General features: G+C 38.8%; 2 protein-coding genes across 2 annotated transcripts; one reads left to right on the top strand and one right to left on the bottom strand.

Moving 5' to 3' along the window:
* Positions 1-38838: 38838 nt before the first annotated feature.
* On the bottom strand, positions 38839-39621 carry LOC140977622 (uncharacterized). The gene has a single exon (XM_073442371.1). It carries the CDS (start codon positions 39619-39621, stop codon positions 38839-38841), a length of 783 nt encoding a protein of 260 aa, XP_073298472.1.
* A 3901-nt stretch (positions 39622-43522) lies between these two features.
* On the top strand, positions 43523-47309 carry LOC140977621 (uncharacterized). The gene is made up of 8 exons (XM_073442370.1): positions 43523-43699; positions 43796-43942; positions 44024-44230; positions 44348-44492; positions 44804-44901; positions 45240-45418; positions 45713-46771; positions 46880-47309. The coding sequence occupies exons 1-8, from the start codon at positions 43523-43525 to the stop codon at positions 47307-47309; spliced, it is 2442 nt and encodes an 813-aa protein (XP_073298471.1).
* The last annotated feature ends 24780 nt before the right edge of the window (positions 47310-72089 follow it).

The following is a 72089-nucleotide window of genomic DNA, read 5'->3' as shown; positions in this document are numbered from 1 at the left end:
TACCTAGATCAATTCATCATCGTGTTGATTGACGACATTCTTATCTACTCGAAGAGTCATGAGGAGCATAGTCAGCATTTGGGTACAGTTTTGCAGGTCTTACAGAGTCGCAAGTTGTTTGCAAAATTTAGTTTGTGTGAATTATGGTTGGAGAAGGTAGCGTTTTTGTGTCATATAATTTCTAGTAGCGGTATTGAGGTGGATCCAGCCAAGGTGGCAGCAGTTAAAGAGTTGATTGAGTCGAAGAATGCATTAGAGATCCGCAGTTTCCTAGGCTTAGCAGGCTACTACAGAAAATTTATTCAAGGATTTTCTTCAATAACAGTGCCACTCACTTCATTGACCAAGAAAAATGCTAAATTCATTTGGAGTGATGAGTGTCAGAAGAGCTTTGATACTTTGAAGAAAGCTCTTATCATAGCGCTGGTGTTAGCCATGCCAGCAGGACAAGGCAATTTTGTGCTATATACCAATGCTTCTAAGCTCGGTCTAGGCGCAGTATTGATGCAGCACGGTCGGGTTATAGCTTATGCCTCCAGACAGTTGAAAGTGCATGAGAAGAACTACCCGACTCATGATCTTGAGTTAGCTGCTGTTGTCTTTGCATTGAAAATTTGGAGACATTATTTGTACGGCGAGAAATGCAAGATATTCACTGATCACAAGAGTCTCAAATATTTTTTCACGCAGAAAGAACTGAATATAAGACAAAGACAGTGGTTGGAATTAGTGAAAGACTACGATTGCAAAATTAGCTACCATCCGGGGAAAGCTAATGGTGTTACAGATGTCTTGAGCAGAAAAGTTACAGTCATAGCACAGCTGTCAGTGCAGAGATATTTTCAGTCAGAGATTCAGAAGTTTGGACTGGAAGTTTATCCTGAGAGCAGGGCTCCTAAGCTGTCTAATCTGACAGTCCAGTATTCTTTGTTAGACCGAATCCGTAGAGGTCAGCCTTCGGATGAGCAGTTACAGAAATGAAGATTGAAAGATGAAGCCAAGGGCTGTGTACTCTACACAGTGTCCGATGGTATTGTGAAGTACGGAGGAAGGATGTGGGCGTTTAGTGTTGATTCGATCAGAGAGGATATTCTGACAGAGGCACATGCATATCCGTATTCCGTTCATCCAAGGGGTACCAAGATGTATAAGGATTTGCAGATGTTGTATTGGTGTCCAGGTATGAAGCGAGACATCCGCCGATTTGTATCTGAATGTCTCACTTGTCAGCAAGTGAAAGCAGAGCATCAGAGGCCAGCAGGAATGCTTAAGCCGCTCCCTATCCCCGAGCGGAATTGGTTGAATATCACCATGGATTTCGTTGTTGGTTTTCCGAAGTCAGTCAGAGGATCTAATGCTATTTGGGTTATAGTGGATCGAATTACTAAGTCGGCACACTTATTGCCAGTGAAGACGACTTTCTCCATGACTCAGTATGCAGAGCTCTATATCAGGGATATAGTTTGATTGCACGTGATCCCAGTTTCTATCGTGTTCGACAGGGACCCAAGATTCACATCGTCCTTCTGGAAGAGTTTACATGTAGCCATGGGGACAAAGTTGCTATTCAGTACTATATTGCACCCTCAGACAGATGGCCAGTCTGAGCGAGTGATTCAGATATTGGAAGATCTGTTGCTAGCTTGTGTGATTGATTTCCATGAGAATTGGGAATCGAAGCTACCTCTAGTGGAGTTTACCTACAACAACAGTTTCCAATCATCTATAGGTATGTCTCCCTATGAGGCACTGTATGGGAGGAAGTGCAGATCGCCGATTCATTGGGATGAAGTCGGTGAGAGATCGGAACTTGGTCCAGAGATTGTTCAACAAACTGCAGACGTGGTGGTCAAGATCCGAGACAGGATGAAGGCCCTCCAGAGTCGCCAAAAGAGTTATGCTGACAAGAGAAGAAGGGATCTTGAGTTTTCCGTAGGAGATCACGTATTCGTGAGAATAGCACCTATGAAGGGTGTTATGAGGTTTGGAAAGAGAGGCAAGCTGAGGCCGAGATTTATTGTACCATTTCAAATTCTTGACAGAGTTGGGAAACTTTCTTATCATGTAGCCCTACCTCCGAATCTGGCCGGAGTACACAACGTATTACACGTCTCGATGATGAGGAAGTATATAGCAAATCCTTCGCATGTCATGAGTTTTTAGCCGATGCAGTTGGCTCCAGATTTTCGTATGAGGAAAGACCTGTCCAAATTCTAGACAGACAAGCGCGAAGGCTTCGGAACAAGGTGACCAAGTTGGTCAAAGTCCAGTGGCTGAATCAATCAGTGGAGGAGGCCGAAGCAGACATGAGAAGTCGCTACCCGGAGTTGTTTCGTAAGATTTAATTTCGAGGACGAAATTTATTTAAGTGTGGGGGGAATTGTATAGCCCAAAATCAGTACACGTAAAACCCAAGCAATTATTTAAATTGTTAAATTAATTATTTAAGTTTAAAATAATTTTTAATGGTGCATGACTTACGATTTGCATTATTTAAAATTATTTATGTTTATTGATGCACGTTAAAATATTTTCTTGACTTTCATGTTTCAAGCGAATATTCGATACGGGATCGGGAAAGAGATTGGCGACGATTTAGACAATTTACGAAAAATGTGGTATTTTATTTCAAGTCAATAAAATTAGTATTTTAAAAGATTTATGAAGTTTTAAGTATTTTAAAACCAAATTTAATTATTAGGTCATTTTTAAGATTTTAAAGTTTCAAAGTTATCATTTGAGTATTTTATTCTAAATTATGAGATTTTTAGTAAAATTAATAGTGGGTTAGTATTCTTAATTAGCAAGTTAATTATCAATTAAACCTTTAATACCACACTAACCCACTAACCCACCACCCCATTAACACACACACGTTACACTCACACACACATGCACATATATACACACACACACTTGGCCTTTGTACACACACATCTCTTGCATCCTTTCATTTGTTTTAGAAGAAAATTTGGATAGTTCTTAGGCTCTTTCTTCAGCAGCCCCATCTCCACCTTTCTCCTTCAAAATTTCAGGAATCACACGTTGATTTTAGTAGAAAAATTGTGCCTCAAGTCGCCCGGATCGCTTCCCGCACCGCGTCGCTTCGTTATTCACCGTATCGTGAGTTTTAAAGATCAAAGGCATGTATATTCTTTTGTTTTTGCATCGATCTTGTCATAGTAATTATTTTTATGTATATTGTATGAAAAATGTGTATGTTATGAAAAAAATTTGAGCAAAAATGTTTGAAACTATTTTGGATCAAAATTTTGGATCTCAAAAATTGAGTCTGCTGTCTTTTCGAATACTAGGAATTTTCGATCGATTTTCTGGAAAAATTTTCCACATATAAAATGTAGAACTTTTTGATACATTCGATTTGACATTAAATTCTTAATTTTTGGACAGACAAGAGTGAGTTATGATCATTTTCGTGGGACTACTCAAGCTGTGAAATTTATGGGTCACAAAATTCGTCACCTTCTGTTATTTAAATTTCTACGACTTATAGGTTGATTTTTTGGAAATGTTTTCAACATATAATTTGTAGTACTCTGTGTATTTTTGATTTGACAGTAAATTCGTAATTTTTTAATAAGAAATGAGAAAGATATGATTTTTATCGTAAACCCACTCAAGCTCTAAAAATTTGTGCGTGTTCTTCACGTTTTCTCAAGTTTTGGTTGCAGGCTTCGTTGGGATCTCCTGAATCTTTGCTGCTTTGGTTAGAGCAGCATGTCCAGAGCATTCCAACAAAGCCCTCGACGTTTATAAATATGTTCGGCGTGAAAAGATAATATTTTATGTTTTTGAGGTATACTAAATGTTTTGTGACCAATTATGAAAGGGTTTGGAAGTCGGTGAACGTGGCCGAGGACCTCTCCACCCCGGTAAAGTATGTCCGAGTTTGATCAGGATTGGAAAGCAGTAAAGTATGACCAGGTACCAATCCACCTGGTAAAATATTACCGGGGATCTTATGTATGTGGTAGTGGACATCCCTGCCAGCCCAGTACTATGGTTTAGTCTGATCAGGCGCATTTATGTTACAGGTAACTTGCTTTGAAATATATCTCTACGCAAAATGATTATGTTTATGCATGTCCAAGTATGCACGATGCTAGTACGTTTATGTAAAGTTTACGATATGATGGCACGTCTACATTTATGTAAGTATGTTCATGTTCAAGTATGTACGACCTACTTTAAAATGCATGTGGTTTTATTATGTAGTACTTGTTATTCTAAGTTTATACATGTTGAGTCTTTAGAATCACTAGACTTGATCGATGCAGGTGAGACGAGTACGAGGAGACGAGAGGTGGGGATCAATGAATTGGCTCGGACTGTGCGGAAGCTAAACCCGAGGACCGCTTACGTTTTAAGAAATTTTTATGCACGTATCAAATTCTCTGATTTTCACGAGATTATTTTACGATGTTTAAACAAGTGTTTTTTGCAAACTTTGATTGTAGTTGTTTTATTTCAAATATTTTAGACGAGCAGATTATTTTTATCGCAATTTTAAATTTTATTATTTATTTAAGAAAATTTTTATTTTTCCGCAAATTTTAAAGTAGTTTAAATAAACGGTACGTTACAAGTTGGTATGGTAGTTGGATTGCCCACCCAACCGGTCAATCCGACGGATCCAATACATTGTGAAGTATCTATGCATGAGGACCAAATTTATAGAGGGCAAAGGATATATAACTAAAATTAATATTTGATAACATGGAGGAGTAAAATAACATAAAAAATATATAAAACAAAATTAAAATTTTTTCCTTTCAATTTTAATATTCAAGTCATCGTAGTTTTTAAGGTAAAAAACATAGAGTTATGTTGTAATTTTAATGTTTGTTTTTTTCCTCATGGAGAAAAATTGCTATGACTTGGGAGCCAACTTGAAGCTTGAACTTTATTGACTATTATGTAAAAACAATCTTTATTTTAATAATTTTTTACGATTTTATTCAATAATAGAATTTAATTTATCTGTATATTCATACAAGCTAAATAGATAAAGTCCTTAAATATGTAAATGGTGCCATGAGGTCTGTCTCTCAACATAAGATCATGAAATGCATTCGGAAGTGTATCATATACTTTAAACAAATTCTTAGTTGAATATATAAGGTCCAAAATACGATCACATAATCCAACTGTATGAAAAACTATGAAAAATATAAAATGACTAATTAAATGGTTTTAATGACATGAATTAATTATGGAGTGCATGTTTACATGTTTAAAATAGGGTTTTTGTTAGAATGCATAAAATTGTATTTTAAAGGTTATTCGAGACGCGATCGAGAAATGGAGACGGGGACCATATGAGGGAAATATTTTATTAAATAATTATTTTTAATTTTTTAATGTTTGGTGTATTTAAATGGAATTTTCAAAAATAAGGTGTTTTTATACGCCGAGTTGTATTTTAAACGAGTAATCGATTTTCGATAAAAATAGGGACTTTTTGAGAATTCGGCTAATATTTTCATAAACTTTCCTAAACAAAATATATTAAATATTATCTATTGAGCTTAATGGACCGAACATACTAGTTAATGGGCATAAACTTGCACCATGTATTTTAATTAAAATATAAAGCCAACAAACCCTCACCAAACCCTCATAACCCACGCCCCCTCACCCTAGAATCCTACAAGGACTCTCTCATCAGCCAAGCAACACACACACATGAAATTTGAGAAGGAGACTAACGTTTTTGAAAGAAAATTCAGCAAGGGTCTCTCTTCGTCAACGTTATTCGCATCGCAAGTAGATTTTCGAGCGTAATATATGGAAAGGCACACCTTAATCTTCCTTCAAACATCTTTCATACCATATTATGTATATTTAATTATCTTTGCACGAAAAACATGATGCACTACTTGTACTTTCGTTTTTACGGCTAAATATGCAAAAAAAAACTAGAGTTTTCTTTTTTAAAAACTCTTTCTAATGATGCACAAAGAGGCTGCCATGGTAGGGGCACTTGAAGACATGTTTTTCCACATTTTTAAGAGTCCATAGAAGCATGATTCAAGGCTGGAAAGTGGGAAGCTAATGGCTGCAATATAATTGGGATTAAGGATTGCTAGAGCGTGCGGTTTCAAGGGAAAAGGGAAGGAGGCCACATGGGGTGTCTACCAGGCAAAGAGCTGGGCTCGTGAGGGTCATAACCATGACCCATGGTGGTCCACAGATGGCAGCATGGTCCAGGAAGGGGAGGCGCACGGCTATTACCCTATCTAACCATGCACGTGATGGATCCGAGCGAAGCGTGCACGTCCTTGTGCATGGCTGAGTAGGCTGGTCCAAGAGGGGTCCTAAGGGTTTGGTCTAGGTCCTAGGATGGTTGGTCAGGGTCTGGTCCCGTCGTTTAGGGCCTAAGGTCGAAGGAGAGGAAGCTTGGTTGGGGTTAGGGTTTTGTAGAGAAGTGCGGAAATTTTTAGTAGGTCTCTAAGCATTTCCGAGGTTTTAAATGGCTTGGTTTAGGTTTTATATGGTATATTTAGGTGTTATTAAGCTATGGTTCAAGTTTTGGTAAAGTTTGATTAAGTTTTGTGTCAATACGAGTCAAAACCGAGATGCACGTTTAAGTTTAAATACGAATTGAAAAATTAGTCGAGAAGCTTAAGTTTACGTCTAAGAAATATTTATGGGTGAATTTTAAGGTGTTATGTTAAGTTTGGATGGACTTGGGTCGTCGTTTTAGGTCTAAAGATAAATTGAGAAAGTTAGGGTTTCAGGGGCAAAACAGTCATTTTACACCTGAAAAATGTTAGACGTCCTGGCAGTGCCCTGAATACTGTAATGAATGTTAAAACATTTATTTTAAATGTTTATGGAATTTTATGATGAAACATTAATGCTAAAATACATGTTGCATGCTTGGTTTAAAAGAAAAATGTTTTATATGTACGTGAATTTTTATAAGTGATGGAAATATGAAAAGTTGAAGGAGGTGAATTGATTGTGACTAATACAATGATACGATGATATGTAAGACCAAGGCTCAGTTGACGAGTGAGAGTGTCGCTAATATCACCGCTGTCCGGTACCGTGGTAATACGTAGATGGATCCATCGACTTACAGCTAATACGAAAGTCACAATTGAAGATCTGAATTCAATGAAAAGGGAAATATATATGTATATGATGAAAAGGAAAAAGTATACGATGAAAGGAAAATGTTTAAAAGTTATATTCATGAAAAACTATTTTCTTAGAAATATTTTCACTGTTGCTTGTGAATGTATATGTATTCCTTACTATCATGGTTAAGGTTTGCTGAATCAATAGATTCACTAGGTATGATCGATGCAGGTGAGCTTGATATTGATGGAAGACTTGATGGTTGAACTAACTGGACTGAAGTTGCACAAATTAAGTTTATGATTTAAGCTACTTTAAAAATTTTAAGACTTATGATGCTTTTGAGAGGACGCTATACTTAAGTTTATTTTTGAAATAATGTTAGCTTAGGTTTTGGTTGACGATTTACGATTTCATGTTTTGAATGGTTTCTTTTGGATTTTCAAATAATTTGTTGGTTGGTATTTAAATAGCAAACATATTCATATCTAAATGTTTAATGTTTTGGTCGAATAGATGAGGAAAAAAATTTCTAGTACATTTTAAAGAAAAACGAGTAGTTGATGTTTCAAAATCAGCCGCATAAAATTAGGATAAATATTGCTTGAGCTTGAGACTACCATATGTTATGTAAACGTCAATTTCATTGGTAAGAGCATGGAGATTTTTATTCATACAGATGACTGATCATTTGACAATGCAATGAACAACCCTCCCTCGGACTATCCAAATGGTTACCATTATCGAGTGGAATTGTCTGCGGTTATGGTTGAACAACATTAGTCCTTTGATCTGAGACAACGTTGAGACTCTACATACTAGTATGCACTTTCATCTATTTGCCGACTCCATTGAGGGTCACCATGTAGCGAGGTTGGGTGTAGTTTCGAAATAAGTAGGAGCCAATATATTGTAGTTGGAGATTCACTTTTTGTCTGTGGGCGAAGATATCATACATGATCTGATAAGTTGATAGTGGAAAGAATATTTGTCCAGAGTCAGACATGTGCATTTTGGAAATGAGTTTCCTCAGTTGCATATATCATGTCACTGTTATTACTTAAAGATTTATGACATCGTTATTTAATTCATATGCAACTCTCGATATATGATTGAAAATTCGATCGGAATATATGAGATGAAGAGACTGTACTGTACGCTAACTAGAACTTAAGGTTCTTACATGCACTATCTCACTAATATTTAGGGGATCAGTGCTAGACACTCTTACCATGATCTGATGGTGCAATCAGACTTGACTTCTGACATTCTTGATTAAGAGGTTGATGAAAAGAATGAGGCTAATTAGGGTAAGTTTGAATAAGAATAAATGTTATTCTGATCCACATGAAGTTGTGAACCAATGACTAGCTGTATCCTTGAACCTTTGAGGGTCACACAAATATCGGATTTTGTGTTTCCATTGAGATAGTCAAGTTCAATTAGTCGAATTTGGATATTGTAATTTGATAAAGATCAAACAGATTGCTTATAAATGAGTTTATAAGTGAATTCGATATGATGAAATATATGAAAGTTGGCTTAACTGCTAATCAAGTGAAGAAAGTGGAGCTACCTGTTTTAGTGATTTAACGTCCAAAAATCAGTCCACGTAAACCACATGCATGCAAATTATTTAAATAGCTTAATTGTTTTATTTAATTAATTTGAATGCTTAAATGATACATATTATATTATTGAATGTCTAATTGCATGATTTCATGAAAATAAGGGCTTTATCCTGATATTTGATATAAAGCTCGATAATATGATTATACATGAATAAAATTTTCTAAAAATGCTAGAGTCCAAATTATTTTACGAGACGAACCCGATTTTATCCGAAAGTCGGTTTCAGTCAAACGAAGGACTTTTAAAGGCCCGAAAATTATTATTTTTGAAAATTAGTTTTATAAACTTTTATTTTATAATTAAATAAGTCTTAATGTGCTTAATTTACCTAACATTATTGTGCCTAATCAGTCCTAAAGTTAAAGCCTCAAAGAACCTAACATCTAACACCTAAATTTCAAAAATTTAAAAGCAAAAAATAGGGTTCTTGGAGACTCCTAGCAGCCGACATACACACACATCACACACTCAAGGATTTTCGAAAATTCGTAAGCAAATTTCAAGGTTGTTCGTCACCCGTTCGTTCGTCTTCGCAACCCACGACGATCTAATATTCGAACGTTTTTAACGCAAAGAAACGTTCCTAAACTTTCATTTTGCGCCATTCAAATCATATTATGCATGATTTTTGTTATTAAGCATGAAAATTATTTAGATCAAAATAAGCAACGTTTAAGAGATTATTTTCAATGTTTTTGACGTTCCTATGATCGTATAAGCCATGCTATGAATTCCTAATGGTACGCTGCCATTATAATATGCTTAAGGGATGAGAACGAAGTTGTTTAGGGAGTAAATGAGGGCTGGACAGAATCGATAGCAAGGGATCGCATGAGACGCTAGGGTTTTCTTTTTGGCTTAGTAACTCAAGAGGGTTTGGTCATGGCTACAACAGGGCTTCACCAGAATAGGTCAAGGCCTGGTGCAGGCCGCGTTCGGGGGATAGGGACATAAGAAGGTGGCTGGAACGGTGGCCCGAAGGAGGTTGAAGCCGTGAGCCATTAAACGAGAGAAGCTAAGGGGTGCGATCAGTATTCTGAACAGAGGTTGGGTGTGACTCGATTAGTGCTTGTTATGGCTAGCTCAGCAGGGTCTGGTAGGGTCTTAAAGGGGTTTCTAGGCGGCTGGGATGGGCTGGCTCGAAGGGCTAGGGCAGCCGCAAACCCTAGGGAAAATAGGAGTTGTTGCACGTCTTTTCTTAGGGCTAGAAGCTAGTGCGCTGGTTCTGACTGGTTCAGGAAGGGTCTAGGAGGGTCTGGTAAAGGTCTGGTCTGAGGTGGCTCGTGGGTGGCTCGGGTAATTTAGGAACTATGGCTTAGGAATAGAGGAATGGTTCGGTTTGGATAGGGAAAGAGTTTGGGCTCGAACCGTGGTCCACGAGGGTTGGTTCAAGGTTCATGAGAGTAGCTTAGGGATAAAGAGATTATGTTTAAAATTTGGGATTAAAATATTTAGTTTGAAATTAATTCGGGTTTAAAACGCTTCACGATTTAGTTATTAAGTTATTAAATCGAAAGACCCGGGTTCACGTCTAAGAAAATATTAGAAGCAAAATTTAAGCTTATATGATGCTTTTAATCAGATGCAATTTGAAGGGTTTTGTAGGTTCATTGATCAGGGTTTGACAGAAGAAAAAGTGAAAATTAGGAAGTTCGAAGTCCAGGGGTAAAATGGTCATTTTTTACATCACGGGTAGTTCGAAGGGTCTGGCGGTGTCCTGAAGAATCATAATACATGCTAAATGATTTTAAGACGTTTATGATGAAATATGATATTTTTGTGATATATGCAAGGGTTGTACGATTTTTCCCAGAAAATGCTATTTTATGATTTTTAAATGATACGATATTTTATAAATAGAAGGAAAGAAAAATTATTTTGAAGGATGTGAATTGACTGTGACTCAAAAAAGATATGATTGGGGATGTCGTGAGGGAAAAGGCCTCAAAGAGAACCCCTTTACGTGAGAAAGATCTAGAGGGAGCCCGAATATTGTATTTCCATTTTTGGTCGTGATGAAAGTTGCTAACGCCCCGCCACCCCCCGGTACTTGGTGAGCTGAGACTTATTAGTCAACCACATGATGATATAATTACAGCTAATCACTTTCAAGGATCAAACTTCACCCAAAATGATACGTAACGCTCCAGATTCGACGACTATCCTCACGTACCAAAACTAGTCTTTCCGACGTGCTTATGTCCTCCCTCACACGCACCCTCAGAAACTTCCCACGGGGTCACCAATCTCAAAATTGCCTCAAGTCAAGCACGCTTAACTTTCAAGTTTTTATGTGTTGAGCTACCGAAAAGAAGATACACCTTCTTGATATGAGTAGTACATATCAAATCTTTTAACCCCTCCTGAACTGCACAGTCTCATATCTGAACAGTTTCGGAATCCATCTCCTTCTGGTGTAAGATCGGTTCATTCATGTACCCTCCACCTAGAAGCCTGCTAGGAGCCACTCATTGTCCGTGCAATCTCATAGCACCGACGATCACCCCCACCCTCTTCGGCCCTTGGCCTCACATGCCCACCAGCTTCCGCTTGGTTCTTCCCTGAACCACACCATACTAGGAGAGGTCAGATCTGATACCCACTGTAATGCCCTAGATTCGACGACTGTCCTCACTGTATCAAGACGAGTCTTTTCAGCGTGCTTATGTCCTTGCTCACAAGCACCTTAGGAAACTTCTCAGGGGGTCACCCATACCAAAATTGATCCAAGTCAAGCACACTTAACTTTGGAGTTTTTATTTGATGAGCTACCGAAAAGAAGATGCACTTTTTTGATATGAGTAGTACATATCAAATCTTTTAAGTCCTCCTCAACTGCACAGTATCATATTTGAACAGTTTCGGAATCTCTCTCCTTTCGGTGTAAGATCGGTTCATTCATGTTCCCTCTGCCTAGAAGCCTGCCAGCAGCCGCTCATTCTCCGTACAATCTCATGGCACCGACGATCACCCCCCGCCCTCTTCGGCCCCGGGCCTCACAGATACATGATGATGGAAAGCTTTACAATTTAATGATTTATGATTTATTTACCCTTACAAATTTAAGTTAGCTTCTTTTAAATGCATGTTCTTGAATATGTATTATTTGTTACATATGTAAGAACGTGCTGAGTCATTAGAATCACTAGGTTTGGATGGTTGCAGGTAAGGATGATTTTGAGGGAAACACCGAAGCTTGAGTGTATCGAGTCCGACAGTACACTCCCGATAGACTTTAATTTCCGCACTTACTTAGTATTTAAAGTTTTTACGTATATTGCTTTTGAGGATTATTTATTTATAGATTTTATGCTTTATTTTGAAGTCTAGTTTTGGATTATTTTAAAATTTGATATATGATTTTGGTGGTTGACGATTTATGGATTTTTATGCATTTAAGATTTTTAAAGGTTGAGTTATTTTAAATGTGTGTTTCGAATTTTATGACTACAAAAAAAAATGAGTAGGATTTTAAAGTTAAAAAACAAGAGACATTTCAAGTGAAGTAGTTCACAATACTGGCAGCTGACAAAAATAAATTAGTCAAAAATTTGAACTTCGAAATTTTCAGTTTTCATTATATGAACAATATTTGTACCCTCAATACATCGGAGTTGTCTGTATCGTCGATCGGGTTATAATGAGTTCACAAATATTTATTTAGTAAATTTAGAATCTATTAATTAAATAATAATGTTAGTGATGAATACTATATGTTTGTGTTGGGTTAGGTGTGCATAAATAAAGGTAGTACTGTGATGAGTGACCTCATGGGAAGTTCTCATGCGTCAAACTACTGACGTTGCACCGCTTGATCTGGTTGGCTAGGTGAGATATAAAAGAGTGACACCATATTTTAACAAGTAATATTTTTTCTGCTTGGGACATTGCCGATGGTAGGGAAAGGGTAGGACTGGTCTCTAATGAATATGAGACAACACCAGTAGATGGACACACACATCTCCAGACTCATGGTCTAACAGACCTACTCATTAACACCCAAGTAAGTGCAATATGTGCTGCCACAATTTTAATTAACAGCTACAGCATTTGGCTAATGGTGACTACTATATGCACATGATTTCCACAACCAACATCGTCTCGGGATCTCTGAAACTCCGGTGATCCAGTCTCAACGCAAAAATTGTTCAAGATCTCTAGTGCGATCTAAACAAAGAATCCAGTCTCCGATCGTGGACTTCATTAGGGTATTAAAGGAGGAAGAACTGTTCGTAGAGATTTACAAGAATGACCAACTCCGCTAATCTCGGACTTGTTTGGTGTTTAGCGTTAAATACGAAAAGATAAATAAATTAAAACACCCTATGAATGTTATAAATCATACGACGCTCAAAGAACATTTCGAATGTCGAAACTAAAATTTTAAACTTTCGTTGAGCCTTATGTGCGAGAAAACAGTATTCCAACAATGGTATCAAGGCTAGGTTTTCTCTATCATATGATATTTTGTTTAAATCATGTTGAGTAATTTATTTCTACCATGTTTGTCAATTTCAAAAAATCACAGCCCTGAAAATAATTTTTCTAAAAAAAAAAAATTTATTGCTGCTACCTGGCACTGGTCCAGGTAGCGCGCATGCACAAGGGTTGCCAGCACATATAGTTTTGGGCAGTTTTTTAAAAAAATAGGGACGTTCAGGGCTGCGCAGCGCTTCCCTGACCACGAAACAGGTTGCCCGAAAAATTCGAGCAAAGGGGTAGCCGGGCTGTCTGAACAATTCGGGCAGTACGATGCATATAAAGGGCATGAGCAGGGCACCCGAGATGGTCTCGAGCAGCCCTGCCCCACACGGGCTCATTTTTGCGCTCGAAACAATTTTCAGACTTTTTCAAAAATTTTGAATCAAAATTGATATTTTTTTATAATTAATTAAATTAATTCCTGAAAATTAATTTTGATCAAAATTTGCAATTTTCTAACGAAATAAATAATTAGAATTAGATTTTAATTATTTGTAGTAAAATGTGTTCTACAAGAAATTTAATTAATTGAAGTTAAATATAAGTGTTTCTTTAACTTATTAATTATGTCGATTATTGATAATTTACAAGATACATGATTCGTTGATAATATGTGGTATTGTGAATTTAATTTAATATTTTATATTATATGGTAAAAAGATGATCAAGAGCCGTAACCAATTTACTAGGTGTATTTTAGGTTATTTTACATGTTGTGTTTTTAATTATTTGATAATTATTTAAAGTGGGTCTGGCTTATAACTCGTTCTCATCCCTAAATTTTTATCCCAATGTTCCAATGAAATTTAATGTAAATTTTAAATTTAGTGAGAGATCAAGATTTGAAAATGGTGAGCCCAGATTTTCAAGATTTTTGAAGATTGAAGACATGTAAAAGACTGGAAGTTTGTGTAATATTACTTTTGCATTCCTGGATTTAACTAGGGTTCGGAGATTTATCCATATATGGCTCATATAGATCAACTAGCTCTCGGTTATTAATCATCATTTAATATTTATAATACATATGATATAATATAAATAATTACTATGTGCATTATTATTAATATAATAGCTAGAGTTACATTAAAATACACCTAAAATATTGGAAAACATAACCCTAGGGCTGTAATACATGAAAAATGTGAATGGAGGCCAAAAATCGTGAAACGCTCTTTCGAGAGTCACTTTGGCACATTGTACCGTAAATTCTCGTACGACCTCTAAACTTAACCAAATCACAAAAGGCCAAAAACATGACCTTTCTAACTCATTGAGAAACTGTCCAGGCCAAGGCCATAGGCTAAAAGCAAACCAAGAATCGAAACAGCCCTCTGAACCGAAGCTCAAAGCTGCTGTCCAGAAAATGCAGCAGCGGCTGCTGTGATTCCTTGGCTTTGTTTTCAACGCTTTGGCCATTGGGGGCTTGAACCACCAACCAAAGCCTCTTACCAACATTCTAAGGAGTGGCTCAAACCATGGCTAAGGGCTAAAATCCAACCACAATCCAAGCAACCACCCAAAACAATCCAAAGCTTCACCCGAGAACACATATACTGTACCATGGGGAGTGTTGCTTGTTCTTGCTGTCATGTATCATTCCAGTGGCCATATGATTGACCATGACATGATCTAAACATCATGAGGTATTGTGTTAACCATGGCTAAGGGCTAGAAGCCAACCAAGATCCACCCAAACACCTAGGACAACACAAAGCTCAAACCGAGAACACAAGAAAATTCTGTACCATGCGATTGTTTGGATTGCTTGCTGTCAAATGAAGGATACAATGGTTATGAGGTTAACCATGGTCCATGATAGACATGCTAAGGTGTTGTATGAGTCATGGCTAAGAGCTAGAAGCCAACCACAACCCACCTAACACCCCAAAACCGAAACTCAACACACTCAACAATACCAGAATTTCAAAACCGAAGGGGCGCTGTTCTTTGTTTGTTTTAAAAATCGATGGGGACATGAATCAAGCCATGAAAGGGCATCTTGGTCACGTCCTAGACATGTCAGGGAGANAGCAGCCTTGAGCCCCTGGAAATCGAGCCAACCCTGAAACCACAAAAACATCAAAACCGTGAGGTGCACAAGTGAAGAGTCGAAAAATCTGCACAATGTTTTTCGAAAGTTCTTGACATGATTTCGGTTTTGTCATAGATCAAGCACATGTAATGGTTTAAAAATAGATATATAACTTGATTGAAGAGCAAAGAAATAATATAGACATGCCTTAAGTTGTTTTTACAATAAACAACACAATAAGTCGGATCGGGAGTCACGGCAACGGAAATGAAGACACCTTGCTATTGTTGTTGTCTTGGCCAAGAATGGGAGCTGCCAAATCTCCTAATTTTCGTGCTAGGGAGAATGAAGAAGGTGGTGAAGGGTTGTGGTCAAATAAGGTGGTGCACGGGGGAGTAAATGATGCCAAGTTGGGGGGGGGGGAGGGGAACATGCATGATGAATGGGTGGCCTTGGTTTTCTTGTTGGGGGAGTTAAATGGTGTCAAGTTTGGATTGTGTGGAGTGGAGATGACCGAGACTTGTCTTCCCAAATTGGTGTAGGATTTGTTTAAGTTTTGCTAAGTAGAATCCTATGTTAGATAAGCTTGATTAAAAGGTTAATTAAGCATAATCTTGATGAAGTAAGAAGCCTACAATTAAATTGGTGATTAATTAATTAAAGTAGACTTCCATCCACTTGATTTCATTAAAATAAATTATTTCTTAGCTTGGAATAAATTTAGGAATATTTTTGGATCATAAAATTCATCTCCGATTGCCTATCTCCGGTTCGGTCTCGCGTATATATCTAAAAAGCAAAAATTTGAAATACGCGATTTAAAAATCCTTAAAAATTACGTAAATGATTTAAATTCAATTAAATCAACAATTTATTAAAATAATAACCATTTAAAATTAAATAATAAAAATTATGCACATATATACGCATGTTGGATTTTCAGGTACTACAACACTCCCCCCTTAAATTAAATTTCGTCCTCGAAATTAGAACTCACCGAATAAATCTTGAAAGCGACTCCGCATCTCTGACTCTGACTCCCAAGTAGCTTCCTAATCGGAATGATTAAGCCACTTGACCTTCCTTGATTTGATCACCTTGTTCCGAAGCTTCTTCTCTTTACGGTCTAGGATCAGCACTGGTCTCTCTTCATAAGACAAGTTCGTAGAAAGTTGCAACGGCTCAAAGTTCAACACATGAGAAGGGTTCGCTAAATACTTCCTCAACATCGACACATGGAACACATTGTGTACTCCGGCCAGATTCGGCGGAAGAGCAACACGATATGCTAATGTCCCAACTCTGTAGAGGATCTCAAATGGTCCGATGAACCTCGGACTAAGCTTCCCCTCCTTTCCGAATCTCATGACACCCTTCATCGGTGCTATCTTCACGAACACATGGTGGCCAACGGCAAACTCTAGATCTCTCCTCCTCCGGTCGGCATAACTCTTCTGTCGACTCTGAGCAGTCCTCATCCTGTCACGGATTACGACTACTAGATCGGCAGTCTGCTGAATGATCTCTGGACCTCACTCTGATCTCTCGCCTACTTCATCCCAATGAATAGGCGATCTACACTTACTTCCGTACAATGCTTCATAAGGAGCCATATCTATAGACGACTGAAAGCTGTTGTTATAGGTAAACTCCACTAATGGCAACTTCGATTCCCAGCTCCCTGAGAAATCGATGACACAAGTACGGAGAAGATCCTCCAAGATCTGAATAACTCTCTCTGATTGACCATCTATCTGAGGGTGAAAAGTTGTGCTAAACAACAACTTCGTACCCATCGCTGAATGCAGACTCTTCCAAAATGAGGAAGTGAATCTCGGATCTCTGTGAGAAGCAATAGAGACTGGGATACCGTGCAATCGGACTATCTCACGGATATATAACTCGGCATACTGAATCATGGAGAAAGTCGTCTTAATAGGCAAGAAATGCGCTGACTTGGTAAGACAATCAACAATCACCCATCTAGCATTCGAACCTCTAGCCGACTTCAGGAAACCAACCACGAAATCCATGTGTTCTCCCACTTCCACTCAGGAATGGGAAGTGGCTTGAGTAAGCCGGCTGGTCTCTGATGTTTAGCTTTCACAAGCTGACAAGTCAAACACTCGGATACAAATCTCCGAATCTCTCTCTTCATACCGGGCCACCAATATAACATCTGTAGATCCTTGTACATCTTCGTACTCCCAGGATGAATAGAGTACTTGGACATATGGGCCTCAACTAATATGTCTGTTCGAATAGAATCGCTGCTAGGAACCCATATCCTATCTCGATAACGAACAATGCCATCACTCACTGTGTACAAAACACTGCGCTTCGCCTCATCTCTCTGCCTCCACTTCGCCAACTGCTCATCAGATGACTGACCGCTGCGAATACGGTCTAATAAAGAAGACTTAATCGTCAGGGTAGATAGACGGGGAACTCTACCTCGAGTATAAATCTCTAGATCAAACCTCTGAATCTCACTCTGAAGAGGCCTCTGAACTGTCAAATGAGCCATCACTGCGACTTTCCGGCTCAAAGCATCCGCTACTACATTAGCTTTACCAGGATGGTAGCTAATGTCACAGTCATAATCCTTGACTAACTCCAACCAACGCCTCTGACGCATATTCAACTCTTTCTGCGTAAAGAAGTACTTGAGACTTTTGTGGTCGGTAAAGATCTGACACTTCTCTCCTTATAGATAATGCCTCCAAATCTTCAAGGCAAATACTACAGCAGCTAACTCAAGATCATGAGTAGGGTAGTTCTTCTCGTGGATCTTCAACTGACGAGAAGCATACGCTATTACTTTCCCATGCTGCATCAACACTGCGCCTAGACCGAGTTTCGAAGCATCGGTATACAATACAAAATCTCCGGGCCCAGAAGGCATGGACAAGATCGGCGCTGAAATAAGAGCTTCCTTCAAAGAATCGAAGCTCTTCTGGCACTCATCGCTCCACACGTACTTAGCATTCTTCTTAGTCAATGACGTGAGTGGAACTGCAATAGAGGAGAAACCCTGAATAAACTTCCGATAGTATCTTGCTAGACCAAGGAAACTACGGATCTCTAATGCACTCTGCGGCACCTCCCAATCTCTGATGGTCGCAACCTTCGATGGGTCTACCTCAATGCCACTGCTAGATATGATGTGGCCTAGGAACGCCACTTTCTCCAACCAGAACTCGCACTTGCTGAACTTAGCGAACAGCTTGTGCCTCTGCATCGTCTGCAATACTGCGGTCAGATGCCTGTTGTGATCCTCTTGACTCTTTGAGTAGACGAGAATGTCGTCTATGAATACAATAACGAAGTGATCAAGATACGGCTGAAATACACGATTCATGAGATCCATGAAGATCGCCAGTGCATTCGTCAAACCGAACGGCATCACAAGGAACTCGAAGTGCCCATAACGAGTCCTAAAAGCAGTCATAAAAGTATCGGCGTCTTTCACCCTCAACTGATGATATCCGGATCACAGATCTATCTTGGAGAATACTGAGGTTCCTTGCAACTGATCAAACAAATCCTCGATCCTCGGAAGTGGGTATTTATTCTTCACTGTAACCATGTTCAACTCTCGGTAGTCAATGCAAAGCCTCATAGATCCGTCTTTCTTCTCCACGAATAAGACAGGCGCGCTCCATGGAGAGAAACTCAGGCGAATAAACTCCTTGTCAAGAAGCTCCTGAATCTGTTTCTTGAGCTCAACCATCTCTGATGGTGCTAATCTGTATGGCGCCTTAGAGATAGGCACGGTACCTGGCATAAGATGGATCGAAAACTCTACCTCTCGTACCGGTGGTCTACTAGAGACGTCATCGGGAAAAACGTCTGAAAAGTCCCTGACAACTGGGACATCTGCAACTGACTGGCTGGAGACCTCGGGAACAGATATAATGGTCGCAATGAATGCTCGACAACCCCTATGCATGAGCTTCCTAGCCTGAATACAAGATATCATGATAGGCAAATTAAAGTACCGGTCAGGCTCAAATAGGAACTGCTCCCTTCCAAGCGGTCGGACTAGAACAGATCTCCGCTGAAAATCAATAAGTACTCTGTTCTTGTGTAGCCAATCCACCCCAAGGATAATATCGAACTCTGGCATTGGCAGCACGAGCAAATCCGCATAGACAAGAATTCCATGAAGCTCGAGGTCGATGTCTCGTACTACGCTAGTCGCTGCCATCTCCTCGCCAGATGGAATACCCACAGAATACGCCACATCCAATCCAATCGTCTTGACCTCGATGGAATTCCCAAAGGTCTCAGATATGAATGAATCAGTGGCCCCTGAATCAATCAACGCGTTCGTAGAAGCTCCACCTATAAATATTCTTCTTGAAAGGTTGGAACATCTATCTAAATCCAATAATTTACCAAAGGTAATCCTATAGACATGCAAAGGTCAAAGTTCTTCTAACTTAGATTCCCAAAACGACCCGAATAGAACATGCAATCTTATCACAATTTCTAAGTTCAAATCTAAAATTTTCTCAAATAAAAACTTAAAGATTTAAGATACCTGTCAAGAGCATAGTCCCTGGGTTTGCCTCCGCTGCATGGAGTGCAAACACTCTGCCCTGAGTAGGCAATGTCCCCTGAGGACAATCCTTTAGCAAATGGCCTGTACCGCCACACTTGAAACACTTCCCAGAGCCATACATGCAAGTTCCGGTATGGTGGCGTGTGCACCTGGCACAGACTGGGTACTCCTGCCTCCTCGGGACCACACGTCCCTACTGCCGCTGCTGCTGCTGCTGCTCTCTGCTCCTCGATGGGCCATGGAAATGCCTCTTATGCTGCTGCTGAAGAGGTGCCTGAAATGGCCGCTTACCCTGGCGGTCATTCTCGATATCTCTCTGATCCTGCTCTGCAGTAAGAGCTCTATAGACAGCGACCTCATATGTCGTAGGGCTAGCAACCCTAACATCACGGCGCAAGATCGACCACAATCCATCCATGAAGTGCCTAAGTCTGGCACCCTCGTCGTTCGCGATCAGGGGTACAAAGTGACAACCCCTCTCGAACTTACTGATAAACTCCGTAACAGTCATGTCACCCTGTCTCAGGGTCATAAACTCCATGGTCAACCTCGAACGCATGTCATCAGTAAAATACTTAGAGAAGAACACCTCTCTAAAGCGCGTCCAACTGAGAGTAGCTTGATCAAGAGCTACAGATGCGCCCTCCCACCATAGACGGGCGTCCCTCCCACCATAGACGGGCGTCTCCTCCAAAAAGATAGGTCGCACAGCGGATCCTGTCAACATCCTCCAGCTCCATAAATCTGAAAGTAACCTCTATGGACTTAATCCATCCCTCAGCAACCATGGGATCAGACGTCCCAGTGAACTCCTTTGGGTTCATCCTCATGAACCGCTCACATATAGCTTCGGGTCTAGGCGGCCTAGCTACTGCTGCAGCATTGTTCCCCGCAAACTGTGCGAAGAACTGTGTAACGCCCCGAAAATTTAAAGGTCCACGCGAACCACATGCATTTGAGTTATTAAATTCTTTGTATTTTAATTAAATGTTTTAGTTGCATGAATTAATTATGTTGTGTATATTTACATGTTTAAAATATATTTTTCTACACGGCTGCATTAAAATATATTTTTAAGGTGATTCGAGTTGCGATCGAAGAACGGAGACCGAGGGCTGAGAAACGTAAAACATTTTTATCAAATAATTGTTTGTAATTATTTAAAATATGAGTGTTGGTTTTTCATATTTTTGAAAATAAGGAGTTTTGAGGTGATTTTATACGTCGGGGCGTAATTTTTATCGGTGTTGGATTTTCAACAAAAAATACGAACTTTTTAGCAACCCGACTATTAAACTCACGAACATATTTTTACCAAAACTATTTTTATATTTTAATTAAATACTAATTAAGACTAATGGGCTTAAATTAATGGCTTAATAGGCCTAAGCCTAATTAGTAAATTAATTAGCTGGTTATATTATATAAAAACACTTGAAACCCTTCACTTTGCATCATAAACTCATGCCACCTACTTTGAAAAATCTGAAACACTCCCCACCCCACCCTACACACACACGGCACATATTCATACCCTCCAAAGAGATTTTATAAGAGGTTCTAGTAGAAGCAAGCCAAGGTTCGCGTCCCGTTCTTCGTCGTCAACGGATTTTCGAGCGTATAAAACGCAAATGCACGCCATATTTCTTTCTTTCAAACATCTATCACACCATAATATTTATTTGATCATGATTTGAAAGAAAACATGACATACAATTTTATTTTCGTAACTATGTGCATATAGGTGTTAAACTTGTGTTATTTGGTTCCAAAAATATGTTTTTATTTTGTTTAAGGGGCTGCCATGGTTAGGGTATTAATATGGAATGGTTTATAGCCAAAAACATGATCAATAATAAAGAAAAGCAGGCTGAAATCGAAGGAAGAGAAACAGGAAAAGGGGCCGTAGGTTTTGTTTGGGTTTTGTAAGGTGCAAGGTTTGTTTGTGTTGCATGGGGGCTTGGGTCTGGACCAGGCCTGGTGGTTGGGTCCTAGGGGTCATGGTTAGGTCCTAGTAAGGGTCCTAGGAGGGCTAGGGCTCGAGCCTTGGGCTGGGGAAGAGTCCACGTGAAGTGGGACTCTCCCCCAAAGCATGCGTAGGTTCTGCTCGAGAGTTTCAGGGGCTGTGGCTCGGTTTGGGCTGGGCTAGGTGGTCGGTCAGGGTTCAGGGAGATGGTCCAGGGTTGGGTCAGGGTCTGGAGTGGCTTGGGTCGCTGCTGGCTCGAGCCAAACACAAAAACGTGAGGGGAGCACCTTGGAGGCAGCATGTGCGCAGCTGGTGTTTTCTGATTCAGGTGCTTCGCTGTTGGGTGTGGGAGCTTGGGGATTGTCTGGATGTGGTCTAGTCGTGGTCTAGGGAAGGGTAGGGTCAGGTTGGGTCAAGTGTTTAACAGTTGGTAGTGTCCTAGAAGGAGGAGGAGTCCTATTGTGCCAAAACACTACACACGTACACATGCATGTAAATTGGGTGAGTTTCCAGCAAGCTTTTGGTCGGGCCAGTGGTTGTTTTACGGGCTGGGCTTGGTCAGTAGGGTCCCTAGGTGGGTTGGCTAGGTTTTGGCTCTAGGTGGCTCGGGTGTGGCTCGAGTAAATTAGGAGATGGCTCGGGGTGTTCGTTAAGGTGTCAAAAACGAAAATTAAAGAACTAAAAATGAATCCATGGGTCCACGGGGGTGGCTCATGACTTGGAAGGGTAGAATAAATAATAAAAAGGTTATGTTAAAAATTTGGGATCAAAATAATGAGTTTTGAATTTATTTGGGATTTAATCGCCGCACGAAACGCTAATTAACGAATTAATTGAAGCACATAGTTTTAAGCTTTATAAAATTATGAAAAATTAGATTTAAGCATAAATAATTATTATAAGTCTAATTTTTTAATTTGGGAATTTTATATTAAGGTTTAGTTTAATTCGAGATTAAAACGCATTAATACTTCACATTTAAAGATTAATTTAAAAGTCATTGTTTTAGGATAAATAAAAATATGGGAAAATTCATGTAAGCTTAAGTAATTATTTGGGACATGTTAGAGTCAATGGAATTAAGAAAATGTCAAAAACGTGAAATTTTACGTCTAGGGGTAAAACGGTCTTTTCACACTTAGAAATTAGTAATCGTCATGGCAGTGTCCTGAATGCTGTTTTATATGCTAATGTGATTTTTTTCAATGATTATGGATGTTTATGAATTTTTATATGTTAATATGTCTATTTTAAATGTTAAGGATTCTTATATGTTAAAATGGTTATTTTAAAGGTTTATGATTTAAATGTCAAAAGGTTATTTTAAATGTTTATTATGTTGAAATGTTAATTTTAAACGTTTATGGCTTTTAATGATTTTTATATGTTAAAACGTTGATTTTTAAATGTTTATGGATTTTTATGATTTAACATTGACATTTAAAAGATATGTTGCGTGCTTGGTTTAAAAGAAAAACGATATTATATGCATATTTTTGTTAAGTGATGGAAATACGACATGTTGAAGGACGTGAGGGGATTGTGACTGCTACATGTTGGAAATATCGTGAGGGTTATGGTCCTAGTGGGAGCCCGACGATCGTGTTTACTTGGATACGGATATGAATACGAATACGTGATACGAATACGAATATGTTAATACGTTGGCCAGGGCCCAGTTGACCGGTGAGAGTGTTGCTGGTGTCCCCCGCCTCCCAGTACTGTGGTTTCTTTAGATGGATCCATCGCCCATTAAGATTAAGAATACGAGTCACAATCACGATCTGAATTCAACATACACGAATATGAATATGAATATGGATACGAATATGGATATGCATGGATATGAATATGAATATGTTTATGTTGATATGAAAATGCTTATGAAAAGATTTATGAAAATGTTTATGTTTAAAGAGGATGCATCATTATGAAAAATTTTTATTTAAAGTTTATGCATCATGAAAATGATTTTGTTTAAAATTTATGCATCTTCATGAAAACGATATTTTAAGTACAAGTATTTTTTACTGTTGTATGTGAACTGTATTACGTATTACTTGTTATCAAGGATATGACGTGTTGAGTCTTTAGACTCAATAGGTGTGATTGATGCAGGTGATTATGATGATTATGTTTATGGAGGTCTTGGTGGTTGATCTGACTGGACTGATGGTGCACATAACCCGAGGACCGACGCTAGTTTTCCGCACTAGTTATTATTTATGATATTAAGTTATGTTAAGAATATATTTATGACTTTTATTTATTTATGAGTGGTTTTTGAGAGGTAATAGTATGGGCTATACTTTTCAAATGTCATTTTTAGATTTAGTAAAATGTTAGTGGGTTGAATTATTTTAAAAATGAGGTCAAAAATATTTTATGGTTCGGCCGAATGCTAAGTGAGGTTTGAAAAAAAAAATTCTAGCAAGTTTTAAGGAAAAGAAAGTCAGACGTTTCAAACTGAGTCATACCCGCCATCATCTGGGTATGCATATCCGGTGGTGGAGGAGGTGGCGGTGGACTTCTATCCTCATAACGGTTCTGAGTCTCATCAGCCTCGCTTTCAGCACCTCTCGGGCGGTCAATAACTCGTCTAGGAGGCATACTGTACCATGTAAAATCCTTACGTAACCAACATGCAATATTTCTACTATTTTTGTTTAAATTTAAATATATATTATTGCTAAAACATAATCTTAACATAAAATATTTTTCATGAGAACATGCTGATAAAATATTTCATGAGAACATGTTGGTAAACTATTTCATGCTCAAAAATGTAATACGTGAAAGTAGGACTTACAGACTGAAGACGTGACTTCGTGAGCTTCTCGAGATCAGTAGTAAGTACAACCCTTGTACAAGAAACATCGCTCTGATACCAACTGTGAGGGCCCGTATTTTCGTATTAATAATTTTACGGAATTATTAAAAATTTTCTCTTTAAATAAATAAACTTGCAACGTATAAAAACTTTCGTAAAATAACCCAACGGTTTAACATAAACATAGCAGCGGAAACTGAATAATGTTTTAAACATTAACTTAAAATATATAAAAGTTATAACAAGAGTTTGAACATAAAACTGAATAACTAAACGTGAGGTCCTCGGGTTCGTACTACCGCCGATCCGAGCTAACTCACTTGTCCTCGCCCTCAGCCTCTGCATCGTCAGTACCTACATCAATCAAGTCTAGTGAGTCTAAAGACCCAGCATGCATATATCGTGAATAACAAGTAAATATATCATAAAATCGCATGCAACGTAAAAATACCGTATCGTAAAGCGTAACGTGAAAATCGTATCATGAGTAATTAAAAATACGTGCATATTTGAAAATCATACGTAAAAGCTTTGCTCGATAGAGCTTTGTCATAACATATTATATCGTAATTTTTTTCTGTAGAGATAATGTTCTACGCAAGTGGCCCATAACATAACATGCACGTCTGATCAGACTAAACCACAGTATACTGGGCGGTAGAGATCATCACAGCCCTTGGACTGGATATCCGTACCATACATAATCGTAAACCGGTCGTAAGTCACCGGGTGAAGCAATCCCAGAAGCGTAAGGTGGCCACAAGACATATCGCATATATCTCAATAATAAACATTTTCTATTTTTATGCACGTAATATAATTATTATCCTATTTTAATTTACCAATTGAGTTGGATCGTTCCCAAGCTCGCTGCGACCTAATTCTAACATGAGACACATGCAAATAATCTCAACTTGACCAACACTTCATAATCGAACTAAAAACGAGACAATTACGCCCAACAAACTTAGTATCTAACCATGACTCCGTACCAACCCAAAACATCATTTAGTCATGATTAAAATACACCTAAAGTACTGGAAAACATAACCCGAGGGCTGTAATACACGAAAAATGTGAATGGAGGCCAAAAATCGTGAAACGCTCTTTCGAGAGTCACTTTGGCACATTGCACCGTAAATTCTCGCACGACCTCTAAACTTAACCAAATCACAAACGGCTAAAAACATGACCTTTCTAACTCATTGAGGTACTGTCCTGTCCAAGGCCATAGGCTAAAAGCCAACCAAGAACTCGAAACAGCCCTCTGAACCAAAGCTTAAAGCTGCTGTCTAGAAAATGCAGCAGCGGCTGCTGTGATTCCTTGGCTTCGTTTTCAAGGCTTTGGACATTGGGGGCTTGAACCACCAACCAGAGCCTCTTACCAACATTCTAAAGAATGGCTCAGACCATGGCTAAGGGCTAAAAGCCAACCACAATCCAAGCAACCACCCAAAAGAATCCAAAGCTTCACCTGAGAACACATATGCTGTACCGTGGGGAGTGTTGCTTGTTCTTGCTGTCATGTATCATTCTAGTGGCCATATGATCAACCATGGCATGATCTAAACATCATGAGGTATTGTGTTAACCATGGCTAAGGGCTAGAAGCCAACCAAGATCCACCCAAACACCTAGGACAACACAACGCTCAAACCGAGAACACAAGAAAATTCTGTACCATGCGATTGTTTGGATCGCTTGCTGTCAAATGAAGGATCCAATGGTTATGAAGTTAACCATGGTCCATGCTAGACATGCTAAGGTGTTGTATGAGTCATCGCTAAGAGCTAGAAGCCAACCACAACCCACCTAACACCCCAAAACCCAAACTCAACACACTCAACAATACCAGAATTTTAAAACCGAAGGGGCGCTGTTCTTTGTTTGTTTTAAAAATCGATGGGGACATGAACCAAGCCATGAAAGGGCATCTTGGTCACGTCCTAGACATGTCAAGGAAATATTCTAACCATGGTTACAGGCCCAAAAGCCAACCAAGATTCGAACCTCCCTGTACAAACCGAAAACCAGAATTTCGAGATACAAAATGTACCATGGACGAGTTTCAATCCATTCGTGTTGCTGGGGAGGGGGGCAAAGGCTTTAACCAACGGACTAACACCTTCCTAGCACACCCTATATCATGTCTATAAGCAGCCTTGAGCCCCTGGAAATCGAGCCAACCCTGAAACCACAAAAACATCAAAACCGTGAGGTGCACAAGTGAAGAGTCGAAAAATCTGCACAATGTTTTTCGAAAGTTCTTGACATGATTTCGGTTTTGTCATAGATCAAGCACATGTAATGGTTTAAAAATAGATATATAACTTGATTGAAGAGCAAAGAAATAATATAGACATGCCTTAAGTTGTTTTTACAATAAACAACACAATACGTCGGATCGGGAGACACGGAAACGGAAATGAAGACACCTTGCTATTGTTGTTGTCTTGGCCAAGAATGGGAGCTGCCAAATCTCCTAATTTTTGTGCTAGGGAGAATGAAGAAGGTGGTGAAGGGTTGTGGTCAAATAAGGTGGTGCATGGGGGAGTAAATGATGCCAAGTTGGGGGGGGGAACATGCATGATGAATTGGTGGCCTTTGTTTTCTTGTTGGGGGAGTTAAATGGTGTCAAGTTGGGATTGTGTGGAATGGAGATGACCGAGACTTGTCTTCCCAAATTGGTGTAGGATTTGTTTAAGTTTTGCTAAGTAGAATCCTATGTTAGATAAGCTTGATTAAAAGGTTAATTAAGCATAATCTTTATGAATTAAGAAGCCTACAATTAAATTGATGATTAATTAATTAAAGTAGACTTAAATCCACTTGATTTTATTAAAATAAATTATTTCTTATCTTGGAATAAATTTAGGAATATTTTTGGATCATAAAATTCATCTCCGATTTCCTATCTCCGCTCCGGTCTCGCGTATATATCTAAAAAGAAAAAATTTGAAATACGCAATTTAAAAATCCTTAAAAATTACGTAAATGATTTAAATGCAATTAAATCAACAATTTCTTAAAATAATAACCATTTAAAATTAAATAATAAAAATTATGCACATATATACGCATATTGGATTTTCGGGTACAACAATGCAGTCTTTGAAACAGAAGAATGACGTACTTAGAAGCTTAATCTTTGAATTTTATAAACAAATTCTCATTTTTATTTACTTACAGTCATTAATATTCTTCTTATCTGATATGAGTACAAGTTATTCAATTTGTATATTTGGTTTTCCTTACACTATATTAGTTTAGTTTCTCTACGTACTTGAGGACGTTGATTGAAAAATCAATTTAGTTATTTACACGGCTTAAAGTTCTCATATTTAACATATTATTTATTTACCTCATCTAAGCACATTTTAGATCATAACAGTGTTAGAGTAGGTGTCCGGCAAGCCAACTTGTGGCTCGGGATTTATTGACTCTAATGTAAAACAATCTTTGTTTTAATAATATTTTACGGTTTTATTCGATTATGACATTATACTTTATCTGTATACCCATGCAAGCTGCATAGATAAAGTCCTTGGATATACAATAGGTACCATCAGGTCTGCGTCGCAACGTAAGATCATGAAACTCATTAAGAAGTGTACCGTATATTCTAAACAGATTCCTAGTCAAATCAGCCGCCTAAAACAAGGATAAGGTCGCTCGAGCTTGAGACTAGCATCTGTGGTGTAAACGCCATGTTTCTTTGGCAAGGGCATGGAGATGTCCATTCACACAGATGGGTGATCATATGATGATACACTGAAAAACCCTCCCTCGGACTATCCAAGTGGTTCCCACTTATCGAGTGGAATAGTCCGCAGTTATGATTGTACACCATTAGTCCTTTGACTAGGGACAATGTAGAGGCTATACGTATTAGCATGCACTTTTATCCATTTACCGACTCGATCGAGGGTCTTCAGGTGGCGAGGTTGGGTGTAGTTTCGAAATACGTAGGAGCAAATGCATTGTAGTCGGGGATTCACCGTTCGCCTACGGGTGAAGATATCCTATGTGATCTGATGAGTTAATAGTGCAAGGAGTCTATGGCCAGAGCAAGAAATGTGCTTTAGGGAAAGGTGTTTTCCTAGTTGCACATACCATGCCACTATTAATACTCAAAGATAAATCGCATCGTTATCGAATTCATATGCAACTCTCGATATACCAATGATTGCAGATTCGATCGGAATATATGTGTTGAAGGGACCGTACTGTACGCTAACCATGACTAAAGGTTCTTGCAGGCACTATCAGTGATATCTAGGGGATCATGGGGCGATGCTACTAGATGCTCTTACCATGATCCGATGGGTCCAATCAGAAATGAGTTCTGACATTCTTGATCAAGGTGTTGATGAAAAGAATGGGGCTAACTAGGGTAAGCCCGAATAAGAATAAATGTTATTCTGAATCACATGGAGATGTGAACCCACAGCTAGCTGTATCCCTGAACCATTGAGGGTCACACAAGTATCGGATTCTGTGTTCCTGTTGAGATAGTCAAATTTCAAGGAGTTGGAATTTGGCGACTATAGTTTGATGGAGATCAAACAAGAAGCTTATAAAGGAGGGAGTTGATTCCATAGGATGGAAGAAATGGAAGTTGGCATGATCACTAAAACTGACAACTGCCAAATATGGTAAGTTCTAAATTTGGTAAATGAAAATTTGGATCTTCGAAATTTTCAATTTTCATTATATGAACAAGATTTGTATCCTTGGTACATCGACGCTCTCGGATCGTCGATCGGGGTTATAATGAGTTCGGAATCATTTTTTTTAGTGAATTTGGAATTTACTAATTAAATGATTGTGCTAGTAGTGGTGACTACTAACATTCACAAATTCCCATAAATATTCTAGAGGAGTCTAGAATTAAATTAACTAATGAGTTAGTTTATAAATTAAATAGTAGTTATTTAATTTTGTATACATATACATGTATATATTTTATATGGTGATATAAAATATATGTATACGATAATATTATATCATGTATTATTAAATGTTAATAAATACATTATATATTAATAATATGAGAATTTAATTATAATGAAAATATAGAGTCTTTTGTGGGAGAAGCACTCCTAATTAGATTAGGAGTCTCACTCTATAAATACACCCCTAGGACTCATGATTAAAACCTAATTCAGTTTTGCACACAAAAAGAAAAAAAAAACTCTCCTCCCTAGAAAGTACACACACGGCCACCATATGGAATTGGAAGAAAATTTGGAAAGAATGAGCAAATTAGATTTGCTTAAATAATTTCCTTAATTATGGATTAAGAATCAATAATAATTGATTTAGAATCAATTAAGATTCCAACAATAAAATCTCTCGGCCACTTTGCAAAAGAAAAAGAAAAATTTTTGGCCAAGTGATTTTTCCTTCCACCACCGCGCCGCCGACGCAACATTGTCACCGGATTTTGGAAATTCGGAGTACGCAATCTCAACGCACTAATCGCTTGCGATTTCTAGTGCAATCCAAGCGAGGAACAAAGTTTTCGATCATGGACCTAATTAGACGATCAAAGGAGAAGAGACGTTCGTAGAGATTTACAAGAAGGGCTATATCCGCCTCAAACCGGAATAGTTTGGAGTTCAGCGTTACGAACTCAAAGGTATAATTCTTAGAACACCCTATGGATATTTTTAAACACACAACGCTCAAGAAATTTTTTTTAAACTTCGACTGCATCTTGGGTGCGAGAACACGATGTCCCAACATCTATTAACAAATAACAATAATTTTGCTCTACAAACAACATATGTAATTTATTTATTAAGTTACACACATAACTTGTGAGCATGGTTGGTAGTTGGTAGAATGAGTGGCTCTTTTGTCTCATTGTGTTTCTTGTATGCATTATTTTCCTCTTGAAAATTCCGTTTCCACAGTGTGAGCGTGATGAGGGTGAGTGTTACGTGTATCAGAATGTAGGTGTTGTGCGTAGGTGTTGTAACACCCACGACAACATGCAGCGAAAATTATAGTTTAACACATTAACACGTAACTGGAATAATAACAATACGTGAGACGAGATATAAATTATGCACAAGTATAAAATACTTGTGTGTTGTCTCAGGGCAAAATAATTCACTAGAAAAAAAATTTGTAAGTCTACAAAAACCAATACTAGTGAAAGAGTAAAACAACTCCCTTATCAAGGCGAGTAACAAATTGCATTCTAAACCTCTAACAACCCGTATAACCAATTATACAGAGGATGCATCAACTGAGAAGTGAAAAGTCTTCAAAAATCAACACACTAATCAAAACAGTGATTAGGCGTTGTCTTCAGATGTTGTCAGCACTTCACAGCAACACTTTACCAATGGCACGAGATTGCTTCGATCTCGAAAGCTCTTCGTCCGTCTTCGTCTCTCCGAATTCTTTCTCTCGTATTTCAACTTATTCTTCTTCTATATATAATATTCCTTTTTTCGGTTCTATTAATCATAGAAAAGGAATTTCATTAGGGAACAAACTCTTTTCAAAGGATATCATATCTTAAAGATATTATCATATTATTCATAGTCTTATATAAAATATTCAATCTACACGAGATCATATCACAAATTCGAGATTATACTCATGTCTAGAATGACAAAACATTAAAGATATTAAAAAAGAAAATATCTCAAGGACTAAAATTCCTTTCAATCTCCCTATTTTTGCCTTTCTGGACAAAACAACCCAAAAATGGTTATACGGCTTAACTCCCCCTGAGTTAGTACATCATTGTCTCAAACAATTTTTGTTGACTCCCCCTGAATGCTTCAGTTAAGCCTCCCCTGAAAACAAGCACAGTTAAAACAAATGTTGTACGGTATATGTTGCAACATTCGGATCATAACATTGAAACAGTTCATTAATCAGTAAAAACTAGGATCAGAGACAATAAGAAACTAGGATCAGAGACAATAACAGCAACTAAAATACTAAAGCCAACAAGAGAGAAAACTGAAAACTAAAACCCAAAATCGCTCATTCATTACTGCCAGCATCATCATCATTAGCCATCTTTACTCAGCTGGTGTCAGCTGTATCTACTCCCCCTTTTTGTCCAGAATGGACGCCAACATCCAGCAGAAGCTCATAGTCAGCCACCTGATTTTCATAATGTTCAATGGTCTTCTTGGCATTTTCAATCTGTTGTCGACCATAGGCACACTGAGCTTGAATGTAGGAGATAGACAGTGTTACACACCCAGTAGGAGGGACATCTGTATGAGGTGTTTTTGCAGTTTCAGGCACAGGCTCAGATATTGTAGCATCAGTGTTGCAAACATCTGGAGCAACACTAGAATTCAGCCAAGGCAGATCAATCTTTCTGTTGCCTTTGAAATAAGCAGGAGATATTTTCAGAAGATCTCCGACAGGACAGAGATCATCATCAATATCTCTATTGAAGCCTTGAGATTCCAAGATTCCATAAATCAGTGAAGGGAAAGGCAGCTTGGTTTTCTTGAAGTCTCTTTCAGCATCTTGTGAAGCTGTCTTGAACACCAGCTTCCCAAAATTAAAGGCACGTCCAGTACCAATAGAAAACAACACCAAGGCCTGAGATCTAGTCACAGTAGTAGAATTGGTTGAAGGTGTCCAATTCCAAATTGAGGTCTTGTGCAGCACAGAGAACAAAGAAGTGAGATTGGCAGCACTCAACTTCTTGGGATGATAAGGGAATACTTTGATTAGGCCTCCAGTGAGCACAGAGGTTACAACATTTATGTCCAGATTCTCATCAATTTCCTCAGCATCAGGAGTGTTGTAGAATGCATTGATCACAGAAGGTGAAAATTCGTAGATGCGATCACGAACAAACACTCTCCCATACTTCACCGAGTCCTCATCTCCAACACTGCTCAGGAGATTGCAGTAGAATTCCAACACAACACGGTGGCAGTAGGGCACAGCAGTAGTGACATTGGAGATTAACCTTCGGTTCTTTAAAAACTCAATCAGGTTATGTTTCTCATATGCAGCAACATCAATATTTTTCTCCTCAATCAGCTCTCTCTCAATAAACAGGGGCCACAATGCCAACGCATTCTCAGAATAAAACTTGGGGGAAAAAGACTTATTTAGATCATAGTCAACAGAGTCAATGTTGTGCTCGATGTTGTCAACATCCACCTCAACACCGGCAGCAGTATCAGCAACATCTTCAGAAGACTCACTTTCATCAGAGTCAATATCTCCAGCATCATCTTGTTCCTCAGATTCAAAATCAGACTCAGAAGATGAAGATGAATCAACAGAAGCTCCAGGCTAGTTTTCCTCAAATTCCTTCATCATTTCTGAATCAGGTTCATCATCCTTAGACATTTGTTTCTTGGCAGCCTTTACTTCTTTAAGTTGAGCAAGAAACTCGGCCAGAGATTGTTCATCTTCTTCAGGCTCAGCAGGAAATCTTTCATCTGCAACATTTTGTAAATCTGTGATGGGGTTTTGTTCTAGAACATCAAAAGTAGAATTGGGTTCCTTTGCAGCAACAGTTGGTTTGGGGCGGGCCACCAACTCAAAATCATCATCGTCGGAGTCATCTCCAGATGAGAAATCAGGGTTCAGAAGATTTGAGGAGGTAGATGCTCGAGGCTTCTTGGTTAGAACAAAGTCAGGATCGAACCCTGCTTGTCTCTTTGACCTTTGGGGCATAGGAGCAGGGGGAAAAGCTTTATTCAGGGCTTCAAAATCCGGGGGATTTTCAACCGTGATCTCGTTCCCAGGTTCACCAGGGACGATTATTTCCAGCGGAATTGGTTCTCCTGGCACAGCCACAATTTCCAGGCCCTCAACATTTGCTTCGGCGGTGGGTGTTGTGTCAGGTGACTCTCCACGCATGCTCGCAGCCATTTCACCCCTAATATCGTGAGGATCGAAGCCAGCCATCTGCGAAATCAAGAGCAAAAGAAGTAGAGTTGTTCGAAAAACTCGCGAAGAACAGGGATAATTTGCGCAAAAAAAATGAATAGTGAGGGCAGGAGAAATTTTAGAATGTGAGGGAAAATAATGAACGGTAAAGTTATTCCTCATCCATTCCTAATTATTTAAACACAGCCCTCCAACGGTAACATTTTGTTAAGCCGCAACTACATCACCTTACCAAACCAGTTTTTACTCTCACCCAACGGTAACTTTTCTGAAACAGTGCAATCAACATTTCAAGAAATCAGTCAGGATAAAACACCACGTCGAATTATCCCCACAAACGGTTAGAGATTAAGATATTTCAAAATTAAGTTGGTTAGGTTTTCCTTCGTATTTCATGAATTGAAAACTGATAGCCCACTGGGCTTGATGAATTTACATAACATCAGAATGAATGACTTACATTTATGCCTAAAGTATGATAAAAAATGAAATACCCACGCATGTGATCAAACTGTGATCTGTTTGTATTTGGGTGTTGGCAACACCTCCTGGAAACACTCACAATTTGGACTCAAACTTTCTTGAACATTTTTAATTCAGACATGATAGCTCCCACTCTAGAAGAACGGTCTTCATTGGACTCCTTTAGGTAGCTTTTTCCATCTGTATTTTGACTTAGAAGTGGTAGCTCCCACTCTAGAAGAACGGTCTTCATTGGACTCCTCTAGGAAGCTTTTTCCATTTTCTTCTAAACATTTTTGTTCTATTTTTCTCCTCTTTTCTATTTTTACCGTATTGCTCAAATTTTTCCAAGTCATTTTTCACATTGGACAAGATTATGTGGTAGACGAACATCCTCAACTACTTAATGACTTAGATTGAGCATAATCCACACTTTAGAAAAGTTTGTAAGAAAGTTTGATTCTCAACTGAGAGCACACCATTCAGTATCCTTGACTTGTACAGACTTCACACAAATCAGGATGAATGCAATATGTCTAGCATCCTAAAAATAAAATGCACATGCATGCTGAGTGTTGTCCTCAGGTGTTGGAACACCCTGGACAACATCCGTGAGTGATCATAGTGCACACAAGCCGAGAGACTTCCTAAGATTGGAAAATCTCTCAAAATCCAATGGTTTTGTAAAAATATCAGCCAGTTGGTTGTCAGTTCCAACAAATTCCATTCGAATTGTAACCTTCTCAACCAAATCTCGAATAAAATGATGTTTAATGTCTATGTGTTTTGTTCGAGAGTGTTGTACTGGATTTTTTGAAATATCGATTGCACTTGAATTGTCACAGTATAGAATTAAGGTATCGCTGTTGAATCCATAATCTTTAATCATTTTATTCATCCACAAAAGTTGTGAGCAGCAACTAGCAGCTGCAACATATTCTAATTCCGCAGTGGACAGAGACACACAATTTTGCTTTCTACTATACAATGACACCAAATTGTTACCAAGATAAAACATCCACCAGTGGTACTCTTCCTATCATCTAGGTTTCCAGCCCGGTAAGCATCACTAAAACCCACTAAATTGGTGTTTGTTTCTTTGGTGTACCACAAACTTAAATCAACTGTCCCAGCTATATATCTCAAAATTCTTTTGACAGCTTTTAAATGAGTGACTTTAGGATCGGCCTGGTACCTGGCACACAAACATACACTAAACATGATGTCGGGACGACTTGCACCTAAGTAAAGAAGACTGCCTATGATGCTCCTATACTGGGTGTTGTCAACACCGGCGGCAACATCGTCTTTAGACAATTTTTCAGTCGACCCCATTGGAGTTTTCATGTGTTTAGTGTTCTCGGCAGATAATTTCTTTACCAAATTCTTAGCATACTTGGATTGACACAGAAAAATACCATCATGCATTTGTTTAATTTGCAATCCAAGAAAGAAACTTAATTCTCCTACCATGCTCATTTCAAATGTGGTGGACATGCATTTAACAAAGTCATTAACATGCTTTTGAGAAGAAGCACCAAAAATGATGTCATCCACATAAATTTGACACACAAGAATATCATGCTTCGACTTTTGAATAAAAAGGGTTTTATCAACCTCACCTCTTTTGAAGCCCAAGTCAAGCACATATTCAGTAAGCCTACCATACCATGCTCGTGGAGCTTGTTTCAGTCCATAAAGTGCCTTCTTCAACTTGTAAACATGGTCCGGGTGGTGTGGATCTTCAAATCCTATAGGTTGGCTTACATAAGCTTCCTCATTCAAAATGTCGTTCAAGAATGCACTTTTCACATCCATTTGATATAGTTTTATGTCCATTTGACAAGCAATGGCAAGTAAAAGTCGAACTGATTCAATTCGGGCAATAGGGGCAAATGTCTCATCAAAATCAATCCCTTCAATTTGTGTATACCCTTGAGCAACTAGTCTTGCTTTATTTCTCACAACAATTCCAGATTCATCAGTTTTGTTCTTAAAAATCCATTTGGTTCCAATAACATTCACATTATCAAGTCTAGGAACCAAATCCCACACATCATTCCTAACAAATTGTTCAAGTTCTTCATGCATCGCATTGACCCAAAATTCATCTTTTAAGGCTTCATTTATATTTTTGGGTTCAATGAGCGAAACAAAACAAGAATGACTTACTTGAGAGTACACAGACGTCATGGATACTAGACCAATCATTTTTCGATAATCAACTTTCTCCTTTCTTCTAGTTTGCATTCCTTCAAATGCTTTTCCAATGATCTGAGATGATGGATGATTTTTCTGAATCTTACTGGGAATGTCAATCCCTTCATTGGTTATATCATCATCATTTACAGCATTCTCTCCTAGTTCATCATTTGATTCTGCCAGTGAAGGTGTTGTCTCAGGTGTTACAACACCGGGTACAACATCTGTGTTAGGCAATGTCTCACTTATATTCAGTAGCCCATCAACATCATCCTCGATTGTCTTTCCTGTTAGATCTGCAAGATCATCAAAAACAACATTAATAGATTCTATACTCGTTCTTGTTCTAAGATTATACATGCGATATGCACGACTATTGGATGAATAACCAAGAAATAAACACTTATCACTTTTTGAGTCAAACTTTGCAAGATGGTCTCGGTCATTTAAAACATAACATACACACCCAAAAACATGAAAGTACTTTAGGTTTGGCCTTTTTCCCATGATAATTTCATAAGATGTCATAGTAGAACCACTCCTGAGGTACACACGATTTGAAATATGACATGCTGTGTTTAAGGCCTCAGCCCAAAATCGTTTTGAGATATTCTTTGAACTCAACATGACCCTAGCCATTTCTTGCAATGTCCTATTCTTCCTTTCGGCTATTCCATTTTGTTGAGGAGTCTTAGGTGCAGAAAATTCATGAGTTATCCCCCTCTTTTCACAGAATGATGTAAAGTGTGAATTTTCAAATTCCTTACCATGATCGGTCCTTATTTTACCAACCCTCAAATCATGTAGATTAGTAATCTTAGCATGTAATTTCTTAAAGGCATCAAATGTGTTTGATTTTTCTCTAAGAAAACTTACCCATGTAAAACGAGAGAAATCATCCACACAAACAAATGAATACTTCTTACCTCCAAGGCTTTCCACTTCCATTGGACCCATAAGATCCATGTGTAAAAGTTCAAGACACCGTGTTGTCCCAAAGTGTTGCAACACTTGACGGGGAACACGTGTTTGCTAACCCTTTTGACATGCACCACAAACATAAGGAATTCCAGAGGATAAATTAGGCATACCTCTCACAGCATCGTACTTACCAAGGTTCTTTAATGTCTTGAAGTTTGCATGACCCAATTTTTGATGCCACAAGTTTAATTCACTCACCTTTGAATGATTGCACACAAGGTCCTCTCCAAGTTGATAACAGTTGTCAACAGACTTTGTACCTGTCAAAATACAAGTATTAGTGTTATCAAAAACTTCACAATTATCTTTATCAAACTTAACATGTAAACCATCATCACAAAGTTGACTTATGCTTATTAAGTTTGAGTTAAGTCCCTCGACATGAAGCACATTGTGTAGGTTAGGCAATCCATCAACATTCAAGGTCCCCTTGCCAGTAATTCTTCCTTTAGCACCACCACCATACGTCACATGACCATTCCTCAGTTCAACACAATCAATCAAATAGTCTTTAGAACCTGTCATGTGGCGTGAACAACCACCGTCAAAGTACCAGATTCCTGTAATGTTAGTCTTTAATGAAGTATAGATAACAGAACAATGAATATTAGCCTTAGGCACCCAAACCCTTTTTACCGATGGTTTCCTATTGACAGTGTTGCGCCGGGTGTTGTACAATACCTGAGGCAACACCTGTTCAGATTCCCATCGCTTGTAGTCATCTCTCAGTTTAAATCAGTATGGTTTGATATGTCCAGGTCTAAAACAATAGTGGCAGATAAAGTGGCGTTTCCTGGACTTGGACTTCTTGGTAGATAATTGCCCTTTGATGAAACACCTTTTTCAGTGTAGGTACCATTCGAAATTTCAGCACTTTCTTTGACAAAGCCAGTTGATTTTCTTTCAGTATTGGAAGATTCTCCAATTTCAAACAGGATATTCATATAACCAAGTCCAGCTTTGTCATTTTTTCCAATCATCATGTTTGGATGAACTTGAATTAAGCTTAGCAAGAATTTGAGTTGCTTCTTCAAGCTCCTCCTTGATTTTGCATAATTCCAGATCTTTCTTGCTTAAGATTACTTCAAGTCGTGATACATTTGACTTCAGCTCAATGTTTTCTTTGGAGAGAATTGCATTCACCTTATTTCTTTTAATCCAGTCTTCATACAATTATTCATACATTGTCTGCACACATTCCAGAGTGACTTCATCATCATCTACTTCTTGGGTTTCAGACTAACTTGATTCACCAAGGGTTGTAGAATTAAAACACACTGAGTTTGATGAGATGTTGCGACCAGGTATTGCAACACCTGTGGCAACACCCAAAGGGTAGATTTGCATTAAACGTTTCTCCTTGGTCACAGCAGACAACGATGTGTGGTTTTCAGATTCATTTGATCCTTGATCATCATCAGACTCTTCATCACTCAAAGTGACGACCATGCCTTTGTTTCTCCGAAGTTGGTTGTCACACTCATTGGCATAGTGTTCAAATCCAGAACACTCTCTACATTGCACTGAATCCAGATTTCTGACATTTGTTTGGATTTGCAATTCATTCTTGGTCGAAATTGTCCTTTCATAGGAGTAAACTTTTGAGCTTTCGCAGAAGTGGTGATATTGGGCAACACGGTTTTTTGTCCAATTTTCTTCTTCTCTCTCATTTTCTTTAATTAATCACCAAATTTCTTAGTAATTAGAGGGATAGAATCTTCCCCTAAATCAGACTCATTCACCTCTTTAGATATTTGAAGGATTTCATCATATGAGTCGGTTGATACTTCAAAGGCTATTGTCTTCCCTTTATCCTTCTTTTGTATATCAAGATTCATCTCAAAAGTTCTGAGAGAACTCATCAGTTCATCCAGGTTGATTGTTGAAGTGTCTTTCGATTCTTCAATTGCACACACTTTGACATTAAATCTCTCAGAAAGAGATCTTAAAACTTTGTTCACCAATCTTTCATTGGACATGGGATCTCGAAGACTGTGAGCTTCATTAGAAAGTTGTCTCAAGCGGCTATCATACTCAAGAATAGACACCTTGTCCTCCATCCTCAAGCTTTCAAATTTTGTTGCTACCATCCTTTGCCTAGTTTTGCGCACACTCTCAGATCCTTCACAATGTTTCTGAAGTATATCCCAAGCTTCTTTGGCACAGACACAATTGGTGATTAGATTGAACATCCTTGTGTCAACAGACGAAAATATAGCATTGAGATCCTTGGAATTAAAATTTGAAGTTTTCACTTCATCGATTGTCCATGTACTTTTAGGTTTGAGCCGAGTATCTCCATCAGCATCCTCGATCTTTGGTGGACTCCAACCATCAAGTACACGTTGCCAAGCTCTTTCTTCAATGGATTTAATAAAAACCCTCATCTTAACTTTCCACAATGCATAGTTTGATCCATCCAACACGGGAGGTCTAAAGACAATGTTTGTTGAGGCTTCCATAATCCTTTTTCACTGTGAAAACAAAACAAAACAGGATCTCACTTAGTAGCGTCAAGTGGTTGCTCTGATACCAATTGAAAGTTCTGTTTCCACAGTGTGAGCGTGATGAGGGTGAGTGTTACGTATATCAGAATGTAGGTGTTGTGCGTAGGTGTTGTAACACCCACGACAACATGCAGCGGAAATTATAGTTTAACACATTAACACGTAACTAGAATAATAACAATACGTGAGACGAGATATAAATTATGCACAAGTATAAAATACTTGTGCGGTGCCTCAGGGCAAAATAATTCACTAGAAAAAAACTTGTAAGTTTACAAAAACCAATACTAGTGAAAGAATAAAACAACTCCCTTATCAAGGCGAGTAACAAATTGCATACTAAACCTCTAACAACCCGTATAACCAATTATACAGAGGATGCATCAACTGAGAAGTGAAAGGTCTTCAAAAATCAACACACTAATCAAAACAGTGATTAGGCGTTGTCTTCAGATGTTGTCAGTACTTCACAGCAACACTTTACCAATGGCACGAGATTGCTTCGATCTCGAAAGGTCTTCGTCCGTCTTCGTCTCTCCGAATTCTCTCTCTCGTATTTCAACTTAGTCTTCTTCTATATATAATATTCCTTTTTCGGTCCTATTAATCATAGAAAAGGAATTTCTAAGGAATTTCGTTAGGAAACAAACTCTTTTCAAATAAGGATATCATATCTTAAAGATATTATCATATCATTCATAGTCTTATATCAAATATTCAATCTACACGAGATCATATCATAAATTCGAGATTATACTCATGTCTAGAATGGTAAAACATTAAAGATATTAAAAAAGAAAATATCTCAAGGAATAAAATTCTTTTCACCTCTTAATTAAGAATTGCTTTTGATCTATCCAAGCGGTTTAATTGTTCGAAAACAGGAAAAGAAACCAATTAACCACAAGCAGTTAAACAAACGGGTGATTCTATCCTACACGGTTCGTGCATGTATTTTTTTATCCAAAATAATACCTCGAACATCTTTATTCAAGATAAACATATGGAGTCCATCAGTATTTTTTGTTTTAAAATAAGATATTCATTCATCTTGTACAAATACATCAGGAGTGTTTTTCTAGGATTAGAATATATTATTTTTAAATTTTCCAATCTTGAGGTGAGAGTATTGGGAATTGGGGAAGTCATGAAATAAATAAAAATACTAACTTGGACATTTTACCTAAATTTTTTCTTTATTGTTTGAGAATTAATCTTGGAAATTCACTTAAATATATCAAAAGTAATTATGATAACACCTTCTTGCTTTATTAAATAGTAACAGATGGTAAAAGATAATATAAGTTTTAAAAATTATTTTTTTAATTAATTAGTAAGTTAATAATTGAACTATCAATTATACTAGTATCCATGCACGCGAAAATTTTCTTGTATAAATAATTTATGCTATATCCTAATATAAATTAAGATTTTTAATTTAAAAAATTAATATGAAAAATTGTAGTTATAAGTGGTAAATAATAAATTTATTGAAATAAATGAATGCGCATTTTTGTTCATCTATTAAAATTACCAAGTTAGTTACTTTGTAGACGTTGGTGTATTATTATAAATTAAAATTTTAAATATTTTTAAATTGGAAAAAATAATATTAAAAATTTTAGTTATAAGTCGTAAATAATAATTTTATTGAAATATGAAAGAAGTGGCATTTTTGTACATTTATTAAAATGACTAAAATACTTACTCTAAGAGATTGATGTAATATTATATAGCATCATTTAGTATAATATGTTATATATATAAATAATAATGATAAAAGAATATCCAGCATTGCTTAATATACTTAATTTTCGTCAATAATCAAATTAATTCACGAAATAAAATAAGGGATCGAACTCATCGTTTTTCAAATTTCGCCATAAAAACTAAACATAGAAGGAATAATCAGATATTAAAAAAAGAACGAATCAAGCAATTAATGAAACATTTTACAAATAATACAAAACAAAATTAAGATAATAGGCAAACCCAAAAATAAGGATGACAATGGGAGGGGAGTGGTAGGGATGTAAAAATCAGATACGACCCACAAACTCGACACGGTTCATTTAACCTGAAAAAAATCAGGTTTGGGTTTGGGGTTTTCCGGTTCGGGTCAGATCGGGCTGGACCCGATAGCTGACCCGAAAAAAATGATCGGGTTAGGTTGGGTTTGAGTTGACCCGAAAATTTTATTTTTTTTTTAAAAAATATATAATTAATAAATATTGCCTACATTTTTATATATTTTATGTATGAAAAAATATTTATTATATATTTATATCATAAATTTTCATAATTTAATATTTATTTTGAGCAATTTTTATTTTTAAACAATTGTTTATTTGATTCAGTAAATATATTTTATTTTTCTACGATTAGACTTTAAAATTTAATGAAGGAGATTTTGTTATTATGTGTTTAAATTAAAATATTATTATTATTTTCTGAATTTTATTTAAAAAAATAATCAAAATCGGGTTGATTCGATTCAGGTTCGGGTTGAGAGTGTTTGGGTTGGCTCGGGTTCAGGTTCGAGTTGGGTTTGGGTTGAGCAATTTTTGAATAGTATTATTACTCAACCCAACCCAAGCCAACCCACTCGAATTGACACCCTTATGGAGGGGTGCCTATCTGCTCTACTCAATTCAAAACATGTTATCATTCTAGTCCAATCCCTCTTTTTTTAATGAGGGACTAAGTTCTCCTTCCCGTACTCGTCACCAAATTTTTATCTAGAATATCTCCATCACATTCATCATCACATAGATAAAACACATCCCTACTGCAATAGTACTTTTATATATATATATATATGAGAGAGAGAGTTCAGGGGTGGGGATCACAATTTCATCCTCGTCCCACACTCTATGAGAAATTTGATTTTTCTCTAAACATTGCCACATACTTGATAAATGGTCCCGAACTCGTCCTGTTCGGGACAACACCCTCGGGCCCGAACCAGCTGGTGAAATCGACATCACTACATGATACCCCAATAAGGATACGGGTCATCATGATTGACCTGAGTCATTAATTGGATAGCCATGTCAAAGCCAATGTGACCGGGTACTCTCATTAACTACCCGTGCACTACTTTCTCGGGAGATCGTCACCATAACCCGAGCTCTCAAACAAGTACCCGGGCACCTTACTACCCGAGCCACCTCGAGAATTGCACCACACTTGAGTGTGATTGATACATGCCGTCTAATCTGTCAGAACCACTTGTGCCTAGAGTGTCCTAGAAGTCATCAGAAGTTATGGTATGGGCAGTGGACTTACCATACTTAGTAAGTGGCACGGGAAACAAGGTACCTACCCATTTTCTACTATAAATAGCAGGTATTAATGTTATTTACAGGGTCTGAAACCTTTGAATTCTCAAGCACTTACATATTTTCTCTAAAATATTGCTTGTAAGCCTGCTGACTTAAGCATCGGAGTGGCTACGCCGGACATCCCTCCGGCGTCCATTTACGAGTTCATTTACTTGTTTGCAAGTAGCGGAAGGTAAGGCATAGTTTTCTTTTAACGTTTTGCAGTCCTCGGTGTTGTGATAACACATTTGTGGAGAGTGCAAAATCCTCGCTTCTCGGGCCGAGGTAATTGATGATCCGGAGCAAGATCCCTACTGCACTCTTGGACTTCTCTGTCCCGGGCAATTTTTAGAGGAACATGGTGAGAAAAGTGCCAGGAATCAAGTCAAGCCAATAAGAGGCTGAGATTGCCATGGACATCTCAACAGCCAGGGTCCAGTGCCCGCGGAGGAAATGTGAGGAGTAATTCAAGAAGTGATCTGGGTAGGAAAAGGGAACAGGAGCCCGAGAGGAAGAAGACTTCACCCCCTGCCATGGGATTGATCAAGATGATATCAGGAGGCTCCACTGATGGGGACTCCAATAGGGCTCGCAAATCGAGAAGTAGGAGGGAATGTATGGAGGTAGAAGGGGCGATGAGGAGCGAAGCAGTCATCAGTTTTGGCCCGGAGGATCTAAATGGGGTGAATCTACCCGACAATGATGCCCTTGTTATACAAGCCCGGGTGGCAAATTATGACATTCTTAGAGTCTTTGTTGACTCGGGCAGCTCTGTAAATGTAATTTTTAAATATGCTTTTATGCAGATGGATTTGCAGGGCTATCACTTGGAAGCTGTGGAAACTGCCCTCTTTGGCTTTGCAGGCCATGTGGTCTACCCGGAAGGGGAGATTATCTTACCACTTACCCTGGGCTCACAGGATTGCAAGAAGACGGTGATGACTTCTTTCACGGTTGTAGACTCCCCATCATTGTATAATATCATTCTGGGAAGACCGGCTTTGAATGAACTGAAGGCTGTGGCGTCTACCTAGCACCAAAAGATAAAATTTCTTGTGGGAGCCCGGGTAGGAGAGGTCAGGGGAGATCAGCCATCTTCTCATAAATGCTATGTGGAGGCAGTCCGGGCTGATCAGAGCAAATCCAAGAGGGAAAGGAAGAAAGTCAGGGTGGATGAAGTAGGAGGAAGAATGGGGGAGAAAGAGGAAGTGCATTTTTTAGCAGAAGAGGAGCAGGAGATGGTAGAAGTCGGACCAGGCCAGCAAATCCGGGTGGCTCGGGACCTCAGTGTATCCACCCGGGTTAGTTTGATTAACTGTTTGAAATCTAATATTCATGTGTTTGCCTGGTCCCAACAGGAGTTGACAGGGATTTCTCCTATGGTATCGGAACACCAACTGAATATTCTCCCGGGATCTCACCCGGTGAAACGAAAGAAGAGACACTTTGGTCCTGAAAAGGACAAAGTTATTGATGAGCAAGTGAAAGAACTTCTGAGGGCCGGTCAGATTCGGGAAATTCAATTCCCTACATGGCTCTTGAATGTTGTGCTGGTGTCCAAATCTACCGGGAAGTGGCGCATGTGTGTGGAATTCCACGATCTTAATAAAGCTTGTCCCAAGGATCATTATCCTCTCCCCCGAATTGATCAATTGATGGATTCCACCTTGGGCTACGAATTGCTGAGTTTCATGGACGCTTACCAGGGGTATCATCAAATCCCCTGGCCAAGAGTGATCAAGATAAAGCCAGCTTCATCACCTCGGGAGGTACATTTTGTTATATTGTAATGCCTTTCGGGTTGAAGCATGCAGGGGCTACCTACCAGCGTCTGATGAACAAAGTTTTTGAGAAGCAGTTGGGACGAAATGTGGAAGTCTATGTGGACGATATTCTGGGTAAGTCCCGTGAGGTTGCAAGCTTTATTATTGATTTAGAAGAAACTTTGCCACTCTCATGCATTACAGAATCAAGCTTAACCCGGCCAAGTGTATTTTTGGCGTAAAGAGTGGAAAATTCTTGGGATTCATAGTGACAGATCGGGGGATCGAGGTAAATCGTGAGAAAGTCAAGTATGTGCTGTGCATGCCATCTCCCCGATCTGTCAAAGAAGTACAGAAGCTGACCGGGAGAATTGCTTCCCTTACTCGATTTATATCCCGGTCAGCACACCGGAGTTATCCTTTCTTTCAGGTCTTGAGGAAGGCCCAACAGTTTGGATGGGATGAAAAATGTGAATAGGCCTTCCAGGATTTGAAGATTCATCTTGCTGAGCTCCCTGTGTTGGTAAAGCCTGAGCCCGGAGAAAAATTGTTTGTTTATCTCTCTGCTACAGAGTATGCTGTCAGTTCAGTATTGGTAAAAGAAGAAGGCTCTGACCAAAAGCCTTTGTATTATGTCAGTCATGCTCTGAGAGGCCCCGAGCTCTGGTACAGCGAAGTAGAAAAGATTGTCCTGGCCTTGGTTGTGACCGCCAAGAAGTTGCGACCATACTTCTTGTCTCATAAAATTATAGCACTCACTAATAGCCCTTTGGGGAGAATTATGACTCACTCAGAGGTAGCCGGGCGGATGATTAAGTGGGCGGTGGAGTTAGGAGAGTATGATATTGAGTACAAACCCCGGGTGGCCATCAAAGCACAAGCTTTGTCAGATTTTTTATCCGAGATGGCCCAGCCCGATGAAGAAGAAGTATAGAGAGTGTTCGTGGATGGGGCATTTAGCCTTGCGGGGTGTGGAGTAGGGGTCGTGATAGTATCCCCCACAGGAGAGAGGATTAAATTAGCAATAAAGATTGATTCCCGAGTAACTAATAACGAGGCCGAGTATGAAGCTGTCCTCGCCGGTATCCGAGCTGCACAGGAGATCGGAGCTTCCCGGGTTATTCTCTATTCTGATTCGCAATTGATCACTCAACAGATAAAGGGTGTTTATGAAGTCAAGGATGACAGGATGCTAAAATACTTACAGCTCATCAAAACCCAGGCAAAGATATTTGTGGATTGGGGTATTGAACAAATACCCCGGGAGGAGAATGGAGAGGCGGATGCTCTGGCAAAAATGGCTGCTTCTTTATCAGAGGTCAGCACTTGGGAAGTGTTACATGTTTCTCGTTTAAATCTCTCCACAGATAAAGAAGCATTACCAGCACCCGAGGACTCCTGGATGACATTCCTGATCAGATTCATTGAAGCAGGTGAACTACCCGAGGACAAAATCCAGGCTCAAAAAATTAAGAGACAAGCTCCCAGGTTTGTTCTCTTAAACAAAGTCTTGTACAGGAGATCATTCCAGGGACTTTTATTAAAATGCTTATCTGAGGGAGAAGTGGATTATGTCCTCCGGGAAATTCATGAAGGGTGTTGTGCTGAGCATCTCGGAGGAACAGCTTTGACCCGGAAGACGATGCTCTCCGGTTTCTGGTGGCCAACTCTTAGCCAAGATTCTACTCGAATAGTCCGATCTTGTGAAAACTGTAAATATCACTCAAACTTTCAACACATCCCGGCTACTCCTATGAAGCCTATTTGGGCATCTTGCCCCTTTGATCAATGGGGTATGGACATCGTGGGCCCTTTCCCAATTGTCCGGGCTCAGAAGAAGTTCTTACTGGTGGCTGTAGATTATTTTTCTAAATTGGTAGAAGCCGAGGCATTGGCCAAAATCACTGAACAAGAGGTTTTAAAGTTAATATGGAGAAATATAATATGCCGGTTCGGAGTGCCCAGAAGACTAATCTCAGATAATGGAAGACAATTCCAGGGAAGGGAGATTACATCTTGGTGCCAGGAAATGAAAATCACTCAGTCTTTCACTTCCGTTGCCTACCCTCAAGCTAATGGCCAAACAGAAGTTGTCAATAGAATTATTGTATAAGCATTAAAAACCAGGTTACAAGGCAAAGGAAGGGACTGGGTGGAAGAACTACCCAGTGTTCTCTGGGCATATAGAACCACTCCCCGGGCCCCTACTCAAGAAACTCCTTTCAATTTGGTATATGGTGCCGAGGCAGTCTTACCAGTTGAGATCGGACAAACTTCTTCCCGGGTAGAATCTTACCCTAATAACAATGATCAAAGCCGGGCTATGGAATTGGATTTAGTAGAAGAAAAAAGAGATCGGGCATCTATTCGGATGGAAGCATATCGGGGCAGGATTGTGAAATCATATAATAAGAAGGTCCGGAACAGGAATTTCCAAATAGGGGATCTGGTCATGAAAAAAGTCAATCCTCCCGGATATGTTGGGAAATTAGAAGCTCGGTGGGAAGGACCTTATAAAATAACCCAGAAGGTCAGCTCAAGATCTATTTATCTATAAGATGCCCAAGGACACTCTTTCAAAAGGCCTTGGAATTTTTTTCATTTAAAGAAGTATTATAGTTCACAAATGTAATTGTGTATTGGAAGATATAATGAAAGATCTATTTTTCCAGAGAAATATTGTGCATCTAGTTATTAAATATTCAATCGGGAAACCACACCTCGATCAACAAAAAGCCCAGGGCACTACACTCAGGCTCGGGGCAGCACACCCCGACCATTCCCAAGTCCCCTGACATGTTCCCCGGCCCAAGGTTCCGCGCCTTGGTTCTTAAAAAGCCCAGGGCACTACACTCAGGCTCGGGGCAGCACACCCCGACCATTCCCAAGTCCCATGACATGTTCCCCGGCCCAAGGTTCCGCGCCTTGGTTCTTAAAAAGCCCAGGGCACTACACCCTGGCTCGGGGCACCACACCCCGTCCATTCCCAAGTCCCGGGACATGTTCCCCGTTCCCAAGGTTCCGCGCCTTGTTCTTAAAAAGCCCAGGGCACTACACCCTGGCTCGGGGCACCACACCCCGACAATTCCCAAGTCCCGGGACATGTTCTCCGGTCCAAGGTTCCGCGCTTTGGTTCTTAAAAAGCCCAGGACACTACACCCTGGCTCGGGGCACCACACCCCTACCATTCCCATGTCCCGGGACATGTTCCTTGGCCCAAGGTTCCGCGCCTTTGGTTCTTAAAAAGCCTAGTGCACTACACCCTGGCTCGGGGCACCACACCCTGATAATTCCCAAGTCCCGAGACATGTTCTCCGGCCCAAGGTTCCACGCTTTGGTTCTTAAAAAGCCCAGGGTACTACACCCTGGCTCGGGGCACCACACCCCGACCATACCCAAGTCCCGGGACATGTTTCCCGACCCAAGGTTCCGCGCCTTGGTTCTTAAAAAGCCTAGAACACAACACCCTGGCTCGGGGAACCACACCTCGATCAACAAAAAGCCCAGGGCACAACACCCTGGCTCGGGGTTCCACACCTCGACATTTTTACATCCCGGGACACGCTCTCTGATCCAAGGTTCATATTTCCTGGTTATTCAAGCCTGTGTCTTAAATTAAAAAGACCTATGATTCCTGCATATATTAAGAGCACATGGATTGCTGCCCGGGTAAATGGTTCCTTATCCGGGTTACTTATTAAAATTTCCGGTTAGTTCATAACACTTAGAAATTTTTATGATTATTACGAGTTCTAGTGAATGGTTAATTGAGGAGTTATCTGAGCGTCGTTAAAAACATCAATCATTATATATGAATAAAGTTATAATTTCATTTATGAAATCCCGAAGGCTGAAAGTTACAAAAAAAAAATTGAAAAGAACTACAATCCTATTCTAAATTTAAATCTACTGGAGTGGATTGCTCTCCGGCCTCTTCAGGAGCCTTCTCAGCCTCCTTGTCAGCAACATCATCCTTGAGAAGGGAATCGATGGCTTTATCTATATCCGGGAAGCCCTCCTTACCTGCCTGGATTAGACCTTCTTCCTCAAACTGCTCCTGGCATTTCTGGAAGCCGACTTTGAAGTAGTTGTAAGATTTGTCTTCAACAGTCGCTTGAAATTCCGAAGATTGAAGGAAGACGGTCTGCCATTCCTCTTGAGTCAGTTGCAGGAGCCTTAGCTTATCCTTGGCCGCAACAGCTCGGTGCTGCTGTGTGCTGGCTTCATCCTCAGGGTAGCCAACTCGGGACTCTAGGAAGGCAATCCGCCTCCCAAGGCTCTCCTCCCAGGCCAAACCTTCATCCCGGGCAATCTTGGTAGAGGCCAATTGCTGATTAGCCCTTTCCAGGGAAGCTTGGAGACCGGCGGTTTTATCCTCGTGAATTCTCTGAGCCCGAGCAAGTTCCCCTTGAAGTTGATCATTGATTTCTTGAGCAGTCCGGGCTTGATGACCTTTTTTTGTGGCCACTACAGCCACCTCTTCAAAAGCCGAGATGATCATATGAGCCGCCTGTATAAAAGAAGTTAAAAAAAACAACAACAACAAACCAACAACAAAGGAAGAAGAAAGAGAAAAGAGATAAAACTTACAGACAGGAGCCGGTTTGATCCCTCCAGGAATCTAACACTGGCAGGGTTGCTCTTCAGAAGTGCCTCCTCAGCAGGGTTGAGTATCTGCTTGAGGCGCATAACACCTGTAGAAGTAGCTACCTCAAAAAAGATGTTAGCCAGGGTAGGTTGATTAGTTGGAGGAAGCTCGTGGCCGGGTTCACTAGAGGATTGGTGGCGAAGGGGAGTTGATTGAACAGACCGAGAAGTGCACTGGCCACCCTCGAGAAATCCTCCAGATCGGGTCAGGGACTGCAACAGCTTTTCTTTTCCTCTGCCTGAGAGGAATGAGATCTTCAGCATCTTCCGAGAGCTCGGCTGCAAACCTAGCCCTGATTTCTTCTTGATCCCAGGAGGTATTAGCCCGGGCCGATTCGGCTCTCAGGGCTGCCTCCTCCTTAGCCCGCCTCTTTTCTTCCTCAACAGCTGCCCGACGGGCTGCCATTTTCTTCTCTTGAGCCGCCTTTTCAGCTGCCCGTTTCTTGGCAAAGGCGGCTTGCATCTTGGAATTATCTGCATAGAAAGGAGACATGGTTAAAAATTAAAAAAAAAATAGTAAGGAAACAGATAAGAAAAAGGAAGTACCGGGTTGAGAGCCCGAGCCTGCTACCTCGTCAATCACCCGGTCTAAGGGATCCTCAACCCGGGAACCCAACCCATAGGCCACTAAATTTTCTTCCACGATAAGGGATGAAGAAGAGTACTTACGCCCCTCCACCAATGTTTGACTCACAAGAAAAGGCTCCTCAAATTTATAGGATTGGGGGAGGGCAGGTTGTTGGGGAAGGGAACTGAGAAACCCAATTAGACAAGGAAGAGGACCCGGGAGTTGGATATAAAAAAATTTTCTTTTCCATCCCTATTGAAATGAAGGGATATCATCAAGGAATCGGGCGGTCAGTGAAAATGCATTATCCCCAAGCCGGCAAGTGAAGTAATAATGAAGGATGAAAGGGGTGATGAGAAGATTGTTCATTTTAAAAAAAATATAGGCCGAGGCTATAATCCTGAAAGAGTTGGGATGAAGTTGATTAACAGGCACACCAAAAAATTTGGTGATCTCTGTATAAAAGGAAGGGAGGGGGAACCGGAGACCATTTCTAACCTGGTCTCGAAAGAAGGTGGTGTATCCGAGGGGAGGGTGATCTGCCCGATCTAAGGGACCAGGAATCAGAATGGAAAGATTAGAGGGGATAGACCCCAGAACCCAAAGCTCCTTGTCTGCCCCAGAGCGCAATGTGCTGCTCAAAGAGGAAAACCAAAGAGTGCCCGGGGTCTCGGTGGGATGAGGGCTCGAAGCCCGAGCTTTGCCTTTGCCCTTGCTCTTGGCAAGAGCTCGGGAATGGCTAGAAGTGGAAGGTTTTGAAAAAGTTGGTTGGGTTTGATAAGCTGAAGGTTTTTTAGGAGGCTGAATAATAGAGCGGCGAGGCGAAGAGGGAGAAGAATCAGAGCGCAGCGCGGTGGACTCATCACTAGGCGAGCCTCGTGCATTGGCTCCTGAAGTCGAAGAGGTAGATTCAAACATAGTTTGAAAGAGAAAAACTTACAAATTGTTGAGAGAAAAGACGGTAGAGGATTGTCGGAGTTGAGTATTTTGCGCCTAGGAGCTTCGAGGAAAAATTTTGCAAGGACTTCGCTGAGAGTTTGAATTTGAAAGTGATTTTTGAAAAATAGGAGGGTTACTATATATAAAAAGAGGGAGTCAGTTTCCACCATTGATCTAGATCGAATCGGACGATCAGGACGGATCTTGGAAGTTGTGCCGGCAGATGAAAGGACGCATACGGTTGTCGAGATGTTAGACTTATCCACTTCTCGGAATACGAAACGTTTGTCGGCGGGAATTAATGATAAGGTACAAGTCATCATGACAATAGCCCTGTCATCATGAGGCCTGGCATCTTATTCTCAGTCCGAGAGACATGAGGCCCCGACATCTTATTCTCAGCCCGGGAGACATGAGGTCCCGACATCTTATTCACAGTCCAAGATATCATTCCATCTTTGAAAATATTTGAAGCCCCCGATGCTCTCACACATTTTGAATTATCATACGGAAGTGCAAGTATAACTGATCGGGACAGCGAGTTAGACTTTAGCTCGACTATTTTGGGGATGGGTGGTGATACCCCAATAAGGATCCGGGTCATCATGATTGACCTGAGTCATTAATTGGATAGACCATGTCAAAACCAATGTGACCGGGTTCTCTCATTAACTACCCGGGCACTACTTTCCCGGGAGATCGCCACCATAGCCCGAGCTCTCAAACAAGTACCCGGGCACCTTACTACCCGAGTCATCTCGAGAATTGCACCACACTCGAGTGTGATTGATACAGACCGTCTAATCTGTCAGAACCACTTGTGCCTGGAGTGTCCTAGAAGTCATCAGAAGTTATGGTATGGGCAGTGGACTTGTCATACTTAGTAGGTGGCACGGAAACAAGGTACCTACCCATTTTCTACTATAAATAGCAGGTATTAATGTCATTTACAGGGTCTGAAACCATTGAATTCTCAAGCACTTACATATTTTCTCTAAAATATTGCTTGTAATCCTGCTGATTTAAGCATTAGAGTGGCTACGTCGGACATTCCTCCGGCGCCCATTTACGAGTTCATTTACTTGTTTGCAGGTGCTATTAAGGCCATTATCTTCACTCAAATTCTCAAACATTATAAATTATTGATTTGACCTGCTTGAGCTCCTTACCCAGCTCATCCATTTCACCCAGATCGCATCACTACATGAAAGCAATAATAAGGCAGCCTTAGGGGCGCAGGAAGGAGATCTTGAGCAGGTCGGAGTGGCGCGCAACCCAACAAAGAGAGCATGCGTTAATGGTGGAGCTTTGGAAAGGTACAATAATTTGACAGTGTGGGGACGATCTATTTGGGTAGGAATTTGGAGGCAGGTGTGGGTACAATAGTTCCTCGTCTTCACAAAATTAAATATAAATTTTTGGGAAGATTTGATTTTTTTTTAAAGGGACGTGAGTGTCATTTTTTTATTTTAAAACCATTTAAAGTTTCTTTAAATGAATCTAATCTTCCAACTCTAGTAACCTGAGATCACACAAGATCGATCTCTATGCTCAACTCTTACCGATGCTGCTACTCCGTACATCCATCCATGTTCCACCTATTGTACGCCCATATACAAAACTGTTAGAGTAGTTGTCCTGTAAATCAACTGTCGACTATGTAATTTATTGACTCAGTTGTAATAAACAATCTTTATTTTAATATAATTCATTATTTCATGGTTTGTTATTTCTTTATCTGTATACCTATGTGATCAACATAGATAAAGACCTTGATTATACTTTAATACAAATGAATCGTAATTCGATGTTGAAAATCATTTGTAAACACTGTATAATCTAAATTCATTCCTAGTCGATTCAGCCGCTTAAAACATGGATAAAGGTCGTTTGAGCTCGAGACTAGCATCTGTGATGTTGTGTACCGCGTTTCTTGGTAAGGGCATAGAAATGTCCAAACATGCAGATGGGTAGTCATATGATGATTATACCGAACAACCCTCCCTCGAACTTTCCAAGTGATTATCATTTATCGAGAGGATAAGTCGGTGGTTATGATTGTACACCATTAGTCTTTATGATCCGTGACAACACTGAGACTTTATATGCTAGGGCTGTGCTTTGACTCATTTACCGGCTCCAGGAAAGTCATCAGGTGGCGAGATTGGGTACAGTTTCGACACATGTAGGAGCAAGTGCATTGTAGTCGTGAATTCACCGCTCACCTACGGGTGTGGATATCCTTTGTGATCTGATGAAATAATAGTGCATGGAATCTCTGGCCAGAGTATGAGATGTATGTTAGAGAAGGAGTTCTCCAATAGTACATGCGATGCCACTATTTATTCTCAAATATGTGTCACATAGTTATCGAATTATTATGCAACCCTTGATGAACCAATGGTTGCAGATTTGTTGGAAACTTAATTTCGGCTGTTTGACAAACAATTCATCTACGGAACCAACTGTTAAAATATTCGTATTAAGCAACTGAAGTATCATGAGAAGTATCTAGGGCAACCGAATCCAACTGAACTGAACTTTCGAAGTTAACTGACTGATCAGTTAGAAACTGATCAGTTGAACCTAACTAGATTCCTGAAGACAACTGACTGATCAGTTGGAAACTGATCAGTTGATTCACTCAGCGCAAGCTTATCAGCTACTTTCATCAGCCGATCACTCAGCCTTAACACATCATCAAATGAAAGGGATGTTCAACCGACATCAGTACAAGCAGACTGCAACTTGTAGTGGAACGCCGCATTTCAGAATCTACAGTGTACGATTGTCAGAAGAATATCGACGTGGCAAATCAACGGATATAAAATTCAAATATTATATCAAGTTACCGTTGGTAGAGAAGCCTATAAATAGGCGAACAGAGCAGCTGAAGACATACACAAGAATTACTATTTTACTCAAGCTGTTACTCTGCTGAAATCAAAATCTCACTCTCTTACTAAGTTTTATCTTTATCATTCAAGGCTACCATATTTGAGCTTGTTAGCATACTGTAATCTCTGCTATATTATTAAGTTGTGCTAAGATCAGTCACGAACTAAGAGTTTCAGTTGTGGCATTGATAAGACCAAACTGAAGTGGGTCAGTACAAACAGTGTATTCGATCAAAGTCTTTTAGTAGAAATCATATCTTCGTGATAGAAAAGGTGACGTAGGAGATATTCCATTCTCCGAACATCCAGAAACAAATCGCGTGTTTTTTTTAGTTACCTTTTGTTTTAGTTATTCTATCTTTCATTCAGTTTACTTTAGCAACTGTTTTCTCAGTTAAACTGATTGTCATTGACTTACGAGATATTTAGTTTCAGTTTATCATTAAAACTGAACTCAACCTTCGAAAAACGAACATAATCTGTGAGTGTTTATTCAACCCCCCTTCGAAACACATTTAACTTATTAACCGATCCTTTCAAGTGGTATTAGAGCTCAGTTATATCTACACTCTCAAACTGATCATTATGTCTTTCTTCAACAAGATCCCTATGTTTTCAAGAGAGGATTTTGATGATTGGGAAATAAGAATGCAGGCTCACTTAGCTGCACAGGATGATGACATGTGGTACGTTATCACTGACGGACCGATGAAGATTCTGAAAGCCAATACAGCAGTGGCTATTACTGAAGGGGCACCTCACTGCATTGAAAAGCGCAGAGATGAATGGACAGCAGAAGACAAAAGAAAAGCAAATCTGGATAATGTTGCAAAGGATATACTGTACAAGACACTGGACAAAGTAACCTTCAGCAAGATCAAGATGTGTAAGACAGCTAAAGAGATTTGGGAAAAGTTGATCCAGCTGTGTGAAGGAAACGAACAAACCAAAGAGAATAAACTTTCTGTTGCTGTGCAGAAGTTTGACAACATCAAGGTGAGAACTGGAGAATCGATGCACGAGTATGATGAAAGAGTCAGCTGCATCATCAATGAACTCAATGCACTTGGAAAAGTATATACCAACAAAGAAGTTGCATTAAAGGTAATCAGAGGTCTTCCCAAGGAGTGGGACGTAAAGACCATGGCAATGAGGGAATCCAAGTATCCGAACAGAGTTGAGCTTCATGATCTATTCGCTGATCTGAAAGCCTATGTGTTTGAGCTTCGAACTCGAGAAGGAGATCCTTCCACTCCAGCAATCACAACTGCATTAGCTGCTGTCAGAACAGAACCAACTGGTTCAGTCGAGAAGTCTGCTGAACAATTGAGCAATGATGCTATGTCATTGTTTATTAAAAAATTCGGAAGATTCATGAGAAGAAATCAAGGGAACTTCCAGAAAAATTATCAGAGAAATAATTCTAAAGAGGAATCAAATGCTGCTACAACTGTGGCAACCCCGGTCACTTCATTGCTGACTGTCCAAAACCCAAGAAGGACAGTCAAGGCACGACTGAAAGAAGAAAGAAGTCATATGAGCATAGAAAGAGATCCAAGGATGATAAGAAATTTTCCAGGAAGAAGCATGAGGTACTCCTAGCTGAAGAAAGCAAATCTAAATGGGCAAAAACTGACAGCGAGGAGTCAGAACCAGAAACCTCATGCAGTTCCAGTGATGGTGAAGAGGAAGTGAAGTATCTAATGGCTGGTGATACAGAAGAGGAGTCAAGCAGTCAACAGGTATTTGACTTCAGCTCAACTGATTTAACTAGAGATGAACTTATTTCAACTCTTCATGACATGGTTAATGAGTATCATAAGTTCACCTTATCATTTGAAAAGGCCAGAGCAAAACAAACTGATCCCATAGACAATAAAACTAAAACTGATGAATCAGTTGATGTGTTGAGTCTGAAAGGGAGATTGCTGAGCTCAATGCTGAAAAGAGCAGGAATCAATCAATGATTCAAAAGTTGACGCTTGAAAATTCAAAGCAAACTGAGCACATACAGGCGTGGAACAAATCATCTGTTGCATTAACTGAAATGCAGAACTCACAAAAATCAGTTACTGATAAAACTGGTTTAGGGTTCAGCACCGAAGATGAAATGATTCTCAATGATACTCGACCAAAACTGAATATGGATAAAGGGAAATACATTCACTTTGTCAAATTAGTTATGGTACAAGAACAAGCTGAGCCAAGTAAACTTGTTGAACAGCCTACTGAAAGTACGAACAAGGCTAGAAGATATGGTATTGGTTATAGCTTAAAAGCTTCAACTGACTCACACAGTCAGTCATCAAAAAGATTCAGCAGGAAATATTCAATTGGCTATTCCAATTACTATAACAACAAGCCGGTTCAGAAAAGATATCGGCTGAACAATCAGTCAAACAAAGCTAAATCACATGTTGTATCATCTGCACACTACACACCAAACACACACAAATCGAGAAAGACCATCTAGAATACAGTAACTGGACAGTTAGTCAGACTAATCCAAGTCTGGGTTCCTAGAGGAATAATCAGTTTAGGACCCAAATAGAAAAGAGTACCAAAGATTATATCTTGTGTGTGGCTGCAGGTAACAGGTACAAATAAGGAATCAATCTGGTACTTGGATAGTGGATGCTCACGACACATGACGGGAAATGCAGATCTATTATCTCAACTGATCAAGTACACTGGACCAAACATCAGTTTTGGAGATAATTCCAAAGGTAAAACTGTGGGTAAGGGTAAGCTTATCCATGGTAACTTTACGATTAATGATGTTTTATTAGTTGAGAATCTCAAGTATAATCTGATTAGCATCAGTCAGTTATGCGATAACGGATTCTCAGTTCAGTTTGACCAACACTCTTGTTCAGTCAAAGACTCAACTGATGAAGTTATTCTAACTGGCAAACGATGTGGAAACACATACAAAGCCAGTTGGAATAATCAACCTTATGCACCAGTATGTTTCTATGCTTCAAAAATTTCCAAAAACTGTTGTGGCATAAGAGATTGAACCACCTGAACTTTAAATACATTGCATATCTGAGTAACCACGATCTTGTAACTGGTTTGTCAAAAATGGACTTTGTCAAAGATAAAATCTGTTCAGCATGTCAGTTTGGTAAACAAGTAAAATCTTCTTTTAAAAACAAGGGCCGTAAATCTTCTTCCCGATGCTTAGAAATGTTACATATGGATCTTTTTGGTCCAATACCAATCATGAGCTTAGGGGGAATGAAATACACCTTGGTGATTGTAGATGATTTTTCAAGATTTACTTGGGTTAGTTTTCTCAAATCCAAAGACCAAACTGCTGCACAACTGATAAAGCTTTTCAAAAGATTATTAAATGAAAAATCAGTTTGAATTGATAGAATCAGATCTGATCGAGGAACTGAATTCATCAATCAAATTATTTCAAATTTTTTAGAAAGTGCTGGAATTAAGCATGAGCTCTCAGCAGCTAGAACTCCTCAGCAAAATGGTGTAGCTGAAAGGAGAAACCGGACGCGTAAAGAAGCTGCTAGAACAATGCTTGCTGATTCAGGCATTTCTCAAAGGTTTTGGGCAGAGGCAGTAAACACTGCGTGCTATACTCAGAACAGATCGATGATTAATAAGAATCATATGAAAACACCATATGAGATCTGGCATGGAAGAAAAAGTGTGGTCTCCTACTTTAAAATATTCGGCTGCAGATGTTTTATCCTCGATAATGGTAAAAATCATTTAAAAACCTTTGATGCAAAATCTGCAGCGGGAATATTTCTTGGATATTCTTCAGTTAGCAAAGCGTATAGAGTTTTCAATAAAAATTCTTTTAATGTTGAAGAATCTATCCATGTTGTTTTTGAAGAAAACGCTCTAACTGATAAGCCTACTGATCCAGTTGAGCTAATTGATAGACTTACAGAGATCAATCTGAGGGATGAAGATGAAGAAGACAATCATATCAATCACAACAACCTCCAAACACCAGAGCCAGAAGTATTAGAACAACCAGTTGAACAAGAAGCTATTCCTGATATTCAGTTGGCGGAGCCTATTGAGAATATTCAACCGCCAACTGATGAAGCTCCAACTGATACAGAAGCAGTTACTAACTTGGATACAACAACCACTGAACTCAGATGGAAGAAATCACACCCTCCAGTATTGGCGATAGATAATCCATCTGATCTAGTAAGAACAAGAAATCATATGCTTAATTTATTTATTCATTCAGCTTTCGTATCACAATTTGAATCAAAGAAAACTGATGAGGCTCTTGCTGATCCAAACTGGATAAATGCAATGCAAGAGGAGCTGAATCAGTTTACCCATAACAATGTCTGGAACTTAGTTCCAAGACCACTTTCAAAAACTGTTATAGGTACAAAATGGGTATACAGGAATAAACTGAACGAAGATGGTTCAGTTGTGGGCAACAAGGCGAGACTGGTAGCACAAGGATATAGGCAGGAAGAAGGAATTGACTATGATGAAACATATGCCCCAGTTGCAAGACTGGAAGCCATCCGAATATTTCTTGCCTATGCATCATTCAAGAACTTCAAAGTCTACCAGATGGATGTGAAGAGCGCATTTTTAAATTGTCATATGCATGAAGAAGTCTACGTAGAGCAACCTCCAGGTTTTATCAATCATACTTTTCCTGATCATGTCTATCATTTGAACAAAGCCTTATATGGTCTGAAACAAGCTCCAAGAGCTTGGTATGAAACGCTTTCAAAATTCCTAACTGATCATGATTTTTCAGTAGGATCAGTTGATAAGACCTTGTTCAAATTTTCTAAGAATGATCATATGCTACTTGTTCAAATTTACGTTGATGATATTATATTTGGGTCAACTACCCCCAAATTATGCGAGAAGTTTGCTAAGTTGATGCAGGACAAATTCAAAATGAGCATGATGGGTGAACTGACATTTTTCCTTGGGCTGCAAGTGAAGCAACTTGAAACTGGTATCTTTATCAGTCAGACCAAATATACGAAGGAACTGCTTAAGAAAGTTGGCATGGAATCATGCTCAGCAGCACGCACTCCCATGAGTTCATCAGTCAAACTAGACAATGATCAAGGAGGAATATCAGTTGAGGCAACATTATACAGAGGTTTAATAGGTTTATTATTGTACATAACTGCTAGTCGTCCTGATATTGTATTTGTTGTATGCATGTGTGCTCGATTTCAAGCAAATCCTAAGCAATCACATTTCTCAGCCGCCAAAAGGATTTCAAAATATCTTAAGGGCATACAAAATGTTGGGCTGTGGTATTCTAAAGACTCATCTTTCAATTTAGTTGGATATTCAGATGCAGATTATCCAGGATGCAAGCTTGATCGAAAAAGTACAAGTGGATCATGTCAGTTTCTAGGATACAGACTGATCTCTTGGTTCAGCAAGAAGCAAACATCCATAGCTACTTCCACGACTGAAGCAGAATATCTTGCTGCTGGAAGTTGCTGCGCTCAACTGCTCTGGATTCAGCAACAACTGAAAGACTATGGAGTTATCGCCAAGGAATCGCCTATATTTTGCGATAATACAAGCACAATCGCTATCACGTATAATCTAGTTCTTCACTCAAGGACCAAGCACATCGATGTCAGGCATCACTTCATCAGAGATCATGTCCTGAAGAAGGACATCAGGCTGGAATATGTCTCAACTGAGCAGCAAGCAGCGGATATCTTCACCAAACCACTACCCGAGACTAAGTTTTCTCACTTTCGCAACATACTTGGTTTAATAGACTTATCTTAATTAGGTATCCTTTCTTATATCTCAGTTGTTGATATATTTGTGATTTTCTTAACTGATGCAAGCTTGTCAGTTTGTTATTATGACTCAGTTAGTCATTTCTTTGAGAATAACCATTGCAGAAAAATAAAAAAAAACAACACTGTAACAAAATAAATGTTCATTTAAAAAAATTGTTGCGGATTACATCAAAGTATTCTTCCTCAACAAAAGCTCTCCATTTTTTCATCCAACCGGATACATGGCCAGTTGCAGTCTTCAGAAAACTGTCAGAAACAGCTATTCGCTCCAGAATAGTCCTCTCCTTGTAGAGCATCAGCTGGTAGAGATAACTATCCTCAAAAAGGTTCACCATCTCGGCAACGTGCAAACGCTCTCTATATTTGTTCAGCTTTGCCAACAATCTACGAGTGTTCGCCTCTCCACACTCATAGAGGAACTGAAGTCCCTGCAGCTTCTCCCAAAAACGAAGAATTTTCTGAAAAACTTCGTCCTCTATATTGACTTTTTGTTTCTCCTGAGCTGCGGTCATAAACTCTTCATCCTTATCCGGAAGTCTTGAGCTACTTGCACCTGCCATATTATCTGCTGAATATTCGTAACTGATATGTTTTATACTAACTGAGCCACTTCTATTTATAGCGCAGGGTCCAGAAAGATGAAAGGGCTCAGTCACTGCAGCAGACGATTAATCGTCCAAGCATAGGATTTTAATTAATTAACCTTGCTTAAGTTCGATTAATATTTAATTGCATTTATTAAGGGGGAATATTGGTTTTAAGAGGTTAACTGAGAAGACAGAAGTTAGTCAATCTTCAGCTGAAAGGACACAGTGTTACAACTGATCTTTCAGTCGGATATTTCACTAATCTTCTCACATACGTTAACCAATTAACCATTTTTTTTATTTCAAATTAAGTGACGTGACTGTCTATCAAGCATTTAATGCTGTATTTCAGCAAATGACAAGTTGAATCGTGGACTCATATAATCCACATACTTTCTACACACGTTTTTACCACACTAACACACGTTTTTTTCTCTACAAAATTTCATGGACTGACACGTGTCCAATAATACGAGCAGTCACGTACAAAAGTACTCATTTCCGCTCCATCTCAGTTCTTCTTCTTACGCTTATCCAAATTCTTTAGAGCAAAAGAAAAATTACGCCTTCTTTTTTGCAGAAAATTTCTCAGATCAAATGGCAAATCAAATCCAAGCGTATATGTTGAATGCTATGGCAATCAATTTTGATTCAGTCCTATCTATTAAGGAAGTCGAGGTCAAGGATGTTTTCCAGAAGCTTCAATCAGAAGGTCTCCGAACTTTCTTGGGACAATCTTCCCAGGAGATCTATCCAAAGGAGCTCTTCGATTTCTACTCCAGTGGATCTATCAATCAGGATGGGAGCATCTCATCTACTGTCAATGGTCAGTTATTGACCATATCAGAGGACTCTTTTGGTGAGGTATTTTTGTTTCCGTCTGATGGATTAGCACACTTTGTTGATTTAAAGCATCAGATATTGAAGAGATGCAGACTCTACTCTCCGCTGATGGACGGAAAATCAAACTTTCCTACCCAAAGAAGGAACTCAAACATAAGATTCAGTTTTTGGCTGACATTGTGGCCAAGGGGTTATTGGCAAAGGCAGGATCCTTTGCTGCTCTTACACTGGAAAAATTTCAGGCCCTTATCATTATCATGGCAGGCCGGAGACTCAACTGGAGGCGTCTCACCTTCAACATACTGAAGAACATGCTTCAATCTACCAAACAGTCTAAAGGGTTTGCTGTCCAATTGAGCTATTTGCTGAAAGTCAAAGGGCTGGTGGCTGATGATTCTGAACGATCATCGAAATTCAAATTTTTCAATGCTAAAAATATTTTTCCACCCAGAGCCAAACTGGATCTATCTCCTGATAAATTCATCAACATCAAAAAGGAGATTGGAGCACAGCAGGCTGCTCCCAAGTCTGTAAAAAGGGCAAAAACTCTGACACAGCTGAAGTCCTCCAAAAGAAAGCTGATTGTCAGTGAATCAGAAACAGAGCAAACCCCATCTCCCAAAGTCACCAAAAAGCCTAGAACGCAGAAAACAAAGCATTTAGTCTCGCTGGAAGCAACTGAAAGGCTGAAAACCTCCGACGCTCAACAGCCTATTCAGGCTATTCCTCTAAAGGCCATCCCAGCTGAGGTTTCAGCAAGAGATCAGTTGCCTCCTTCAACTAAACGAGAGTCTGTCAGGGCAGTATCTTCTCTACAAACTGTCAATCGCCCTACAATTTTTGCTCAGGCTCAACCCAAAGGGGTCACTATTCGAGAACTGGTGGAAACAACTCGCTCGGGTCTAAACATTCCACATATTCTTTATGATGAAAAATGCAAGGGCAAGATGATTGAAGAGCCCAGGCCAACAAATGCTATTTAGACCCACATTGACCTAATTTGGGAACAGGTTAATGCTTATGCAGCATCCCAACTGAAAACCTATGAGGCTTGGTTTGATGAGAGCCATGAAGTTGGCTCAATTAGTTGAAAAGTTTAAAGCCAACTACATTCCGACGAATCCAACTGCCTACAATGATCGAGCTGTACTTACTCAGTTGGATTCAGATCTTACTTCCTTGCATGTACAGATACGATTTTGGGAACAAGATAAGGAATTAGTTATTCTTGGAGGGTCTTCAGATGAAGAGGAAGGACCCTCATCACCAAATAAAGAGCAAGCTCAGGATGTGCCTGAAACCTCTGCTGTTGATCCACCACTGTACTCAGAAGCTGACTTAACACTTGCAAATATTGATGAAATTATTCAGTCAGTAGTACATGAATCTCATCCAGAGGAGCTCATTTCTGAATCAATTGATCACCCGACTGATCAAGCATTTGAAGAGGCACCTATCCTAACTGAAGAGCCCGTTCAGCAGGATGATCAAACTGATGTGCCAGCTCCATCCACAGATAAAGAAATCGCTGAAAATGTGGACGCTCAGTGGCTCAATTTTGAAAATATTCCAACTGAAGAGCCAGCCCAAATATCAGCTGATACTCAGGAAGAAGCACTGGTTAATGATCCTCCAACTGAAGGTCTTACAGATTTACCTTCTCAGCAGGACAGCTCAGTTGCAATTCAGGAACCTTCTTCTCCTTCTCCAGCGCTAGTAGAGGTTACTGACCCAGTTGTTCCAGAACACACCATGGCCGAGACAGTGGTATCTGACAGGACCCTGGTGGTCTTTGATCAAGTCTCTAAAAAAAAAGAAGCTGGAACTTTTAGACAATTACCCCCTCAGTCGTCTGGAGATCTTGACGCAGTTCTTGAAGAAATTCAAGACATTCAGAACAATATGCACAAAATACTTTCTGAAGTTTCCCAGATTCAACGAACTCAACTCGCTCATACTTTAAAACTGGAACATGCAGAAGTATTCAACTCAGAAAAGCTGAAGGCTGTTAATGCTACTGTGTCCTCTCTTTCCCTTGCTATAGAAGAGATTAGAAAGAATAGATGCTTAGCTAAAAGTCTCTCTGTCACCCAAGATGTAATCAGCAAGAGAATTGACTTCGTGAAGACATCTGTTTTCCGAAAGATAGACTTGATGCAAATCACTATGCTGAATGCAGTAGCAGACGTAGCCAATTCTGTTAAAGTACTGTCAACTGATGTTAAAAGATTATCTCTAATAATGGAGGCGTTTGACAAAAAGAGGGAATAGAGAACTAAGCTACAATCATTCATTTACTTGTACATGGAATCACTTATACAGATTACTTCATTCTTTCATTGTACGAATCTGTACACGAAAGTTATTATTTTATCTACAACCGATTTGAAGGATGTTTATAAGCTTAACTGATCAGTTATCATTTGCTTAGTATTGTCAAACACCAAAAAGGGGGAAATTGTTGGAAACTTAATTTTGGCTGTTTGACAAACAATTCATCTACGGAACCAACTGTTAAAATATTCGTATTAAGCAACTGAAGTATCACGAGAAGTATCTAGGCAACCGAATCCAGCTGAACTGAACTTTCGAAGTTAACTGACTGATCAGTTGAACCTAACTGGATTCTTGAAGACAGCTGACTGATCAGTTGGAAACTGATCAGTTGATTCACTCAGCGCAAGCTTATCAGCTACTTTCATCAGCTGATCGCTCAGCCTTAACACGTCATCAAATGAAAGGGATGTTCAACCGACATCAGTACAAGCAGACTGCAACTTGTAGTGGAACGCCGCATTTCAGAATCTACAGTGTACGATTGTCAGAAAAATATCGACGTGGCAAATCAACGGATATAAAATTCAAATATTATATAAAGTTACCGTTGGAAGAGAAGCCTATAAAAAGGCGAACAGAGCAGCTGAAGACATACACAAGAACTACTATTTTACTCAAGTTTTTGCTCTGCTGAAATCAAAAGCTCACTCTCTTGCTAAGTTTTAGCATTCAAGGCTACCATCTTTGAGCTTGTTAGCATACTGTAATCTCTACTATATTATTAATTGTGCTAAGATCATTCACGAACTAAGAGTTTCAGTTGTGGCATTGATAAGACCAAACTGAAGTGGGTCAGTACAAACAGTGTATTCGATCAAAGTCTTTTAGTAGAAATCCTATCTTCGTGATAGAAGGGGTGACGTAGGAGTTATTCCATTCTCCGAACATCCAGTAACAAATCGCGTGTTTTTTTTAGTTACCTTTTGTTTTAGTTATTCTATCTTACATTCAGTTTACTTCCGCAACTGTTTTCTCAGTTAAACTGATTGTCATTGACTTACGAGATATTTAGTTTCAGTTTATCATTAAAACTGAACTCAACCTTCGAAAAACGAACATAATCTGTGAGTGTTTATTCAACCCCTCCTTCTAAACACATTTCACTTGTTAACCGATCCTTTCAAGATTCGATCGGGATATATGAGATGAAGGGACCGTACAGTATGTTAATCATAATCGATTGGTTCTTGCTGGCACTATCAAAGATACCTAGGAAATCATGGGCGATGTTACTAGACGCTCTTACCATGATTCGATGGGTTTAATCAGAAATATGATTTCTGACATTCTAATGATCAATTGTTGATACATAGAATGGGAAAATTTAGGGTAAATCCGAATAAAGGATTATGTCCTGAATCACAATGAGTTGTAAACTCACGCCTAACTGTATCCCTGAACCATTGAGGATCACACAAGCACTGGATCATTTTGTTCCCGTTGAGATAATAAATTCAAATAGTTGAATTTATATAAAATCATGGTATAGTAAATTCAAGGAGTTGAATTTATGATAATTAAATTTTGAGAAAATAAATTTAAGGTGTTGAATTTATGAGATAGTAAATTCAAGAAGTTGAATTTATAAAATTGGAAGAGAATAAATTCAAAGAGTTGGATTTATAAAATTTGAGAATTTAAATTATTAAACTCAAAAGTTTAGTTTATTAAATATTAAATTAAATATAGTGAGAAGTATGTTTAATGGGCTTGTAGGAGTACAAGTCCAACATACTAAATAATTAAAGTTTTTAATGAACTTTGATTAATTAATTAAACTATTTGGACCAGTCTAATTAATTAATCAAGTCTATTAATGTTAATTAAGAGGCCCATGTATTATTTTATGGTAATTAGGTCATGGAGACTTTATTTAAGTAGAAGGCTTAAACCATAGCCTCCATAAGACACCATAATCTCAAAAATTACTTCCTCTCCTCCTCTAAATATTTCGGCCTTTTCTCTTTTGAAAAGGAGTTTGAGCCGTCTCTCAAACTTTGATATCCAACGTAAAATCTCTTCTGATTTTCTAGTACAAATTAGAAGAGGAACTAATCTTCTAGTAGTGGAACTGATTAGAAGGATTGAAGAAAAAAGAGCCTCGACGGACGTTCGTAGGAAGTAAATAAAGAATTATCTTCGCTAATCTCGGAATAGTTGGAGTCTTGTTAATTTTTCACCAAATGTAAAAGTTTTAAACATCCTATGTATGTTTATTCATTAAAACCAGACGACTGCTCAAAAATATCTTGAATGTCAAAATCTAAAATTTTAAAACTTCCGCTACGTTTTGGGCACTAGAAACCGAGATCCATCACTGGTATCAGAGCCAGGCTTTCTATATTATATGGTTTTAAATCATATTGAATTAATTTATTTATAACCACAAGAAAATTTTTTTTTGAAAATTGAAGCACCATAAAAAAATTTTATTTTTCTAGAAAACAAAAAAAAAAATTGGATCTGCCCGGAACTGTTCAGGGCAGACCGCGCACGCAGCGCGGCGGAGCGTCGGCACGCTGTGCGCCGCCCTGCGCAGCGCAGCATGCGGAGCGTCCACACGCTGCACGGCACGCTGTGTGCACCTGTGGTGCCCAGCGCGCACAGGACTCCTTCCACGCAGCGTAGCATGCGGAGCGTCCACACGCTGCACGGCACGCCGTGTGCACCTGTTGTGTCCAGCGCGCACAGGACTCCTTCCACTACCCGAGTTTCGGGCATCGTGCTAGGTAATGGGCTTGAATTGTTTAGGCCTAGGGTGCGATTTTCTGATTTTTTAAAACTTTGGATTAAATTGATATTTTATAAAAATTAGTTCAATTTATCTTTTGAAAAATTAATTTTAGGAAAATTAATAATTATCTTGTAAAATAAATAATTAGAATATGATTTTAATTATTTATGATAAAAGTGAGTTTTACAAGAAATCAATTATTATTGAATTAATTGAAAATTAAATAAAGGTGTTTATTTAATTTATTAAATTCTTTACTAATTGTGGTGGTTAGTAATAAAATTATTAGATACATGATTTATCAATTAATTAAATTTTTTTAATTAATTGATGTTAATATTTGATTGTAAATGCATGAAGGATGATCGAGAGCCTTAACCAATGTGTTAGGTGTATGTTAGGATATTTTAATGTTTTATTCATTTTGTTAATATTTGATATTATTAAAGTGGGACTGATTTATGTCCCGTTCCCACCCCATGAAATGTATCTCTTATGTGCCATGGCTGTTTAAATGTAATTATTAAAAATAGTGAGAGATCAAGACTGGAAGATGGTGGGCCCGATGCACAAGATGAAGACATGTAAAATATTATAAGCACTTGTAATAATTGCATTTGCATCCCTACATTCACCTAGGTTTTGGACCTGGATCCATGTCTGGCTCACATGGATCTAATAGTGTTGGTGATCGATCATCCTTATTTATTTTTGAATGTCATATTATGATATATATGTGATATATAGTAGTATGCATGTATGTATATTATTTAATAATATAGTTGCATGAATCCGGCAAACATACAAACATAGCACGCGATTTTAAATTAAAATGATGAGACAATTTTAAAATTAAAATCACTCATTTTGAATAAGATTCAAAATTTATATCAAATCGAAAAATTAAAAATTAAAAGAGTTTAATTTTTCCTTGCCTTCCATCAACAGTGGTTCCATGTTGATCGCTACCCGCGGACAGTGTCTGGCTCATATTATTGGGGAGGCCTGGACGGCGGAAAATTGTGACTTCCACCGGACATATGATGTGAATTGAGTGGAACTCCCATGACTTCTGTTCATATTATTGGGGAAACTCATGGCGACCGTCCACTACAATTCAATATTCATGGGTCGGTTTGACACGTGAAAATAAATGGCGTCATATTATTGGGTCAATATTAAACGTGAGGTGAAACACGCGGAGATTGCATAGGGATGCAATTGAATTCTATCTTTTAAAAATTATAATTGACTGATATTATTCGAGATTATAATTGGCTAATTGGACTCTACGTGCCTACTAAAAAAATACGATTTCTCTTTTCATCAGAGAGTGGTGAAAATGTCAAAATAGTAAGAGGGAAATTTATAAAATAAAATCCATATTTTATATATTAAAATTATTTATAAATTATCAGTAACCGTTATCTATTTTCATTTTCAGTATATTTACGATGACTTCTCGTAACCCGCTTTCAATCATTCTTGATCAAAACAAATTGACTGGCTCTAACTATAATGAAAGGTTTCGAAATTTAAAGATTGTTATGAACTCAGAAAAGATTGCGTATATGCTTGATAAGAAGCTACAAAAAGAGGCAGCTCCTGATATCAGTCAGACTGAGTTAGCTAAACTTGAGAAATGGTGAGACCATGATCTTCAAGCTAAGAGCTACATTGTTGGAACATTTCATGTTTGCAATCTTGATTTTGATGTTAACAAAACTTATTATTGTGTTTCTAATATATTTACTCAAGTGTGAAGTTATAAAAACAAGAAGCAAGCTGAAACTGAATTCTGTACAAACTGGATTTCTTGTAGGTTTCGGTATTTTGATGATATCTCTTAGCTGGATGATTAAAATGACAATCTGTTAAGTTGACTAATCAGAAAACTTACTTTCTAACAAGTCGTATTTCACATTAGTTGGGTAAATTCGGATGTTATCAAGGTCTAACTGATCTCTGAAGTACCAAAATGATTGCACGAAAACAGCAATCAGTTGGGTATGAGCAGTTGCGGTATTTTGGTCATATCTCTCAGCTCGTTTATTGGAATGAAACGATTCAGTATGCGTTGGAAAGATACGGCAATGATCTACAAATCATCTTCAGAAGTTAAAGTCTGAATCGAAGCTCAAAATGCTGATAAATGACGATAAAACTACTGGTTTTGCAAAAACTGAAATCAGTTAGGCTGATTTAAGCACGCCAGCTGAAACTGAACTGAACCAGCAGCTGACCAACTGAACTTAACCAGCAGCTGACCAACTGAACTTAACCAACTGTTGACCAATTGAACCAGACCTGCAGCTGACCAAGTCAACTGAGCCAGCTGCTGACCAACTGAACCAGACCAACTGAACCAGCTGAACTGAACCAAATCAGCAGCTGACCAACTGAACTGAACTGAACCAGCTGCTGACTAGTTGAACTGAATGACCATTTGAGTTGACCATAGTTGACCAGTCGAGAAAATGTCTAGCAAGGCGAATTTGACCGTTGCAATTTCAGAAACAGTACAGAAACTTTTCAAACGATCATATTCTTGTATCTAATGTATATATCATTGTTGGGACCTATAAATACAATATCTAAAAGATCAAACAAGAGCTTTTGAAGAGGATTCAAAGCATGGGCAGTTAGCATGAAGAAATCAGCTAGTTGAAAGCACAAGCCCTTGTGTGAGGATACATTTGAGATGTACAATGTAATTGATAAATTTCTCACACACAATCACTCACATATATACAAGAGAGTTGAACTTCAAAGAATAGTTGAGTGAGTCTTGCACAAAGACAATAAACTTGTGTATGAAGTATTGCATATGAGACATTAAACAATATGCTGATTGTGAGGTGCTGCCTACAATCTTGAGTGCTAGGAGTTCTAGTTGGGTGCTGCCCTTCCGGAGTGGGTTTGTACAAAGAGCTGTATAAATCAAAGTCTTCTAGTGGATCTTTTTCAAGGGGAAGAAGGGGTGACGTAGGAGCATTTGAAGTCTCCGAACATCCATAAACAAATTTGTGTGTATTTATTTATTGCATTTACTTATTATTTCCACTGTTTTGAAGATACATTGTTGAAGCATTTTATGCGTTCTTCAAATACCAAAATATTGCATACAAAGCGTTTGATAAAATACTTCAACTAAAAAATGTCTACTCATTCAACTTGCATATATTTTAAATGCTTTACAAAATATTTAATCGGTTTCTACGAAGGATTATTTCGAGTGTCTTCCCCATGGTTTGAAAACCAAACGCGATTTAATTCATCAGTGTTCAATATTTCAAGAACCGAGCTATTGTAGCTCAACGATTTTTCCCCAAACCGATCCTATCATACATTGAAGGATCGAGTGTGCTAGTGTCTTTGAAGGCATTTCAAACACTATATTCTCCAATGTGCTGCAATGGATCGTGCTCTAATAATGTTAACACCGATGAATTAAATCGAGTTTGGTTAAAAACAAAGCGGAAGAAACTCGAAGTAATCCTTCGTGAAGAAGACTGTTATTAGAAAACATTTTAACTTATGTAAACTGAATAACTGAAAAAAAGTAGATTAGTTTTTGCATTCATCAATTAAATTATGGTGCCAACTAAACCTCTAACTGATCCAAACAATTTGAAAGCAGCAGTTAATCAGTTTAATACACAAGATATGTTTATGGATGTTCGGAGACTTCAACTGCTTCTACGTCACCCCTTCTACCTCCACGGATAGGATCCACTAGAAGATTTTGATTTATACAACTCTTTGTACAAACCGACTCAGCTAGGACTTACACTACCGCCTAAACTGAACTCCTAGCTACGACTGAAGGTAGCACTTTCCAGCCAACACTTCTTTAACGTCTATGTATCAAAGACTACATACACAAGTTTAACGTCTTTGTGCAAGACTGTATTTGAGTGGTGGAGAGAGTGTTTGTGTGTGAGAACTGAACACGTATGTTCTCACACACTGAGGCAGATAAGCTTCTACACTAAGCTGATAACACGTTGAAGTGTCCCTCTGGGCTGATTGCTTCTGAAAGCTGATTTGCAATGTGCGTGCCCTTTCTTTTATCTCTTATTTGCGTTTAAGCTTTTTCTCTCTGTATCTTGTTTTAATATTCACTGATCTTCTCTTTATATAGATGGGAAAAACTTAGCGTACAGTGAGACTCATTTATTGTATCTGTTGCATCTTGAATTCGTTTCTTGGAGTTTGTATCTCTACTTTTCGACTGCTTTTTTGAAACGTTTTGTCTTTATTGCTCTGATACAACGTCCATTATTTCCCTTTGACTGGACAATGGCTTTGTAACTTCACTCACAGCTAGAATCCACTGAAAGAGTTTGTTTTCATCTACAACTAAAAGATTTTGACTGATGCTTCGGACTAGTCAGCTAAAGTGATCTTCAGTTGGGCTGGTGAAATCAGTTGACTCGTCAGTTGAACTGATTTCACTCTTGTTCAGTTGAATTGTTCAGCTGGGTTTCTTCATCAGTTGAACATTCCTTCTGCTGGCTAGGCTTTTGAGGTTCTCCTGCTGAACCACCTATCAACTAGACAATCAGCTGAACTGCTCAATTGACGTAACAGTTAGACTGATTCAGTTTGTGCGATTAGTTAGGTATTCAGTTTGTGATGTAAACAGCTCTCGAATGATCCTAGCTTCTGTACACTAAGGTAGATTATTAGTAACACAAAATAACAAGTTCTGTTAACATCAAAATCAAGATTGCGAACTTGAAAATTTCCAACAATCTCCCCATTTTTTATGATCACAAAACTTGAGCAGTTAAGCACAATATATTCAGTTCAAGGGTTAGTACATTCAAACATCGTTAAATGCTCCCCCTCAAGAACTGAATTAAAGAAGTTTTGAAAATCATTTAGAGATAGAGAATAAAAGAAAAACTCCCCCTTCAAAACTGAATTGAAGAAAAATTAAGAAAGCACTTTTTAGTTGACAAAAAAAAAATTCTTCTCAACAACTGAATTTTAAAAACTGACTAACGAAACGATTTTCAGTTTGAGGGAAAAAAAAACTCTCCCTCAGAGACTGAATAATAGCCCGCATTTGAAAAATATTTATCTGATCATTCATTCAGAGGTTATAATCATTCAAGTAATATAGACAAGAAAAATGGAAATATACATTCAGTAACAACGAAACACAACTGAACAAACATGATGTTTATTTAAATAAATTTCCTTGTATTTACATCTGAGTACATACATTAGTTGAAATGGAAAAATTGCTACAACAATAGCATAATTTAAACAACATCAGATATCAGTTGGTTTATACGACAGAACTAGATATACCATCAACTGGTTGCTTGACTGCTTGAAATGCTGCATCGGTTGTTTATTCAATTTGCTAGAGAAACGAGTTAAACTGCTTTGAACTTGACCTCTGTGCTTACCTAACTGGTCGACCAGACTCTGACTAGGCTCACGTGGAATTCAGATGGTGATTAAATCGACCAACATCCCAACATGGATGAGTTTCATCTGAACAACAGCTGACCTAGTAGGCTTGCAACTGAAATCTTGTTCAGCGAGCAGCTTAGCTGTGCATCTTTGCAGATGATTCTTAGTCCGCTACAGGCTGATTAAAACCCCAAAGCTAAGAATCTAGAGAAGTGGCTACAACGTTAGTTGCGGAGCCAATCCTCTGAACTCTTTGCTAAAAACGACATATAAATATTTTCAAATAGTTTTGAAAATTGTATGAAATACTTTTAAATAGCTTTTAACACTATTTAAAGTAACAAATTTTAAAACACAGTTTTCTTCAAATGTTCTTCTTAGAACAACTTGCTCTGATATCAATTGAAGGATCGAGTGTGTTAGTGCTTTTGAAGGCATTTTGAACACTATATTCTCCACTGAGCTGCAATGGATCGTGTTCTGAAAATGTTAACACCGATGAATTAAATCGAGTTTGGTTAAAAACAAAGCGGAAGAAACTTGAAGTAATCCTTCGTGAAGAA

This window comes from Primulina huaijiensis, chromosome 5 (assembly GCF_012295235.1).
Source record: "Primulina huaijiensis isolate GDHJ02 chromosome 5, ASM1229523v2, whole genome shotgun sequence".
Classification (NCBI taxonomy): Eukaryota; Viridiplantae; Streptophyta; class Magnoliopsida; order Lamiales; family Gesneriaceae; genus Primulina; species Primulina huaijiensis.
The sequence above is the reverse complement of the archived record's forward strand: the minus strand, read 5'-3'. Positions and strand labels throughout refer to the sequence as shown.

Bases quoted from the DNA above. Each gene is read 5' to 3' on its own strand.
- LOC140977622 (XM_073442371.1), bottom strand. From the start codon at position 39,621: ATGGAAGCCTCAACAAACATTGTCTTTAGACCTCCCGTGTTGGATGGA.
- LOC140977621 (XM_073442370.1), top strand. From the start codon at position 43,523: ATGGGATTGATCAAGATGATATCAGGAGGCTCCACTGATGGGGACTCC. The intron at 43,943-44,023 runs GTTGTAGACTCC...GCGTCTACCTAG, and splicing joins CGGTGATGACTTCTTTCACG to CACCAAAAGATAAAATTTCT. The intron at 46,772-46,879 runs GTGCCAGGAAAT...ATTAAAAACCAG, and splicing joins GGAAGGGAGATTACATCTTG to GTTACAAGGCAAAGGAAGGG.